Source organism: Panthera tigris, chromosome B2 (assembly GCF_018350195.1).
Source record: "Panthera tigris isolate Pti1 chromosome B2, P.tigris_Pti1_mat1.1, whole genome shotgun sequence".
NCBI classification, from domain to species: Eukaryota; Metazoa; Chordata; class Mammalia; order Carnivora; family Felidae; genus Panthera; species Panthera tigris.
In genome coordinates this window covers 85,879,799-85,951,887 of record NC_056664.1, presented here as the reverse complement: position 1 = coordinate 85,951,887, position 72,089 = coordinate 85,879,799, and the positions used below count along the sequence as shown (strand labels likewise).

Sequence of the window (72,089 nt, the reverse complement as noted above, 5' to 3'; positions counted from 1 at the left end):
TATTTTTGTTTTAAGGCAATATTGTAAATTATATTTAAGGTGAATTTCTTCTTTTCACCTAAATTTTCAAATGTATTGACTTAAAATTTTTCATGGTACTCTTGTTATGTTTTAATGTCTCTTAAATTTGGAATTATGTTTCCTTTTTCAATCCTATTGAATGATTAATTGGTGCTTTTCCTCTTTATGTTTTGGTCAAATTGCAAAAGCTTGGCAAAATTATTAGTTTTACCAAAAGGCAAATTTGGCGTAATTATCCCCCCTAATATAATTAAAACTTTTTCTATATTTGATTTTTTCTAATATGTATTAATTCCACATTTTTTTAAATCTTCAAATATGTTTTGTGCCTCGTTGATCTTCAGCTTTATTTATTTTCCAAAATTAATTGAAAAATAAAATTTTCTTAAGTACTTATTTGGCTATATCCCAATAGGTTAAAAGAAATATTTTCACTATTATATATACAGTTGTAATTTTTTTCTAGCTTCTGTTGCTATTTCTTCTTTCACCCATGAATTATTGAGGACTTTATTTAAAAAAATTTAAATATATCCTTTTTTAACATATTGTTACTGATTTCTAACTTAGTTGCATTTTAGTCCATAACATATATTCTTTATGATACAGATTCTATTAAATGTGCTGAGATTTATTGTTTTGGTCTAATAAATTGTCAGTTTTTGAAAATGTTCCATGTGCTCAGAAAAAAGAATATTCTCCAATTGTTAGTTGTAGTGGTTTTAAATGCCAATTAATTCAAGAGAGGTGATTATGATTTTTAAAAATCTTCTCCAATCTTCTCAATTTCATTTGCCTACTTAATCTGTATATTTGGTATATTTATTGATTTATTCTTCAGGTCTGCAAATTTTTGCTTTATGCACTTTTAGTTTTTATTATTAAGTTCACAAAGATTTTAGAATTTTATCTTCATGTGAATTGAAACTTTATATTATAACTCTATTGTTAATAAAACATTTGCCCTGAAGTGAATTTTTTCTGATACTAATATGGCTTTCCTGGTTTCTGAGGTCAGTATTATATATATATATATATAAACTTTTTTTATATATATATATAAAATACTGATATAAAAATATCAGTATTTTAAAATATATATTTAAAATATATTTATATTTAAAAATATAAATTTTTTTATATATATATATATAAAATTTTTTTATATATATATATAAAATACTGACCTCAGAAACCAGGAGAGCCATATTAGTATCAGAAAAAATGTATGTATATGTATATATATGTGTGTATATATATGTGTGTATATATATATATATATATATATATGTTCTTGCTCCTACATTTTATTTGTCCTTGTTATTTATATTTATACAATAATACCAATGGCATTATAATTTTTATAATACAGTCAATGCTTGATAACTTTATTGCCTGAGTTGCCATTTTCCTTTGTTCATCATTTTTTTTTAATCCTGGACATTTTTTCTTGATCATTTTCTTTCTTCCTTAAGTAGATGCCTTAGAACCCCTTTTTGTGAACCTGTTATAATAAACTATCTTTTGGGGGGTTTTGAAAATATCTATATTTCAATTTTACTGTTGAAAGATTGTTTACCAAATACAAAATTCTAGTTTGACAATTAGTTTCTCTCATATCTTGAAATAACATTTTTCTAAATTTTGTTGTAGCTATTTGTAACTGGGGGCACCTGAGTGCCTCAGTTGGTTGAGCGTCTGACTTTGGCTCAGGTCATGATCTCAGGGTTCCTGAGTTTGAGCCCCACATCAGGCTCATTGTTGTCAGCCTGTCAGCACAGAGCCCACTTCGGATCCTCTGTCCCTGGCTCTCTGCCTCTCCCCTGCTTGTGCTCTCCCCAAAATAAAGAAATATTTTTAAAAATTGGTAGCTGTTTTTGATACCTTCTCTTTGTCTTTTGTTTTGCATTTTCATTATGACTTAACTTGGTGTGGATTTCTTTGAGATTTCCCTTGCTTAGGTTTCATTCAAGTTTCTGAATTTGCAAATTACACTCTTCCTTCAGTTTTGGAAAATTCTCAATTACTATTTCTTTCTATTATCTCCTTCTGGCATTCCAATAAGTCTTACATTAGACCTCCTCATTCTTCTTTCACATTTTCTATTTGTTTATCTTTTTGTTGCCTGCATTGTAATTTTGTTGGATCTATTTTGCAATTTATTTCCAGTTCTTTGTATTCTGTGTTAACCCATAACATTACTTTTGTTTGTATATTTGTGTCTCATAGTTGTATTTGTTTTGTTTTGTTTTCAAATCTACCTGTCAATTTTGATAGATTTTTGTTCCTTCATCATGCATTTAATCCTCTTCTGTATTTGTTGGTACACATAATTTTTTTTTTTTTATATTTAGTACTGGATAATTCTAATATTTTCTTTCTATTTGGGGCAGATTCTGTAGTATGTGTGCTTTTGTTGATGATGATGATTTTAATATCAGCCTATCTCCTTATATCACTACTAAATTTTTCTTCCGAGTCCACACTTCTCCAATCTTTGTGGCAATTCTTTGGCTACTTCTCCATCTCACTTCCTACAATTTTTACCCTTTGTTGCTACTTCAGCCCCATGGACACTGATTTTCCTCTAACATACTAATCTCATACCAGCCTTGTGACATTTTTATCTACTCTCTCTTGAATTTGAATGCTTTCCATCCAAATCATGACTTGGTTCCTAAATTAATTCAGACATCTATTCAGCATGCAAATATCACCTCATAGAAGGTTTTCTTATTTATCCAATATAGTATAGCATTCTCTACCATTGTTCTCTTATTCTGCTTTAATTTTCTTTATTGTATTTATCTCCACCTGATGTGTATACATAGATATATAGAGAGTGTAAGTTTTGTTGAGGCAACACTGAATTCCTAGTATGGATTCCTAGCACAAAGTGATCATTCAGTATTTGTTGAATTAATTAGTTGATACTTTCAACTCTGTTAGTTTTATCTTTTGTGGATTCTTTGTGTCTTACGTGAAGTTTATATAAATAACGTTCTGTATTTTCTCTTATTTATTTTCTAGTTTTATTTAGCTTCCATTTACTGAGTTGTTACTATGAGTTAAACAGGTACATGCACTATGTGTATCTGAAAATTAACCCTGAGATGTGGATTACTATCAATTCTTCACAGATGAGAAATGTAAAGCTCAGGGGAATGAATAAAGTCTCTGAGGTCATGCATAGCCAGTATGAGCTAAAATAAGAATCAGTACCAGTCCAAATTATATTTTTCTCACCCCAAAGCTACACTCTTTACCAAACCAGTGCAGTTTATGTATCATACCCTTGAATTTACTGTAGTGATCAATTCATACAAATGAAAAATTTGGGGGTGCCCGGGTGGCTCAGTTGGTTAAGCATCCAACTCTTGATTTTGGCTCAGGTCATGATCTCAGGGTTTATGGATTTGAGCCCTGTGTTGGGCTCCATGCTGACAGCACAGAACCTGCTTGAGATTCTCTCTCTCCCTCTGTCTCTGCACCTACTCTGCTCTTTCTCTCTCTCTCAAAATAAATAAATAAACTTAAAAATAAGAGAAAAAATGCAAAATCTGGTGAATTCCAAAGGAAGCCTGGAATTGTGTTAATTTAACAAAAAATCAGCTACTGATAGAAGCAACAACATTGATGAATCTAAAATTATGCTAAGTTAAAAAAGACAGACAAAAAAGACTGCATAACAAATGTTTCCATTTGCATGGAATTCTAAAACAAGCAGAACTGTTCTAACAACAGCAGAAAGCACATGGGTGGTTGCCTGAGCCCAGCAGGTGGAGTGGAGATGGGCTGAAAATAGGCCTGAGGAAATGCTCAGGTGAGAGGGAAATGCTCTATATCTTCTTGTGATGGTCACAGAGCTGCCCACATTTTCAAAACTCATAGAAATATACAATTAAAACAGAGATGAGATATGGCACATAAATTATACCTCAACAAAGTTGCTTTAAAAATAAAAATTTAGACCAAATATTCCAGAATTGTGGAACCCTCTTCTTATTAAAGGCAACATTTTATATTATATAAATATCAGACCTTGGAGATCAGCAGGGTGGGAATCAGAAATGCTGATTTCATCGTTGAATGCATATTCAGCAGTTCTCCTAGTTCCTCTGGCTTCTATTGTATTATCCACAAAACAAAAGGGCTGTCTCACAATTTCCAGAGTTCCTGTTGGCTCTGCTATATTTAGAGAGAATTCTGTTAGAAATTACATTGTTTTGTACTCCAAGTGCTTCTGGAGAGTTGTTTGATTCCTGATCTCGATTCCATAATTAATCAAGCAACATTAGTCAGTTCACTGTCCAGAGGCAGGAGCAGACGTAAGAACATGTGGAGGTGCCCATAATCTAGAGTAGGCCACTTGGATTTTACTAGTGTTTTGCATGCTTTTTGTATATAGATATTCAGAGCGTAGAGTGAACTAAATGCATTATGCATTGCACTTATGAAGGCAATAAAAAAATTAGCTATCCTGAGTATAGTTTTAATTATAGTACATATCTCCAAAAGTCATGCAGATATGGTAAATAATTATAAAATGAAAGCAGGTATGTGTCTATAGAATTAGATCCTTAAGGTAAGGAGAGTCTACAAGTCAAGTAATACAGCCTTTGTACACCATCTTGTGCTTGGCAGGGATGAGGGGAGAAGAAATTTATCATCCATGACTTTCAGGAACTTACCGTATAGTAAGGAGAGGAGAGAGGTCATGTTTCTAATATGTCATGCTGGAATAGGTATAATAGTAGAGGTAGAAAAAGGTCCTAAGGGAGTATAAGGAGGACAAATGATTCTGAGTAGGACATCTGGGAAACTCTAAAATATCCATTATTTACACTGGACCTGGAAGAATGAGGAAGGCTTTCAAAAGAGACTGTAGGAAGGAGGGAAGGTTGTTTCAGCATAGCACTGATCTTGAGGCTCAGCGGCCTACTGGAGAGGAAACTGATGAGTTTGAAGCAGCTTGGGTCATGATCTCCACACTCCTCTGCTGGGCTGTAAAAGAGCATTGCAAAAACAAGCACAGGATTCCTGACCAGGAATCTTATGTGCGTTTAGGATATGGGTCTTGTGTAAGCATTTTTATTTTAGTTTTAGAATATATTACCCATCTCCTAATTGTAATTTCCTAATTCAATTGTAAGGAGAAATGAATGTATTTCAGCAGCTACACAACTGCCCTACCACACTGGGAGACATTTGCAGCTACATTCATGCTTATTGACACAATTAGTTTGTATGTGTTTAGGTTTTAGTCTGCAGCAATCTGGGAGAAACACCATGCAACTGTCAGTATTCCCTGAGACTGAGGTGATTAGAATGAATCCTTGCCAAGGTGTGCATTGAATTGGAGGTTAGCATGGAGAAAGGGGAACGGGCAAGGATTGATGTTTTTTGTTGTAATTCACATACAAGCATTATTTCAGGTCACTGATAATTTAAATTTCTTAAAAAATGTTTATATTTATTTTTGAGACAGACATAGAGCATGAGAGGGGAGGAGCAGAGAGGAAGGGAGTCACAGAATCTGAAGCAGGCTCCAGGCTCCGAGCTGTCAGCACAGAGCCTGATGCAGGGCTTGAACTCGTCAATTGTGAGATCATGACCTGAACAGAAGTCGGGCGCTCAACTAACTGAACCACCCAGGTGCCCCTGTCACTGATAATTTTAAAAATGATTTTTACTTTTGAGAGATTCCTCTCTCATCCTTTGGCTTCTAAGAGGTGTGTCAGTGGAACTCTGTCACGAAGCAGTTCTTAATCAGCCTTGTAGTTTTAGCTGATGGTCACTGTGTGTGTTTTTCTGAAGCAGCCCACCTCGTTGGCAATCACCAGGCAGCGTAATGTGAAAATATGCTTGCTTTCAGGGGTGGCATGCTCACATGCAACCCTTTGCCCTTTTGCTTCCTGGCTGTGTTCCTGGGTAGTCATATAATTTCCATTTACACATGGGTAAAAGGAGGCTAATCATTCATCCTTCTACACACGGTTGTGAGAGTTAATTGTGCGCGTTAATGTGAGCAATCTAACAAACACTTCCTGATTCCTAGCAGGATGTCATTTACTCCCCACAGCAGTGTCCTTCTGGTACCTGTTCCCATAGGTGCTTTGGCTCAGCCATACCTTGCCCCAGTGAAGCCTTGGTCACTGAGCCTTTTTCTCTTCCTTGAAAATGCCCTTTCCCCCCTCCCCCCACCCCAAACTCCTGCAGGTGTTGCAAATACCTATCTTCCTGAAACTCTCCTCTTTCCTCATAGCACTTGTCTCTGTTGGAGACTTCTATTTATTGGTGTGATTATGGGTTCGCAAACTATGAGGATGGGAATCAAGTCTGTCTTCCTCTTCATCGTGTTCCAAGTCTCTACATCTTGCCTGGCATTCAGGCGTATCGGAAAATAGTCGTTGAATTTATAATTGAGTAAAGTGGAAAAACAGCGCCCTCAAATCCCAATATAAGACACTTCCAAACCAGTGTGGAGAATATCAGTACTGCTGCATAGATGGGGTATTGGAATCAGATAAAGCTGAGTTCTGCTCTAACAGTGAATTAACCAGGTTATCTTTAAGCAACTCAACCTTTTAAGCTCAGTTTCTACATCTGGAAAATGAAGGCTAAAATAGTAACCATAGGATTTTTTTTTCTAGTATTAAGTAGGATAATGTAAACGAAACGCCGGCATGGTGTGCCATATAGTATGCATACTATTAAGTGATAGTTTTAGATACAGACAAGAGTAATAGTAATGGTAATAATAATACCATAATTTAAATAATATTCTAGATTGAATATAAAAGCCTCATTCTATATTGAAGTTAATGAAACCTGATAATAATCACTAAAATTCAGTACAGGACAATGATACTTTTATCTGACTAATTCAAGAAAATGCAGCCCAAGATACACTTTGAAGAAACCAACAATCAAAATGCTTTAGTAGCTGACACAGTATGATGTCTTAAACATTTTGGGGTAAAGAGTATTTGAAGAACAGAACTAAGTTATTAGCTTATGATGAAAGACACAAGCAAAAACTCCATTTCCCTAAAGATGCCTTTGAGAGGAATGGAAAGGCAAATTGCACATGTATTTGAGAGTTGAAGACAGACCTGCTCATTCCCTATATGACCCTGTTTTTTGAAGGTTTATGAAGCCTCATGTGCTTAGAGAGGATTAATCTACTGGGTGCTTTTGTCTCTCTATTGGAGTCTCTTGGACAAGGAGCCATTGATCAATTTTCTCTTTCTGCCAACTTCTATCATCATCTCTGTCAGGTGGGCTAGACAAAGAAGCCCTTTGAGATAGCTCATGAATAAGCCCATGAGGATTTTTAATAACAGAAAAGCTGTGGACTAGGCAAGATATTACTAGCAGAAGTCACAACTCAAGGTCTACATGGAAATCCTGGGTCATACTGTGGCTTTGAGTTACTCATACAATAAGGAGAACATGCATGTAACTCGAGTTAGTGACTAACTCCCTAAGGAGAAAGAAAAATACTCATTGCAGAAAATCTGCACTTTGATCCTGCTTGGTATGCATTGTATCTAGAGTCTTCCAATGGTAGATGAGACACTTTAGAATTTGTTGTATACGTTAATTTGATTGCACAGTGATACATTTGTTAGACAAATTACCAGAGGTCTAATTAAAAGGCAGTCTTAAAGCCACCTGAATATTGATTATACTACATTTATTCTATTCCAATGTATTTGTGGAGATAAATTAGATGTAATCTCTAAGTAATAAAACTTAAGTGGTGTAAAATCTCAAGGTTGCTAGATCAAATATGATTGGAGAAACAACCACATATGCAATAATGTGAGTCATTGAATGAGGTATTGTGTATTAGTACATAAGCAATGTAGGATAGTTAAGAGACTGTTTAATCTTTGGTTGTTGTGGCTGACTTGTGGGGTCCACACACATCTTCTAGTTCAAGTCCTCAGTTTCTTCATCTGAAAATGAGTTGTTTGGATTTACTATCCAGGGCTGTTTCCAAAAGCAAATAAGATTAGGAAGTGCTTTGCATTTTCAGTGATACATAATGACAGGATATGAAAGCATTTTTTCTTCTTTCTTTGTTATTATTTTAATGTTTGTTTTTGAAAGAGAGAGAGAGAGAGAGAGTGAGTGAGAGAGCTGGGGAGGGGCAGAGAGAAAGGGACACACAGAATCCAAAGCAGTCTCCAGGCTCTGAGCTGTCAGCACAGAGCCTGACGTGGGCCTGAACCCACGAACCACGTGATCATGACCTGAGCCGAAGTTGGACTCTTAACTGACTGAGTCACCCCGGCACCCCATGAAGGCATGTCTTCTGATGAAACTCTGTCCCCTGGGCCATCCTGAGCCAAGAAAATGTAGTTTTCATATCCTAGAGCAGTTCACGACCCCAGGATGTGTATACATCTGGGTTGTTTATCCAGTCGCCTGCATGTGAAGATAGCTCATAAGTACATGCATTATAATTTGTTACACTATGAATGAACATCTGGCCAAAAAAACATATTTATTAATTCTAGGCTAATGATGTAATTAAACTTAGGTGTTTTTTTATTTGTTTTTATTTTTATTTCATTTTTTTAGAGAGAGAACATCAGTGGAGGAGAGGGGTAGAGGGAGACAGAGAGAGACAATTTTTTTTAAAGTTTATTTATTTTCAGAGAGAGAGAATGCAGGTGAGGGAGGGGCAGAGAGAGAGAGAGAATCCCAAGCAAGCTCTGTATGACCAATGCAGAGCCCGATACAGGGCTTGAACTCACAAATTGCGAAGTCTTGACCTGAGCCAAAGTTGGATGCTTAACTAACTGAGCTACTCAGGCATCCCAAAATTAAACTTTTAAAATAAGGGTGCCTGAGTGACTCAGTCGGTTGAGCATCTGACTCTTGGTTTTGGCTTAGGTCACGATCTCACAGTTCCCGTGTTCGAACCCTGTGTGGAGCTCCACCAGTGCAGTGCACTGCAGAGCCTGCTTGGGATTCTCTGTCTCCCTCTTTCTCTGCCTCTCCCCTGTTTGCTCTCTCTCTCTCTCTCTCTCTCTCTCTCTCTTAAAACAAACAAGCAAACAAACACATAAACATACAAACAATAAAATAACTCACTATTGGGGCACCTGTTGGCTCAGTCGGGTAAGTGGCTGGCTCTTGGTTTTGGCCTAGGTCATAGTCTAACAGTTTCTGACTTCAAGCCCCACATCAGGCTCTGCACTGTGAGTGCAGTGCTTGGGATTCTCTCTCCCTCTCTCTCTGCCCTTCCACCACTTCTCAAAATAAATCAACTTTAAAAAATAACCCCCTATTTATATATGGGAAAACATAATTTTTTCCAGTTATTCCCAGTCCAGTGATCTTTGAATTATGATATTAACTTTTGTTGTTTTTTGAAGTTAAAAAAACATGATGGACAGAGAAATACCTGTCAGCATTGATAACTATTCCTTCATTCTGATTCATTAATGATATTTATTGCCTTTTTTTTTAATGTTGTGATATCTATAGGTTTTCACTAGGCTCTGAGCACATAGACAAATTTTTAGAATCTTGTACTAGTTTATGAGAGGTGAAATGGAATAAAGGAAACTGGATTAGAAGGTGGGTGGGGAATCTGTTAGGAGTTCTAGTAACAAGATTATTCTAGGGAACTGCCTTCTGTCCTTTGGGAAGTGAGTGTATGCACGTCTGTCTTTCCATCCATGCCCCCCCTACTCCTGTGTGTGTGTGTGTGTGTGTGTGTGTGTGTGTGTATAACCTAAGGCATTTATAGAAGATTTTCTCATCTTGTCCTACCTATGGTGCCGGGAACCCTGGGTGTATGGAAAACCCCATGCTTACTGATTTTGCCATCTGGTGTTTGTGTAAAAAGTAACTTTCCTTATCTTTTATTAAAGATGTCTTTTTATCCTCATTTCTCTTTCCCACCAGAACCTCCAGGCTAAGTATATGCATGAAAGAAAATTCTCCTTCTGTCTGTGATTAATTTTTTTGTCTCTAGTAAATTCTGCTCCTTGAGTTTCTCTGTAACCCATGGTAAACACCTGCCTCACAATATAATACTCTTTCTAAAAAATGGGCACTTCTACCTTTTACACATTAAACTTCTCCTTAAAAGAATTATTTCCACTTATCCTCACATTTTTATTATCATCCCTTGTTTGGTTTCAGTAGTCAGGTTTGTTCTTCTAGGATGGACCCGCCTTGGGACACCTATCAGCAAATTCAGTAAATGTGGTTTAACGTAGAGGCCGAGATAAGCTGGCTCTGCGAGTATCTAAGATCCTATTTTATTTATTAAGCTTTCTCAAGTAAGATTAAAATATTTCCTTTTGAAAATATTATCAGTAAAATTATTCAGGGTGCAGGGTTATGCAGTTAGTAACTTGAGAACCCAGTCCTGGGGCTCTAAATTTTCAGTTGCATATGTTAAAATATATTGAACCATCTCCGGAAGGAAGAAGCAAGTCATAAGAACTCTATTTCTGTGCTTGCCATAATAGCCCTACAGCTGTGAATAATCTCTGGGTCATAGTTTCTTCATTAGTAAATTAAATACTGGAACTCAATAATCTCTGTATCTCTTCTAGCTCTAAAAGAGGAGATAATTGGATTAATGTTTTGAGTTTATTACTTATTTTTCAGGTTCTATGGAAGATTATTTTAGTTAAGAATTAAATGAATATTTCCTAATTAAATAAGATTATAGCTTTACCCATACTTTTCATATATAATACAAAGATAAGACCTAATGCTAATTAATGACCAGGACATGGAAAATGAATGGATAAATTAATTAGTAGTTTTCATTGAAAAGGCAAATTTATTTTAAAAAATAATTTATGGGGCGCTTGGGTGGCTCAGTCAGTTGTGTCTGACTTCGGCTTAGGTCATGATCTTACAGTTTGTGAGTTCGAGCCCTGTGTCAGGCTCTGTGCTGACAGTTCAGAGCCTGGAGCCTGCTTCAGATTCTGTGTCTCCCTCTCTCTCTGCTCCTTCCCCACAATACTCTCTCTCTCTCTCTCTCTCTCTCAAAAATAAACATTAAAATTAAAAAAAAATCATTTAAGGTGTTATTCTTCTCATCACAGTTATATGGAAATTTCAGTTAAACTTGGCTTGAAAGTCAAGAAGGATACAGCAGTCAACATGTAATATGATATTTTAATTTGTTATTTGTTATTGGCTACCATGAATATAACTGATTTTTTTTAAGTTTATTTATTTTGAGAGAGAGAGAGAGAGAGGTGAGAGAACAAGCATGAGCAGGAGCAGGGGAGGGACAAAGAGAGGGAGAAAGAGAGAACTCCCAGCAGGCTTCACGCTCAGCATGGAACCTGACTTGGGGCTCCAGTTCATGACGGTGAGATCATGGCCTGAGCTGATATCAAGAATTTGACACTTCACTGACTGAGCCACCCAGGCGCCCCAACTGATTTTTTAACTAATGGGAAAAAAAAAGTCCTTTTTGAAATAGCTTCTGTGCTTTGGCTTATAGCTAACATTTGGCCTTGACAATGGTGTCTATGTCTATAGCATGTTCCATTTTGTGCCTCATATTTGGCCTGATATAAAAGCATGATATAGAAGATGAATAAACACAATAGTAGAAATTAAGAGACAAGTTAGTACTGATTATGCCAACCAGGGCCTATGTAACCTTGAGAAAGTCTCTTCTCTGAACTCTTCAGACTTCTTTGAACTCTTATTTGTAAAATGAAGGAACTGAACCAGGTGGTTGAGAATATTTCTTGGCATTATGAAACAGTGAATATCTATTTCTGCTTTAATCTGACCATTTGGTATTTTATGTTATGTGTTAATTTTCTTCTTTACTTGAATGTTCCATGATAACTTTTGATGCTTACTTTGTGAAATATATTTGGCATCAAAGTATTCTAATAATGAATCAAGATTCTCGTTAGATTTTATGTGTAGAAAAGATTCTATTCTTGACTCTAAATTGAATTAATAGATGCTTTTTAAGTTATTTCTATTCTCAGATTAGGTCTTCAGTTCATTAATAATGATTTGTGAACGGTAGCTTTGTGTCACAGACTAGTAGATGAACACTAATGTTAACGTAAGTTTAGAGTCTATTCATTCCCCTCAGAGGTCAACTTTTTCAAGTACTGGAAACAACTATTTTTGTTTAACATTATATTTCTAACAAATGCAAATTTAATAATGTTGATAATCAAAACTTAAACTTCATGACGCAATGAAAACACAATCATATCCGATTTGTTAATCTTAAAAACAGCCCAGTTAGCTCGGATAGGTTTGTTTACCTGGAAATCCACTTTTTTGTCTACAGAAGTGAATGATAGCAATAATAAATATGTTATTATGCCAAACACTATAAACACATAGCCTCATAGCAATTCTGTTAGGTACTAAACATTTCTAAATTTACAAATGGGGAGATTTAAGCAACTTGTCTGAAGTCTGCAAAAACTTCCATAGACTTCTTTCTAATGCATTGTGGAGCAGCACGTTGAGATGAATAACCTAATAGGAAGCTAAAGTGATATGGATATGTGTTTCTGTAATGCAAGTTTGGTTACAGGTGATTGGCAAGTATAAAAATGGGCAAGTGGAAATTGTTTCTGAGTGATTTCTTTCTAGTGTGCAAATGTGTTTGAAGCATGCAGAAACAAGCATTCATGCAGTTAAAGGGAAAATTTTAGTAATATGCAGAAGTAATGGTTTTCAGAAAACAACTGTTTTCTCCAAAGTTAAGGTATTTAGTGCTGCTGCTGTGAGTGCAGATGAAGAAGCTGGGAAAACATTTCCTTCATTTTGAGATTGAGAGAGAGAGAGATGAGAGAGAAATGAAAAAATAAAAAGCTGCATCTTAAGGCTCTTTTTTTTTGTCAAACAATATTCTGTTGGAAACAGCTACATACAAAGATCTACGGTTCCAAGAAAGATCAATTGACCAAGATGCTGGATGCAAATGTGCAAATTTCTGGGATTTTTAACTGTGCAAGGAATTTCATTGTTATTGCTTTTATTACTTTTTCATAAATCTTAGTATTTTTTGTGCACAGAACAGAAAGCAGCCATCATGGCAGAAACTTCCTCTGTCACAATCTCTTTGTTACATTCATATTCATGGCCACTTAGCTCAGCTGATAAATGTCATGGTAATGAGATTACCCTCTATTTCAGGGCTTCCCACTGTGCTATGGCTGTAGTCTGTACTTCAGATCCCTGATGAAATTAAGAGGAAAAAAATATATAGATGAATTAGTGCAAATTAGTCATCCTCAAAAGAAAACTTTTTCAAAGAATTACTAATTTTACCAAAAGAGAACCTACATTTAGATCAAGTGTGTTGTTTTTCTATTAAAACAAATGTTACAAAATACTAAAAATAAAAAAAAAATGTTTACTTATTTTTGAGAGCGAGACAGAGAGACAGAGAGAGAGAGAGACAGGGCATGAGATGGGAAGGTGCAGAGAGAGAGGGAGACACAGAATTTGAAGCAGGCTCCAGGCTCTGAGCTGTCAGTACAGAGCCCAATGTGGGGCTCGAACTCACGAACTGTGAGATCATGACCTGAGCTGAAGTTGGATGCTTAACCAGCTGAGCCACCCAGGCGCCCTGATATTAAAAATTTTTTAATCACCAATATTGTTCCCATCATAAGAATACTATTTTTATTTTGATGTATTACATCCAGACTTTGTTGTCTTGCTCATTAGTAGATAGACCTTTAAAAATAGTTGCAACAATAACATATACATAATTTTGACATCTGTGTTTTCACTTGTTGTCATTTACTTTTTTTTTCCAATCACAGCGAATTTCATAACATATCAACATCATGATTTATGAAACCTCTCCTACTCTTTGGTATTTGAATTATTATTTTTTCTTATTATATGTCTTGAAGAAAACATCTTGGTCAAGATAGCTCTTTCTCTATGTGAAATCATTTTCTAAGAACACACAATGATGGTGAAGATTATTGGATAAATATTTCTTTAAAAAGAAAAAGCAAGCACACAAGAAAGAAAGCTATGACAGTTAATATATATATCCATAGTACTTTTCATAATGGGTGAAAAGTTTCGAATTTCACCAGCAGTATGTAAACAGACTTGTCTCATCACAAGCTTTTATTCAATCTTTTTATTTTCAAGATTGGTGAAAGGTACAAAACAATATTTCAATATTGCTTTTGTTTGCATTTCTTTCTAAATGCTGGGCATTTTCTTATGGAGATGGTCTGTTGCTTATTTACTGGGACATGGTTTTTTAAACCTTTTGAAAATAGGCTTTTGAGATATAATGGACATACAACAAACTGCTTAGATTTACAGCCTAAAATTTTGTAAGTTTGACTTATAGCCATCACCACAATCAAGAAAAAGAACATACATACCCTCTTCAACTTTTTTTTAATGTTTATTTATTTATATTGAGAGAGATAGAGTGAGCTAGTGGGGAGGCAGGGTGAGGTAAAGAGAGAGAGAGAGAGAGAGAGAGAGAGAGAGAGAGAGAGTCCCAAGCAGGCTCTGCTCTGTCAGCACAGGCCCAAAGTGGGGCTTGAACTCATGAACTGTGAGATCATGACCTGAGCCAAAACCAAGAGATTGGATGCTTAATCGCCTGAGCCATCGAGGGACCCCATACCCTCTTCAACTTCTGAAAGAATTTGTGTAAAATCAGCATTTTTTTCCCTTACATATTTGGCAGAATTTACTAATAAGCCATCGAAGTCTAGAGATTTATTTGTGGAAAGGTATTTATTTATTTATTTATTTATTTATTTATTTATTTTAAATGTTTATTTATTTTTGAGAGAGAGAGACCGAACACAAGCAGGGGAGGGGTAGAGAGAGACAGAAACACAGAAGTGAAACCAGGCTCCAGGCTCTGAGCTGTCCACACAGAGCCCGATGAGGGGCTCAAACTCACCGACCGTGAGATCATGACCTGAGCTGGAGTCGGATGCTTAACCAACTGAGCCACCCAGGTGCCCCAAAGGCTTTTAACTACAAATTCAATTTTTGAAAACAGTTATTAGGTTATTCAGGTTCTTTATTTTTGAAGGAGTTGTGTTTGTTCGTGCCTTTTAAAAACCTGTGCATTTCACACAAGTTGTCAAATTTCCTGGCATATGGTTGTTCATAGTATTCTCTCATTAACCTGTTAGTGCCTGCAGATTCTGTAGTCAGGTTACTTTTCTTATTTATGATGTTGGTAATTTATGTGTTTTTTCCACACTCAATCTAGCCAGAAATTTTTCTATTTTATTAGTCATCTCCAACAACCCAGTTTTGATTTCATTGATTTTTATCTAAATTTTCTTTATAAAATTATCTAAAGTTTTCTATTTTTTATTCCTTTATTTTCTGCTCTTAGTGTTATTATCTACTTTCTTCTGTTTAATTTAGATTTAACTTTTGGTTGGATGTCAGATATTGTATACTTTATCCTGTTGGATAATAGATATTTTTTATTCTTACAAATATTCTTGAGCTTTCTTTTGGATACAGTTACTTAGAAACAGTTATTCTGTCAAGGCTTGCTTTTGAGCTGTGTTAGAATCAGAGCAGCCTTGAATCAAGGGCTAACTTCCCCTACTGAGGCACTACATTGTGAGTACTCTAAATCCTGTGAATTTCTTGCAGGTGCAGGAAAGTTAACTAGTCCCAGCCTTATATTATTTCTAAGGATTGTTCCCTCTAATCCTTCTAGGTTGTTTTTCTCTGGTCTCAGGGTAATTTCCTTACATGAATATTTTGACCCACACTCAGCTGAATATTTATAGGGGTCCCTCTGCAGATCCTTGGATCTCTTGGTCTGTTTGTCTCTGTCTCCCTATCTCTCTGTCTCTCCCTCCACAGTTCTCTCCTATTTGGTACTCTGCTCTCAGACTATCAATTGTCTCTCTGTGTCCTCAACTCAGGGGTCTTTTGTATCCATTCTTGTTGACTTTTTAGAAGTGGTTTTGCTTGCTTTTCATCTATGATTAATCTCCCCATTTGTCTATTTATTTTTGTGTAACAGGTATCATATCAGGAAAATTACTTATAGAAATAATTGACAGCTCAGGATGACTATCTTCCTTTAAAGAAGATTTTAGTGCTTCTGCTGGTCTCTGGGTTTGCTATTTGTCTGCATAACTTGACACTGAGATTTGTGTTTGAAGTTTTCTTGTCTACACAGAAGACCTGGGCTGTAGTCTGGGTTCCTTCTTTCATCTTAATCCTGTGGCTCTTTGGATCCTAACTCAAAGCAGACAGTGGAGTTTAGCCGGATTGCATACTTCACAGGTCCTGGAGGCAGACAGATCTGTCACCCAAGACTTGTAATGAGGCTAAAAATGCACAAAACAAAAAGCAGCTCAGCTTTTGGTGATGACCAGCTTATGATTGGATAATGACCCTGACAAAATGTTCCAAATTGCCATGTTAAAATCTCTGGGTCCCATCCTTTCCAGTGGCATTTTAATTCCTTACCACCTACCTATTTGGTAAATTTAGGAAAATGATTTTTATATTTCATCCATCAGTTTAAAAAAAATTCTTTTAATGTTTATTTAGTTTTGAGAGAGAGAGAACATAAGTGACAGAAGGGCAGAGAGAGAGGGAGACAGAATCTGAAGCAAGCTCCAGGCTCTGAGTTGTCAGCACAGACCCCAATGCCGGGCTCAAACTCAAGAACTGTGAGATCGTGACTGAGTTGAAGTCGGACGTTTATGCGACTGATCCACCCAGGCACCCCATCATCTATCTTTCTGGTTATGTTTATCAGAAGAGTTTTTTTGAAATATTTAGTCCACTGACAATATATTTCCCTTTAAATGTCAATAAGCAGTGTTGCCGCTGTAAAGTCACTGTCTGAAATGTTAAATGCAGTATTACTTTAAATCTTTTAAATTCTTATAATACCAAATACAATGGTCAAATAATTATGACGATTAAAAACGTCTCCAGTTATTACCAAACGTCCCCTGGGGAGCAAAACTGCTGCTCGTGAAGAGCCACTGCTGACTGAAATCTGGAGGTGGGGTCGCAGGCTCCACCGGACATGCGTAGAACCATCACGTTGCGCTCTCGGCTCCGAGGACTCTGCCCCAGCGTAGGGCTCTAGCCTGGTTTCTGCAAACCCTGAAGGTCTCGTTGCTTATTCCTCCCTCACAGACACAAGGCTACAATTAAACAGAATTGTTTTTTTTTTCCTTCTCTGTACTTCTCCTTCTCATGGGGAGGGCATTCTATTCCCTTTTCTCAGCACGTAGTCCTTTCTAACTTCCTAACACCTGTCGTGTCCAGTTTAAATGCCATTCCTTTTCTGGGGCCTTTCTTCACCTTCTCATGTGCATTTCCCGCCTCACTTTGAATGTGGTTCCTCCCCTGCATGTATGAGTGATCAGATAAATCATGAAAAATATGAGGGAAGAATTTGTGTCTTATCCATCTATTGTCTTCTAGAAACAAAGGACAGGTCCCTGCATCTGGTAGGCACTAAGTAAATGTTTGTTGAATGAATAAATCACTGTTTTGTAAGACGGGATAGTAATTGTCTTCCAGATACTACTTCTAGAAAGGAACTACTTCCTTAGCTTCTGTTTTGGAATCATCATATATTTATCACCAAAGGATTTAACTAAATTATACCCTTCCTAAGTTCCTATTTCTTTGCACATATTAATTCTTGGAACATTATGTCCCATACATGGACTATGTACTAGGTACCATTTTACTTCCATTTATTTGTCTGATAATAAGCTGCTCTCTATCTTTACTGTTGATTATTTTTAAAAATAATTTAAGGACATTGATTGTATGCACACAATTCGATCTTGTCTATCCATGTTGACACCTCAATTTTAGAATTTATAAGAAGAGAATCCTATAACCAATTGAAATTAAACTGAAAATAAATAAACTTAATTTTTGTTCAATTTTCCTTGTGGTTCAATTGTTTCTTGTGTAATGTTTTACTGACCCAGAGTAAAATCAAGTTATAGCAACATTTCCCAAAGAATGTTGTGCCAATGTTTTTAGGTAACCCACGAAAATAAAAAGTTGATAGTTAAATAAACTGTTGAAACTTTATGGTATATCTTGCTCTGGGGAATTCATAATTCACAGCAACATATTAAAAGTAGTAAGAAATCCTATAACAAAAATCAATCAATTATTGTTCCAATCTCATTGAACCTATTGTTTCTAAACCGTAGACTTTAGTGGTTAAACATCGAGGTCCTGGCAGTAGATGGCCTGGCCTCCGATTCCCACTCTACCATTTTCTAACTGTGTAAACTTGGGTGAGTGTCCCAATTTTTTGGCTGGGAAAAAAGGAGGTAATGGTGGAACTGTAGAGTGTTGTAAGGATTAAAGAATACATGTGAAGTACAGTGAGTCTTGAATAACAAGGACTTGAACTACAGGGGTCCACTTACACATAACAATACAATACTGTAAATGTAATTTCTCTTCCTTATGATTTTCTTTTTCTTTTTTTTTTTAATATTCATTTAGTTTTGAGAGAGAAAAGACAGAGCATACAGGGAGAGGCAGTGAGAGAGAGAGAGAGAGAGAGACAGAGAGACAGAGAATCCCAAGCAGGTTACACACTGTCAGTGCAGAGCCTGAAGCAGGGCTCAAACTCAGAAACCATGAGAACATGAGTAAGCTGAAACCAAGAGTCACTTACTGAGCCACCCAGGTGCCCCTTCCTTATCATTTTCTTAATGACATTTTTTTTTCTCTAGCTTACTTTATTGTAAGAATATATAGTGTATATATATTGCTTTATCAGTAAGGCTTCTGGTCAACAGTAGTTAAGGTTTAGGGGAGTCAAAAGTTATATTGCATGGATGAAGAGGTCAGTGTTTCTAACCTCCACTTGTTCAAGAATCAACTGTACTTAATATTGCCTGGATTATTTAAAACCCTCAATATACATGTGTTATTATTATTTCATTGATTATTAATCATCATAATTTATTAATAATTATAATCAATAATCACATTATTAAAATTATTGGGAATTCTATATCAGTATAATTAATAGGATTAATATATTTAATACTAATTTATCAACAATTATTTGTTATTGGCATTATTATCAGATAAATCCTGACCACAGGATTTACTTTGGAGTAAGACCTATGAGGGTCACTATGGTATTTGTTAAGAGATTTGGAGGGACTGTTACGGAGTTGTTTTTAATATAGTTGCCTTTCTAGGGAACTACGCTCAGATGGATTAGTTTTTATCTCTGGGCACGCACCTGCCAGTAGGCTGTAGGAAACAGCCTGTAAATTAAGTTTTTTCCCTCCAGGTGCACTGAAGTGCCCTACAATCCTCTCTGCCCAGAGAGAAGAATGAAGCATGAAGCCAAGAGAAAGAAAAGGACCTCCCTGCCTCCTCACATACAACACAGATACGTACACGTACAGATGAGCATACGGCAACACAGATCCCTGCATCATGACATATATGCAGGCGTCCGTTCTCAAAGAAGACACACTCACATCGGAGGAGCGTTGCTGAAGTTCCCACGGGCTTTCCCGTTCCTGGTCCTATTCTCAAGAGGTTTGGCCCTGAGTTCGCAGAACCACACTTCAGAATGTTTGCAGTTTTTCTTTTTGGCTTACTTTAGCTCCTCTTGATTTATCTCATTAGCATTTTTTTCCCAGAAATATCTCAATTTCAATTAAAATATCTCACATTTTATTGCAAAAAAAAAAAAAAAAACCTTGATAAAATCCCCAAATCTATTCAAAGGTATAAATCAATACATCAATACAAACTTGGGATTTATTTTAACTATATTTGACGAATGGTAGCTTAAAAAGAACTTAGCTTTTATTTAGAGCCTTAGAGACATGATACACATATGCATCGTGTTTAAAAGTTGGAAGTCAAAAAATAGCTTCAATAACAAAACTAAAGACAGTGTGAACAGAGATTATTAATGTGCTTCCTAAATATATTTTAATGAAATGGTGCATTTTGTATTTTGCATTTAAATTTAATTAATAAATACATAATGATATGGCTCATAAGGATCTGGTTAGAGAATTTTAACTGAAACAAATGAAATATTTGGACTGTAAGGCAATTTTGTGCATTAAGTCACATGAATTGAGGCCAAACTGGAAATAATTTTGCCACCAATTTATAGTGGCTATAAGGAGAGTATCCTTTATAAAACCATCTAGTATTTAGGAATCTACAGCTGATTAATTGCAAAAAGCTATATGAAGTTTTCTGAATAATCTAGCTGAAATACATACTGTCACATAAAATACTATAATCATAAAATACTGTAACATAACAAAATGTGCTGCTAGATTTAATTAATTTATTTTCAATTATTTTTAATATTTATTTATCTCTGAGACAGAGAGACAAAGAGACAGAGAGTGAGCAGGGGAGGAGCAGAAAGAGAGAGACACAGAGTCCAAAGCAAGCTCCAGGCTCTGAGCTGTCAGCAAAGAGCCCAATGCGGGGCTCGAACCCATGAACCATGAGATCATGACTTTAGCTGAAGTTGGAAGCTTAATCGACTGAGCCACTTGTACTGTTACATTTTAGAAGAATAAAGATTTTCACTTTCATAGTTCCTGTTATTAAATTACTATTGAAGGTTTAGGGTGCCAAAACTGGGGGATTTTAAATTTCAGACTTATTGAAAATTATATTGTTGTAGTTTCATTCACTGAAGAATCTAAATATTGATTCTACAGTTTTCAAAACACTGGGTAAGAGGTATCTTAGCATTTTTATTTCTAGATCTAACTGAAGATATAATCTGAAGATTGACCATATTAGAAAACAGATTTGGATAGCCACCTTATAAACTATAAAGATTTTTAGAATTTAAAAATAGAAACACAGTTCTTAAAGGCTGAATTAAGAAGTCAATACTAACCTGTATCTGTATACTTGTAGTCATACACATGGAAAAGACAGTTGAGTGTTTTTACATTAAAATAATCATTGTTATATGGATGCTGTTTAGTTTTTTCTACTCCTGAAGTGAGGAAAACAGTTACTTTTATATTATCTCTTTGCTTAATTTGAAGGTAAATATTAAAAACAAATGGATCTCGGGGCGCCTGGGTGGCTCAGTCGGTTAAGCATCCGACTTCGACTCAGGTCATGATCTCGTGGTCCGCGAGTTCGAGCCCCGCGTCGGGCTCTGTGCTGACAGCTCAGAGCCTGGAGTCTGTTTCAGATTCTGTGTCTCCCTCTCTCTCTCTGACTCTCCCCTGTTCATGCTGTCTCTCCCTGTCTCAAAAATAAAATAAACATTAAAAAAAAATTTAAAAACAAATGGATCTCTTAAATTATGTTTAATGAGGAGAATAAAAATTATGTCAATTTTATAATGGAAAAATTTTGTAAATATTGTAGATTATTTTGCTTTTTAAAAAAGTGTTTATATTTGAGAGAGAGTGCAAGCAGGAGAGGGGTAGAGAGAATGGGAGACAGAGAATCTGAAGTAGGCTCTGTGCTGACAGCAGAGAGCCCTATACAGGGCTCCAACCCATGAACTGTGAGACCACAGCATGACCTGAAGTCGGATGCTTAACCGACTAGGCCACTCAGGCACCCTGATTATTTTGCTTTTGATAAACACTTTTCTGCATATCTCTTACATGGCTATTTGAGTAAAAAGTTATCTCCAGCAGGAGTGCCTGGGTGGCTCAGTTTGTTAAGAGTCCAACTTCGGCTCAGGTGGTGATCTCATGGTTCGAGGGTTTGAGCCCCGCATCAGGTTCTGTGCTGTCAGCTCAGAGCCTGGAGCTTGCTTCGGATTCTGTGTCTCCTCTCTCTGCTCCTTCCCCCATCTCTCTCTCTCTTAAAAATAAATAAACATTAAAAAAATAAAAAAAAAATATCTCCAGAAGAGTTAATTCTTCTCCAGGAGTAAACAGTTAAAAACATTTCATTTCTTTGAGAAAGAGCTCATCTGAAGAGACTAGGTGACAATGTAGTTCTCCAAATCACATCAATATTTGTCTATAGCTTTACTGGAATAAATGTTTGCCCTATAAATGAATTTACAAATCAAAAAATAAATTACTTGACTAGATTGCTAAACTAGGAGATTTTAGGAAATATAGAGTTTCTGGCTTTCTTTTCTTGTATAGGATCATCTAGAGCATCATCTCTGTAACCTCAGAGACTTATCAAAATTGAAGCAGGTCTCTTAAGGTGCTGCCAAAGACTCTATGGTGGTCTCACCTTTGGTGGTCTCACCTTTGGTGGTCTCACCTTTGGTGGATCCATTCTGACCACTGAGTTTCTGAGTTCTTCCTTTGGTCCAGTCTTCCTTCTCCCAGGTCCCTGATGCCATGCAGCTCCAGACTCCATATAGTACAAGTCTGGTCTTTCACAAGACTTCTCTCAGGTTAAGGGAACCCCAACCATCTGTCCTTCACTCTCTTCTTCCAGACATCTGCTCCGGACTTCTGTGCTTTCCTATTTGAGTACTCTCTTTCACATATAGAGAAGTATTCACGCCTTCCTCTGCCCTCTTCTAATTATTTGTCTGTTCCTGGACTATCATTTCTTGTCTGTTGCCCCAACCTGTGGAAATCACATAGTGCTTTAGTTACTGGAATGAACTTTCTTCTATCATCTAAAACTTGGGTCTGCTAATTACCTGCCCTGCTTCAGTTGGTGGAACTATTTCTACATCTCAGTTTCTCTCAGTTTTCCCTGTCTCACTACAGTGAATAAGATCATATCTGAAAGACATTTGAGGCTGGAGATTATTGGGGTGACTGGAAGAAAAGGGCTTAAAGGATCAAGAATTTTGCTTAATCGAACTTGTTGTCAATGTGCTTTGTACTGAATGCAGGATTAAGTGTATTTTTTTCTTTCAAAGTTCACAAATCTGAAGATGGAAGATGAGCTTTCAATTTTTTTTGTCATTGCATATAACTTGCTAGGGAAATAGTTTTACTAGGTAATTTAATAAGGGAATCGGATGGATTGAGGTGTTTTGTCAAGTAACTAATGGAACTATTAAGATTTTAGTTAGTCGTAATTAGATCATCCAGACTAGAAATCCTGAAGCAGATCAGATGTTCTGACTATACAACTTACTAAATATCCTCTACAAAGAACTTCTGATTTCCAAGATGGGCATGGAATGTGAATCTGGAGCCACTTGTTTTCTTGGATGAAGGCTAGACAAAGGTGCATCACAATCCCATAGCAAAGGTATGTATCGAGAAGGGCTCATCAGACTCAAATATCTTATGATTTTGAACCCAGGTTGCACTACAGCAAAATGTAGCTGGCCTTAAAGCAACGTTTTTCAGAGTATTACTTCAACCACTGCTTTTAGTGATGTAAATTAGCATTATAGAAAAACAGAGTTTCTATGATGAAATATATTTTAGAACTGCTGAGTTAAATAAAAGTAAGCAAACTTCTTTATTGAAGGGCATCCCGAGCACTTTAATATATGAAAGTGCTCTGTGAATCTTCAAAAAAGGAATATTTTGTGAAGTATTCTGCAAATGTTTTAGATCATGTACCCAAATTTTATTCAATGAAAACTACAAAAAACAAATGTTTGACGCTAGTCTAATTTGGGACATAGATTTAGGGAACCCATTTGATGCAGTGTTCAGATGCAGAGTGATCATTAGCAAACATCATCATTTACTAAAATAAATAACATATGTTGAAAAATGTAACGAATAGCCAAATGGTCACGAAAATATTTCCTTGTGCTCCTAAGCTCTTAAACCCTAAAAATAGTATTTTGTACTTGAAGTAATTATAATTTGCATAATTAAAATCCTGAGTTTTAGGTCTGGCTACTGATTTGGGGCTTAATATTTTTTATTATGGCAGAATCTGGCAATCCCAGAGGGAGGCTTAACCTTGAAAAATAATCTTTTTGCTCTTTTTTATGAAACTGTGTGTTGTAGGAACTGATGGCCCTGCCAGTTTCTGGGACTTGGATTTGTTTTCTTGTTGACTGATGGCTACATACCCATTGTTAAAGGTGTTCCAAAAAATTTTTAAAGTCCTCTTTAGGTGTGATGAAGGGGAAAAAGACTAGAAAGGCAAAATTGAATTTTCTAGCCAGAAAGAATTTTTCAGTTTCCCCCAAGTCAGTTCTATCCTCAAGGAAGCTTGTCAGACTGCTTAAAATATAATACGGTCTGAGTTACCACTACGACCAGCTTGTTTTAGACATGGAGTTCCCAAAGCAGTGTCTGCTCTACAAGGATTTTTGTTTCTTTGTTTCAGAGTACCTGGCTACTGAGAGTAAGTTACCAAATACTCAATATTCTTCCTATCTCTAGGATGCCTCCAGTCATGTTCTCTGACTTTTCTCCGTGATGAAAACCACTTTCTCTGCCTACCCCACAACAGAGGAGTAATTTGGAGATACTCATGTAATCATCACATGATCTTATAAGTAAGATGTTGTTATTATTCCTGTCTTCCATGAGAGGAAACGGAGGTGAAGAGAAAGAACTGACCTTCCAAGGCCACACAGTTGGTAGTGAGAAAGCTGTGTTGAACGTGAGCAGTCCTTGTCCAGAGCCCAGACACTTCAAGCCACTACATCACACCCCTCTTGTCAGCTAAAGGGAGATCCTAATCATTCCAATGCATTGCAGTGGACCATGACGGTGCATAAGATACTATGACGCTTGCTTGCTTCCATTTTTTCATGATCTAGAGTTTGAGAAAGGTGCATTGTGGCTTTACTCACACTGTACATCTGCTTATAAATTTTCACTGACTTTATGTCACACTGCAGTATGAATCATTTGAAACCAACCAGCCTAGTCTATATTTGTCAGTGTAACTGTCAAGCACTCTATATTCTGGGCTTTTATTTCAACACTCGAATGTTTTATCTAATGTTATTCTTCATGGACATACCACTATAATCAGTCATGTTTGTTTATTTATTTATTTATTTATTTATTTATTTATTTAAATATATGAAATTTATTGTCAAATTGGTTTCCATACAACACCCAGTGTTCATCCCAACAGGTGCCCTCCTCAATACCCATCACCCACCCTCCCTCCCTCCCATCCCCCATCAGCCCTCAGTCAGGCATGTTTATTTAACTTATCCTGCTTCCAAGGCTTTGTTCATATTTCCATTATAAGGAATATCCACACATCTTTTCAGATTGTCTAAATTATTTCTTCAAGGACTGTTTCACAACTCACTTCTTCCATAAAAATGCTGACCACTTTGCCTGCTGTCTCGAAACTTGTCTTTGAAACTTCTGAAATATATTTTAAATACGAAATATATTTTGCATCACAGTGGATGTGACCTTTGAGTGTAATCTTAAGGATGCTAAGAGTTCATTGGCCAGAAAAACAGCCTGGTCTCTGGATGGTGTGGGAAGAAGAGCAAACATGACAGAGCATTCCAAGGGAAAAGCTTAGAAAAATTGGTAAAAGCCAAATATTAAAAAAAGTATGAAACTTCCTACCAATTGAGGAATATGTCCTGAAAACAATGAGAAATCAAGGAAAGATCCTAAAAAGTGCATAACTTTTTGAAAAAATGACTGGCTAATCAACACTATAGCTGAATTCTGTCTTCCTATCGCCTTTTATTTGTTTTTCTCATAGTGGCAGTGTGGAGAGATGATTTTCAAGCCTTCAAGAAATTATCGCTTTAAGCCAGGTAGGAAATGTTGAAGACCGCAGTGCAATGAATGGGGCAAGAGCAGTGGACTAGAAGAAAGAAGACGTATGTAAGAGATAGTTCATGATCAAGTAAATGTGGGGAAAAGGAAGAGAAAGAATCAAGAATCACTTCTAAATTTTTGATTTGGACAACATAATTTGTAATAGTACCATTAAGTGAGTGAAAGATTAAGAGGGGAAGTGGGTGTTAAAATCCTTTCATTGAGGGCTATCGAAGGCCATGGGTCTGTAGGAAGTGAGATGACAACAGACAACTGGAAGTCAGAGGCATATGGCTGAAGAGAGAAGTTCAAAATGGATACATAACTTGTGATGATAGGCTGTTCGTAATTGTTGATTCCATATACTTGAATAAAAACAACCAGGGGATATGCAAGGTGAGGCCTTCCAAGCTTGGACCAAGGCAGAACAAAGTGTTGGATAGATTCTCCTGTTTCCCACACAGAAACCCAAATCAATGGATCCAAGTTCAGCCCCAAATCCACTGAAACAATGCAAAATTAAGGAAACAAGCCAGTGTACAATAGTTTATGTGTGTACACTGACTGTCATTTTTTGATTTAGTATTTGTAATAAATGTATAATCTGTCAAATATATTGTTTTTAAGTTTTAATTCAATATATACAGGGGATCCAGATTTGCATGTGAGTCAAAATGAATCTTCTCGAGTGAATGATTTTGAATGGAAGCATCATAAATAACCAGCACTAACTATGCACATTTAAATTGAATTCTTTTATTTTAAATATTCACAGTACAGGAATTCATTAAGCCTGAATAGAACATCATTATTTACACATCCAAGGAATAACTCCAGTGGTAAATCAGTGAAGTACTTACGTTGAATATAGGAAATATGATTGAAGAAAGAGAATTCTTCTTACACATACAGGCTCAAACCCTTTATACATTTATTTCTGCCTTGGGATCTTAGCATGGATCATTGAAGTCACTATTAATTGCTGAACATAATTTCAAAAAATTATAACAATAGCAATCATACCATATATTTATATAAACCCAGAAAGACATCAATGGGCCAGAATCCACATTACGATGGCATTTTTAAGGGAAGGAAATTTCAAATGACATCTCCAGTTTAATTTGTGGAAAACACAAGTTCTTCAACTAGCTGAATATACAGATTTCCTATGGCATTTTGCTTTGCATGGCTTATTAAAATATTTGCTTAGCTGCCATAACATGTTATGTTATTTACAAGTTGAATCAATGAAGGGAACAATGTGTAGCAAACTAAGAGCCCAGAGCAATGTTCGTTGAATGCCATACACATATGACATCGTGGTCAGTGAAGTTGGCCTCCACACTGCCAGCACTGACTACTCAACATTTGGATTAATGATTTTCTCCAGGCTATAGCAAGGATCAGTTGCCTGAGTTTCAGCTTTTCTTACTGTTATAGTAACTTCACTGAAGCTGTTCAAATTGAACTTGAACGAACCAAACTTGTGTAAATAAATAAATAAATAAACGTATAAATAGGATCCCCACTGTTTTAATCACATGGCAACAAAATTACCTTCCAATAGTATAAATGCTTATATTGGTGTTTTAAGTCATCTAGTGCTATGTTCTAGTCTTACTATATTATGATGAATAACTAATTTCATTTGGGAAGTGGTCATTGGTCCACATATATTATCTGTTTGGAATTAAGCCCTTTCAAAAGCACAAGTATATTTTCTGAAAAAGAACACAAAACAGAAACAAAAACATAAACAAAACTTCACTGAATGGAGTAATTTTTGTTCCCAAAGACTACTGCAAATGATCAGCATGTGGAGGCTTGGTGTTATTCAGCAAAATTCGTATTTTCTATAGAATCTCTATTTTTTTTTCTTAAAACCCAAGTTACTGAGAAAAAGATTTTTTCCCCTCTTCGGCCAAGCACACTGATTGGCTGTTCACACTGCCTGGATGTTCTACATCATTGCCCAACTTGATGTTGTACAGACCTGGCCTCAAGTGTTTAGCATTCCCACACCTCCCACCATACCCCCCGACCACCCCTGGCAGTAGTACTGATTTTGGCAGTGTAAAAAAACAAACGACACACTATTCTTGATTGTAGAAAAAGCTGCCAGAATATTGTGTTCATAGTATGGAACTGATTGAGATATTTTTCACATCTTCATGCTTTTATAATAGTAAATTGCTATGCAGTAAATTGTGTCATTTGCCAACAAATGATTTTATTTGTTGTATTTTATTGCCAACGAGAGACTCCAAGAAGAAAATTGGGGAGGGGGGGATTTTACCCCATTATGCTGCCAAGTTAGAAAAAAAGCAAAGCAGCATTGTCTATTGGCTCATTAGCACTAACATTTTCACTTTACTCAAGTTTAAAAAGAATTTTTGAAAGGATGTGAATCATGCACACAGATTGAGATGAAGCCAATGTATGAGCTGGCAGTGTAAATGCCTCTCTAAAGTTGCATGATTCCCTAACGGCATGCATTTTTTCACCTAATATAACACAACCTTAATATCTTCATATAATTCCTAACACATTTTATTTCAAACATGCACTGGCTACTAAAATAAGATTTTAAAGAAAAGCTGATGTTTGATATAAAATAATCATGTCTTTTCAAGTGTGGAAAAATACTCTACAAAAAAATAAGTAGAAAAGTGGTTTCTGATCAATGTGTGATTTTATCTATAAAAATTCAGATGACTAATTAGTGTGCTTACAACAACCCTATGGGGTCTGCATTGCAATAATACACATACAGAAAGTTAATAGCGTTAAACAACTATTAGCACAATGCAATTAAATCCTTATCAGAAATAACATGAACCTATAAACTGTACATTTGGCATTTAGGTTTCAGAATATTTTTAAGAGTCCACTTAAATATGACAATACAATAGTGCAAAATCACATTACATTAAGAAAACATACAATTATCACCCAAATGGTTTATGGATTACTGACCCTTACAATTCACATATTGGCTAGAATTGGCACATTTTATTTCACCATGATAGTTTTGACCTTCTTTACTTGAGTGTACATTGTTTTATTCAAAGTTACACTTGAACTACACAGAAGAAGTATAGGCATATGTGTGTGTGTATGTGTGTTCTTGAGGAAATGAGAGAAGAGAAAGTATGTAAAGTCCCCACTCTTTATTTGCAAAACTCCACTGCATTTTTTTTTTAGCAACCATTTAATTAGAGTTCCTAAGGAAATTGCCTGGTAACTATTTTCTCTTCTTTCTTATGGCTCCCAGAGCAGTGACACGGCCACATGGAAGAGAGCAAGGAGGAAAGAAGGAAAATTCTAGAAGAGTATATGGCAGCCCATGCTCCGTGCCAGGCTAACTAAACAAGAATGTCTAATCAAGAAATCAAGATTTATGAAGTGACTGTAATGTAAAGTCTACCACACTGTTGACACATGAGATGTCAGTGACCTCCCCCGCCTCTCCCGCAAAAGCTAGTGGATTGTGCGATGGATTGTGCCACCTGGAGCTTGGGTTCGAATCCTTGGTTTACTACTCTTTTCTTCCTTTCTGCAGCTTTGTGAACTTGAATCTACATTGAGACTTGTTAACTCTTTACTTTTTCCCTTTAAAAACCTCTATTAGGTTTTTAGATTGTTTTTAGGTTGTTTTAGATTCGGAATAAACCGCATTATTCCAATGATTAATCTCAATAATTTCTCTCAAATTATTGCATTCCCGCCAGCAAACATTACTTTTTACCTTCATCTCACATATGATTTATGAAAATGTTATTTTTATTTTGTCACAATTACTCCATTAACCCTGTCTCCTACCAAATCCAATCTTAAGTTAAAAAAAAGAAAAAATAAAAAAGAGGGAGGGGAAAAGGTCCACGTGAATAAATATACTGATTTTGAAGGCTGCCATCATGCTGATAGCTCAAGAGATTTAAATTTTTATTTAAGAGTAATAAAGATGTCATTGTTTTCACTACTTTTTTCTATCTCCATTTCCAATGCTATATAGCCTGTTCATCTTCCAGCACAAGAGCTCTCATTGTTTTGAATGTAAAGCATCTATGAGCTAAATGATGTTTTTTTTTCCCCCCGTAAATCAACTCCTGCTCTCAAGTATGATAGTCTTTGTCCTTTGATTCATTATTTTTAAATAATATATAAGATATTCAAGATAGGTCATCTATTATCTAAAAAGGAGACAGCTCCTGCCTTTACATAGAATGAGATATTCTTGGTCTGTTTAAGGCTCTTAAAGAAGAAAGCCAGTATTTGGAAGGCCTGATCTCATTACAGTCCCTGGAGACACATATCCCATCCCAGATGATAGTAAGCTCTCTTCTGGCAATCTGGCTTTGGACGAGGAAGACATCTTCAGGATTGTTTCATCTGAGGGACTGAAGGTGGCTAATGAGGCCAGTCCAAGATGGGGGATGCACTGTTGTAATCTGGCACGTATTTCTTGCACAATGAGTAGTGTGGGGTTATCTGGGTACCGTATCTGTGGAGACTGATTTTCTATCTCCTGCACCTTCATTAATCAAAATGGAATGCAGCCTCGTGTGTAAGAGTCAGCATAATTAACATACTTCTCCGAAAAAAAAAATCACTCTGAAAACTTCTCAGATAAAATGTATATTTGTTTCTCCTAATGAAATTCCAGCAAGCTCTAATTTAACATTCTTTATGTATACAAGAAATTCAATAATTTGGTTACCAGATAACTCAGAAAAGTAATTTTTGAAATTTTCTAATGTGTCTGAAATAAATGTTTCTAATGTTCTTTAAAGTGAGATGATTATGAACTACTTAAAACTACTATTTTGAATGTTATTCATTTTTTTCACACATACATATAAAAAATTCCTTAAGTTTACTTTTTTGTTTTATTACAGTATAACTTAGAAATTGTGCAAATGAACAGCTGAGATTAGTCATGTCAAAATTTTATTATGCAATTAGCAATTAGAGTAGTCTTACAGTCTGGCTAGGAATTATTTTTATTTCTGCACCACTAAACAAATACATTCCTGTTTATTGAATTTATACTCTAACATTTTTAAAGTAACTTTTAGAATTTTTTTTAACTTTAGGAAAAGTAGATGAGGACCTGATTCTGTTTCTAACTTATGTCATTAACTGGCTCTGTGGCCAAGCTGATGTGGAGGAACTCAGGTTGTTGAATATTTCTGGGCCTCTTTCCTTACCAGCCAATCACCTCTGAGAATCTTCCTGCTACTCCATTCTGTGACATGAGCTATGCCAACTAATAATAAGCTAAATTAACTGTTAACTTACGGATTGTTCATAACAGTGAGGGGAAATTAAGCCTGCTGGAGATCCAATTATTTTAAGAAATGGAGCATGTGTGTACTGATGCAAATAATGCCTGTGTGCTACCAAGGCCAGCTCCCCACACCCCTTCCAGTACTTAGCAATTACAGAAGATGTGAATGCATGCTTCCACACTGTATTTATTTGTTTCTCTTATCCTGAAGGTTGTTCCTTCGGCTTACTTAAATTTGCAGCAATTCTTATAAGCTGTCTGCTTAATTAACATCTTCAGTTTGGGAACTGAAATTGTGGAGACAGTTTGGAGTTCCCCACAATGATCTTTTACTATAATAAATGATACTCATTGAACATATTTTCTCTTCACTTAAGTGTTATTTCATTTGTCCTCACAAAAATATGCATCAGGAATATGCTACCTCCACTTTACAGATGCAAAATCTGAGGCTTACAGGAGCCTCATAATTTGTAGACAGTTAGTTGTATACAGTTAGTGCCTGTATACAGGCAGAGCTGGGATTCAGTTGTAAATCTGGGTCATCAAAAATCCATGTGCTACAGATAGCTCATTGTTATATGCCAGTTGCAAATTACTTTTCTACCCATCAAACAAAGACTTTGGGACACTGAAAATAAATTCTCTTAAACATATACAGCTCCTTAGCAGATCAAAGAAGAATAAAATTTTATGGTTGTAAAGGATCCTAGTAATTGGGCAGTCCAATTTTTCATGTTACAAATTCAAACATGCATTTAGAACCTAAAAAGAGAAAGAGAGATATGCTCTCCAGGTACATATACTTTGCTTTTCCTAATAATTTCTCCAGGACAAGAATTGAGCAGGTCTTTTGTGCAGACTGATGGTTTCCAGAGATGGCCCCACATGAGTATCATCTACGGAGCATTTACAATTGTTTGTTTCTGGGTCCCATTTCCAACAGATCAGATCCGATCTCTGGAGATCTGGCATCCACAATTTTAAATCCTCTCCAGGTGATCCACATGTGCATCTAGGCTTGAGAAATACTGCTATGAATGAACCACTCACAACTTAGAAGAAGATTTGGAGACTGTAGATAACCTGTCCCAAGTCAAGGGATTAGTCAATACCATGCTCATGTATGAAATGATTAGGCATATAGAATGTCTTGGCTCTTGAAGTTGAGAAAACACTTCACTGACATACTCGGGAAAATTCTAGGTGAATTTAAAAAGGACGCTAACATTCCAGGTGAATTTTAAAAAGACATTAGCTTGTATCGGTTAAGCAAAAGAATACATTCCGTTTTACAGGTGGCTAACACACAGGCCTCAAACCTGACAGCAGCATATCAGAACTATCTGGGGATATATTTTTTTTTAATTTTTTTTTAACATTTATTTATTTTTGAGACAGAGAGAGACAGAGCATGAACAGGGGATGGTCAGAGAGAGAGGGAGACACAGAATCTGAAACAGGCTCCAGGCTCTGAGTGGTCAGCACAGAGCCTGATGCGGGGCTCGAACTCACGGACTGTGAGATTGTGACCTGAGCCGAAGTCGGCCGCTTAACTGACTGAGCCACCCAGGCGCCCCTCTGGGGATATTTTGAAAATACAGATTCCAGCTCCCATCTCAGACCAGATAATAAGAAACTGTATATTATTTATAGTTTTCAAAATGATTCTTAAGCAACTGATCCAAGAAGTTCCAGTGACATAGGTGTGTTGAGAAATGCTGACAGCTGACTGGCTTAGGATGGCTTATAAACTATAGCACGGAGCAGAATAACTTAGGAAAAGGATCAAAAGCATGCTATTTTTTTTAACTTATTTAAAGAGATTCCAATTACATGAGCAAGATCAAGGAATCAGTATTGTTCATAAATAACCTCTGGTGATTTTAGGTCTGTTGACCCAGGAACCAGACTTTTCAGTAACACTGAAAAGGCAGCTGGCATTGGAGAGGTTCTTTTTAAATTATTTTTTTACAATATTTTCAAAGTAGATCAAATGGAAAATATATAGTAACTATGAGTTAAGAGTAACTAAATTGTTTAGATATAGTCAATCTGGCTTCCTCAAATATCCGCTCCCTGTTTTATTGTCATCTGGGGATTTGCAATGTGCCTTCCTCTGCCTCCCTGAAATTTTTGCATTGATAAAAAGTTTTAGATTATTGTAATAAGAATGTGGGTGATATAGAAAAATCTATAATATTTTAAAATAATGCTCGTTAAATGGTTGCTTTTCCATGGGCAGTTAAGGTCTTAGTGGGTAGTGAGTACATGAATTGCAAAAGATGAGGTAGAGAATGAAGGGGAAGTTAGTTAAAGGAAGAAGTTTAGTTAATTGAGCACTTTCTGTATTCCAAGCATTGGATTAAGTTTTTCCATATATTAGTTTAGATAATCAATTTTATACTTTAAATGCCTATTTAGAGAAATAAGAGGGAAATCCGTTTGAAACATTTACTTCCAAAAAATTATATGGTCATTGGAATTTCATTTGCAAACATATGCATATATCAGTTTAGATCTTAGATGAGAGAATAACTGTGCCAGAAGGAACTTGGCAAACAACAAGGTCCAGAAAAGTTAGGTGGCTTTCTCAGAACTATAGTTTGTTGAACCTATAACCCAGTGTAGCATTGTTCATATTTCTGGTTTAGTAGGCTCTCTCTCATTTTTGTTCTGTTACCTGCTGTGTATAATGTTTATGAATATGGATGCATTCAACATGAATTACTCAGAGGGAGACCACTTTGGATAGTAGTTGAGCTTGCCCATTTGCAAAATGCTACAAAATCTTTAGATGAGAGACAACCTGAAAAGAATATCATCTGAATTGACTGATGTTTGCAATACAAATGAGTGCAGTTAGGGAGGAAGGAAACCGGATTTCTCTCCGTGCATAGTTTGGTAATAAATACATGCCCTTCACAGTGCTTGTATTTACATTCTCCTCAAATACCAGGTGTCTTTCCTATTAGAAACAGTTGGCATTAACATTTGAATATAATGTTAACATGTTTCCAATCCTTTTAAATCTTTCTTGAGATGTTACTTCTTTTGGGGTGCTAGAATGCAATAAGATTGGGAGAACATAAAGCCTTCATTTGCATCCAAGCAGTAAACTGAACAATGAAATAAATATCATATACAACCTCTAACTGATGTCAATAAGCTGGAACAGTTATCACACATAAAAAAATTCTGCATGATCCCCAAAACAATTTCCTTATTCATTGAACAAATATTTGCCTCCTTTGTTTTAGGCACTGTGCTTATCTTTTAGATCCTGAAGTTTGCATATCTAACAGTTTGGTTGGAATTAATTCCTTAAGAAGTTCCTCTAAATGAGGTCAGAGTTCAAGGGAACTCAAAGATATGGTTAAGCACAAAGTTATAATGAAAGGACCCAAATCTTGTTTTGGTAATATTACTTCATGCAAAGACATTTTCTAGGTGATTACCTTAAGACTCATGGAATCTAGTTTGAAAATAGGCATGCAAAAATATATTAATAGTATAGTTTCCTATTCTTTCCATATTTAACCTCCAATTGGAGGCAAGAATGTAAAGCCGCAGCAAATAATTCTTAAATATTCTGTCACTTCACACCTCAAGTGTTCTAAGCTTTCTAAGGCCTCACAACAGAAAACATTTCTGCACATTCTAGGATTATCAGGACTTATGTAGTACATGCACAAATTTTAGCTGATATTGGTTTCCCACTAGGATAACTTTTTTTTCCTGTTGCTGTTTCATATTGTAAAATTTATGGCTGTCATAGAATATGACTGTCATGTCTTTTTTCAGAGTATAATACTGCTGGGTATGAAGAATTCATTATACATTCTTACTGCAAATACCTATAATGATTACTATTTATATACTCTTACCAGTAAGTCTTACAATAATTAACATTTAAATATTCAGACCATTGAAAGTAACAGATTTTTGATATTTTGGAATAAAACTTTTTAAATGGTTTATTCTCTTTTTATATCCACAGTTTATCCTCTGGCATAATTATTTGTTTCTATAACCAATGGCAAGTTAATTTTGTTGAATCAATATCTTTCACCATGAGATATTCTTTAAAAGAGTTACAATCCACAGGATTTATTTAAAAAGTGTCTGAGAACCATATACCATCGTGAGGGTTACATTTCACTTAACATGTGGTGAAAGCCCATTTCCTTCTGTCCAAGCACAACTCCTAAAATATTTAAGACAGAAAGAATGCTAACAAGTTTGATATCTTATTTACTGTGTACTTTTTCAAAAGTCAAAGTGCTTCCACATAGAGTGTACCATTCCACAGGCCCTAATTATACCAATAAGGCATTCACATTTTTAGGATTTGCAACATACTTCTTTTGTTAGGTGAGAATTCGAAGAAAAGAATATAGAATTAAAAGATACAGCACCTTTGCATTCCAATCTTGGCCATGGCAGTAGCTGCGTGTGTGTGTGTGTGTGTGTGTGTGTGTGTGATATGTGTGTGTGAACATGTTTCTTTCATAAATATTATCTCTGGATCTGATTTACTCATAAGTAGAATAAAGGAATTGGTGTGTAAACATTGCTATAATGCCATCTAGCCCTAAAACCTATGGATAAATGGGCCCATAACGGATGGGGTAAGTTGACTCGTTCATTTTGGCACTTCAAATTCAGAAAAGTTAAACTTCTGGGAGTCGGTAACAGGTTTTCAATAGACAGATGTGCCAGTTAGTCACTTGGTGTTATTACCTTGGCTTGGGTCACATTATCAACAGGTGATCATAGACAGTCTACAAAAGAGACCAAATTCATAGTTGACAAGAGAGGCGATGCGTTCAGGTTTATCAGTTCTTTGAAATCATGAGCACCCACCATAACAAAGATGGGTTGTCATGACGATGAATACATTTCTGCTTTTGAAGAAGCAGATGCTTGCTAAACTTGTTAGCCAGGCATCCTGTTTTGATCCCTATGCTTTTTACAGGCCCAAAAGATGACAAAGTAAGTGTAAATATATGAATTAGACTGTTTTAACATGATGAAATAAATGTGGGTGGAGATCTGTTCTTATGTAAGAGGGCATCCACACAAACATACTATTTCTTGATGCAGTGTGGTTAGAAGAGATAATATGGAGGGAAGCAAAACTGGATCAAATGAGTAAACAAAGTTTGCAGCTCAGAAATACGTCAAATCCCTAAGCAACTGGGGAAATTTGCTACCTCATTTTCATTAAATCAGCAGTGACTCAAATCAACTCCATTGAGAGTAGTATGTGCATAAACATAGGCTCAAAGAAAGCTTCTGTGTATCCCTCCACTGAATTGTAAGCTCCTATAGGGCATCCTATTGCTCATCTTTATCTCTGGTTAGGGTGTTGCCTGACACAAAAGACCTGTTCAACATGGGTAAGAAATGAACTTGAGGATCAAACATTTCTCCATCTAATGCAGGAATCTTCCTCTGTTCCAATCCTTCTAGTGTTCCAGAGAGCCCATTCCTACACAAGGGAGTCTGGAGTACTTACTGAACTGAAGTTTGCCTCTATCTGACTTTCATTTGATGTAGAAGATTGTGGATTTGTGTTCAACTGCTAATGTTGACATGTAGCAGGACAATTAGAATTAGATCCAAATGGATGTCATCAGAACATCCCAATTCTTTTGTTGGGGTTTTGGCTTGAATGGAATAGAGTCATTAAAGAGTCTTTTGGGAAATGCTTTCCTTAACATCCCATCTTTTCTCACCTACTAATAATTTCTGCTTATATCCAGTCCTTAACCTTACAGAGGAAAAATGCTGTATAGCAACTGGAGGTTCAGGGATGAATTTTTCCAAAAACTTAGAGTAATGACAAATTTATTTTTGTTCTGTAAAGCCCTCATAGCCATGGTCATGTATGCTGTATACGAATAATTACTAAAATGAAATATAAAACATCATCTCCAGTTAATATTTCTAGGCTAGAACTGTTACTCCATGGAAACAAACAAAAATTTCCCATGACTTTCAATGACATTCATTGATTCATTCAATAAATATGCATTGAGATCTTACTCCGTGTTAGCATTGTGTTTTCTATAGATCCCCCCTTTTATTATGTTTAACATCTTACATTTACAACTTAATGATAATTTTACTTAAGTTATTTTAAATGATATTTTAAAAGATATTTTAAGTGTTTTGTCTTTGTCTATGTGACTGTCTGTATGGCAAATAGAAACTTTTAAATATTGGGGCTAGGGAACAAATATGGTAAATTGATATGTTATCAAAATTGTACATAAATGTACCATGTAAATATGATTTTTATCTATACACATCCTTTTCCTTTGTTATTTGGGGAAATTGTTTGCTTTATTATAATAATGAGTGTTAGGACTGGGAAGAGAACTGTCTTAGATATTCTTAAGTGTTGTCAGGATTATTTCCCAGGTTCTAAAAGTCTCCCCAAATTGGATATGTAAAAATACTTGAATAATTTAACTTAAGATCATGAGAACAGGTAGCTGCATTTGCAAGACAGCTTAATGAAAATAAATGAGAAGTCTACTAGTTTCCTGAATAAAACAGTTCTGCTTCACTCTCTTTCTTATTCATTATATGAATAATTTTTTCCTTCACAAAAAATGTGGTAAACAGGTAAAAAATAGATCAAATAGAGGCAGTTATACACTTTGTTCACTTCAAAGTCAAAGAGGTTAGATCTCCATTACCAATGCTTTTCCTTTGTTACATTATGCAAAGTTGGAACTAGAAATTATGATATTTAGTGAAAATATTTCATATTTTAAGTGTGCATCTTCATTTCCCAAAAAGATTAAACAGCTGACCAATGTAGAAACAACAATCATATCACAAACTTACATTACAAACAACTACCAAAATGTGGAAAACAATGTTTACAAATGGTAGCAAAGAATAAATTAACTTTCAGTGCACATAATTAGGTATATACAGGATAATTTAAAACCAAAGGGAGTGATTGCTAATGCTGAGCTCTCAAAAATCTCCATCAAAATATACATGTTACCCAAGAGAGAGTGATAAAAATAAATTGTGACACAAAAGCAGAATGTTGTCTCTCTTCTTATCCTCAAAACTTGGATGATAGCTCATCAAAATAATTTCTCCAAGTGTGCAAATGATGGAAAACTTTAATTCCAAAACCATTTCTCTAAATTACCCACAGATTTATATTCTTGATGCCTTTTCACATGATCACAAGCCAAGCATGCATGTGATTCCCAAAATCGTGGAAGGTTTACTGTGAAATCCTTCCTCCAGTTAAAGTAACTAAGGTATAACTTATTGTTTTTGTCAACTTCTTTCAGATATTTTGCGAGCTCACTGGGAGAGTTATAATCTTCCACATGAATGAATGAATCTGCTGGAATATAATTCTCATAATTTTCCCTAGACGGCCCCAAAACAACAGGGACAGAGCCGGCTAGAAAAGCATTGTAGAGCTTTTCTGTGATGTAATCTTTGTGGATTGAGTTTTCAAAAGACAGATAAAATTTGCAAGTAGATATGGTAGGAATCAAATTTTTATCATTCACATACTCTCCAAATGCTTGCCCGTATGTATGGATTTCAATGCTTTTGCTCAGCTCATTGTAATACTTGACCCTCGCATGCTCAGGATTCCAGTTACTTACAACCCAGCACACTAACTTCTCTTTGCTTGGCACTTCAAACACGAAGGGGTTTGTGCTCACCGTCAAGAAGCCATAAGGCACTTGGATATCTGAGTCACGGCGGTAAGTCAGAGTCAAGTTGAACAGGTGCTCAATGCCACTCTTCTGGGGCGTGTGGGTTGGTGATTCCAAATTCATCCAAATCCATTTCTGGAAGGGTGGCCTAGCCTGCTGAGGCAAGTTAGTCAGATCCCAACTGATGTCTCGGTGATGGATCAGAACTGCATGAGATTTGTTGTATAGGGAACGGTCTGTGGTAAGATGGCATCCTTGGATGTTGAACATTGTTTGGCAAGATGTAAGGTCAAAGGTCTGCCCAAATGGCCACACCCAAATCAGGATAGTAGTTTCATTAAAATAATCAGTTTTGGTGGAGAAGAAGTTTTTCATTTTCAGCACTGAGCTGGCTGACTCCATTGGACTGAAGATCCAGCTGTTGGTGGGCTTGATGTAAATGAGCAGACATGCCATGAAACAACCCAGGATAATGCAGACAATTAAAAATGGACGGAGAATTCCTTTGGATGCTGATGTCATAATTTTTTCTGTGAAACAGAAGAGAAAGATAGGGAGGGGTAGTGACAAAATGTTAACCATAATTGGAGATCAACAAGTGGTACATCTCAGAATACACTTAATCACAAAATCCATTGCCTTTTCCTTTTTCAGTGTTATTAAACCACTGAGAGAATTAGAGCTTTTGTTACGCCAAGAAACTGCTTTTAAAAGGAAGTTTCCCCTGAACTCTAAAAATAATAAATCAGAATTTGTTATAAAAGTACCAGCATGGGGCGCCTGGGTGGCTCAGTCGGTTGAGCGTCCGACTTCGGCTCAGGTCGCGATCTCACGGTTAGTGAGTTCGAGCCCCGCGTCGGGCTCTGGGCTGATGGCTCAGAGTCTGGAGCCTGCTTCTGATTCTGTGTCTCCCTCTCTCTCTGCCCCTCCCCCATTCATGCTCTGTCTCTCTCTGTCTCAAAAATAAATAAACTTTAAAAAAATAAAATAAAATAAAATAAAAGTACCAGCATATCTTCAAGCTGAGTTACATCTTTCTCAATGCCATCCTTCCCTGTTATATTTTTATTTGCGTCTACACAAATGACATAACAAAGACTGTCACCACTGAAGGTATGACTAAAATCTTTAGTACTTTGACACCACATCAGATTTGTGAACATTCCCTAGTTAATATAATCACTTATTCACTAGTGTGCTTTTAGAGATTGTGATACAACTTTGTAGTTCAGATGGAATTCTTGGCATGTTATCTTCACCGTCCGAAGTGAGTCACAAGTCATCCTGTAAAAAATAGCAACTTTTGGTTTGATATCCGCTTTTTTACTTTGTTTCATTTTGTCTTTTATTTAAGTACACTGACAACAAAAATTTGATAAAACTTCCTGTTTAACTTTAAACATTTACTTTTTCTTACCATTTTTCCTGTTTACTTTTAGTAATCTGTTAGTACACCCAGGATCTACTAGGCAGTCTCACTTAACATGGTATTGGGTCATTAAAACAAGCTTTTTTTTTTTTTTTTTTTTTTTTTTGCATTAAAATGTCATTAGTTAATAAAGATAAATGGATTCTCAAAATATATTCCACGGAGAACAGCATTGATCTTGTGAATCATAGTAGATTGAAACTAAAAAGATGAATCAAAGCTTTTAAAAACTTTTTTAAATACAAGAATCTTCAAGGTGTTTCCCCTTTGACATTCACGTCTTATGAATATGAACACAAAGATATGTAATATGTTTACAAAACTGTCTTTTGATCAAATTCTTACTGATCTTCAGAAGCTCATTATTCTTCTCACCAAAATAATGTGGCCTAACGATTTCAGATTCACTAAAATATTTTGAAATCTTGATCAAAACTAGTGTAGAGACATTAGATGTGGCCTTGTGTGCATGCCTGGCACCAGGGCAGCTGGGAGCCTCTCCTGGGGAGGGGGAGGGGGAGGGACAGGTTTTGATTCCCACCATGGCTATCACACAGTTTCAGTTATTTAAAGTTTGCACTTGCCCGACAACACTATTTTCATTCCTAAAGAGATTAATATGTGGATCTGGCAGTGGACGGAAGTTAAGTGGAGACCAAATAACTTTGCCAACTGCAGTTGACTATTCGTCGGTTCCTAAACAGACAGACGTTGAGGAGTGGACGTCCTGGGATGAAGATACACCCACAAGTGTAGATTGAAGGAGGGAATGGGGATGTGATGACACAACAAAATACTGTGGAACAACTGGAACCTGACTATTTTCAAGACATGACACCAACTATAAGGAAAACGCAGAATCATTATTAAGAAGAGAGAACCATTACATTTTGGCCTCCCAGATGGTAGCACAGGTTTCTCTAGTAGATTAACAGCTACACAATATGTGCCTTTTATTCGTCAGTCTCCTGAATTAGGCAACTTGGATACCTGGCAGGAAAATACCAACGCATGGGAAGGAGAAGAAGATGCAGCCTGGCAAGCGGAAGTTCTAAGGCAGCACAAGATGGCAGACAGAGAAAATAAAGGAAGAAAATGGAAAAGGAGGCACAGTGGCTGATGAAGAAGGAACAACACAAAATTGGTGCGAAGCTTTCATAACAAGTGCTCTTCACATGTCATAGTGCCAGGAGGAGAAATATGAGCTCCCCAACTCAAGCAACATTTCGAGGGATTTAAGAGTATTTTCAAGAGTACAAAAACACAGTGTTTGATTTTAATGCATTCATCAGACCATCTAGGACACTAGGATTCTCTCAGAGTACCTCGAGATCTCAGTGATTGAGACTCAAAGGAAAGAAAAAGACCCCTTTCTTCAACATGCTCCAAGTGTAAGGCAATTGTTTGCTGTAGAGAAAATATTACAAATGGAATACACCAGTATCTCTTCTAGCTAGTGTTTCTAAGTAAATGGGTGTAGGGGTGCCTGGATGGCTCAGTGGGTTAAGTGGCCGACTTCGGCTCAGGTCATGATCTCGCGTTTCATGAATTTGAGCCCCATATTGGGCTCCATGCTGACAGCTCAGAGCCTGGAGCCTGCTTTAGATTCTGTGTCTATCGCTCTCTCCCCCTTCCCCACTCGCATTCTGTCTGTCTGTCTGTCTCTCTCTCCAAAATAAATAAACATTAAAAAATTTTAAATAAATGGGTGTAAATAGTTTTATGGTAGGAAAGAAGTCTGTGATGCTTTCCTTTGCTATGCGTAATGATAAAATAAATAATTTTAAATATTCTTTTGTTTCCATGGTTATCTGACTTAAATCAGACAAACTGGAGGGCTTTCTTTATTTTTGTTGGCAGAAGCTGGTATTGGTATACATTTCCTCTAATTTGAACTGGAATTGTTTATGTTTAATATGACATTAATGGATTTGATGACTTTGGTTTTTAAGAAAATGACACTAAATGCAATAATTCTATTTATCATATTTTATAAATCACTGTTTTCCTTTAGGTGGTATTGTAATGCTGTACATAGTTGTAATTTATATTGTAGGTATAAATTAAAAATCAGCAAAGTGACAAATTTGATTTGTATTATTAGAACTTGCAAGGTTTTTTAAAAAAATTTTTAATGTTTATTTATTTTCAAGAGAGAGACAGAGTGAAAGCAGGGTAGGGGCAGAGAGACAGGGAGACACAGAATCTGCAGCAGGCTCCAGGCTCTGAGCTGTCAGCACAGAGCCCTACACTGGGCTCAAACTCACGGACGGTGACATCATGAGCTGAGATGAAGTCGGATGCTTAATCAATGAGCCACCCAGGTGCCCCTAACTTGTGAGTTTTAAAAACTAGTATTGGGTGATGGGCATTGAGAAGAGCACTTGTTGGGATGAGCACTGAATGTTGTATGTAAGCCAATTTGACAATAAATTATATTAAAAAAATAAAAAAATAAAAACTAGTATTAGTAGTTTTTCCCTTTTGTCATAGATTTTAAGATGTTACAGTGTTTTAAATAGCTTAGTCCCTCCCACACAAGACTCATTGATTTACAAATGCAGAAAGCCTTCCGTTCCAATATTTCAAAGCTTTTAGATGATTTCTGTATCAATTTTATATATCTGTCATAATGCAGTTTACCATGTTGTTGGCTAAGATAATATTATTGATTCATTAAATTTTCAACTGAGATAGGAATAATATTTTTATTTTTGGGTGTTGACTGGCTTCAAAATTGTTTCAAGGAAAAAGATATATACTGTGTTCACAGGAAAGAAATAGATTTGATAGTTTAAAATCCTATTATTTTTTCTCCACAATTAAAATACATCCAGACTGATTTTCTATGGCTTTAGAATTTGTTAAGGAGTTTTACTTTCATAAAAGTTGTCCAAAATTAACATTCTGTGGGTTTTTTTTAAATGTTACAGGTACTCTAAACTATAGCTCAAATGTTTGAATTAAAATATTTCATAAAATCACAGACTATACAGTGAGATCACCCTAAGTCCTTATCCTAAACTCCCAGACTAAATGTGATTGAAAAACCAGTTGAAATTTAACTTTGGTAAAAAGCTGCTTTTTGCAGTCCGAAGCCACACTGTCAGTCATCATGTTTATTAGAGTTTCTGCCAAAATACTCCCAATTAAATAGAATAGACTTGAATTTTTAGTAATAAATGTGTCTCTTCCCTTATTTATATTTATTTATTTTTAGTCATGGGAATGCTACATGATTTCTCTAAATTTGGGGTTCATTAAAGGGTAACCTCTCCTTTAGTACAATAAATTTTACTGCTTTTCCCAAATAGTTGACAAGTATTGAAGTCTGCTTTGGTTATGCCTTTCATGGGTGTGGGATTTTACTTTTTTGTTTGTTCTTGATTTTTGTTTAATTAGAAGTAAAAATTGGTTAGGAATTATAGTTTGTTTGATTAATTAGAGGCTTTTCTTATGGAAAGAATAAGTAACAATACTGGGGGAAAAAAAGAAACACTAGATGTTTCCTTCCAGAAAAAAAGGGAGAAATTGTTCTTTATTTAATTACCTAAATTTATGTGAACATTTAAAAAAATCACATTTTTTTTATACAGCTTTTTTTGAAAGCATATGACATTTGATATGTAGTAAAGCTTGATTTTGTTCATCCAAAGATTCTGGATATTATACTTTGGAGCACTCCTAGGACAAATTTTGGAATCAAAGACTGAGACTTACCATCAAAGTTAGCTATCCAGTCAATAACAAAAGGAAAATAAGTGTCTACCAACTATGTCCAGAAACTATTTTTAAATGTTTATTTTTATGTATTATTTTTGTCATTTAAAAATTTGTTGCTTTAGGTATATTTCTTACAAATAGCATATATTTGGATTTGTTTTTTGTTTGGTTTCATTTTTGAGGTATAATTAACATATAATATTATATTAATTCCAGGTGTACAACATAATAATATACAGTTGACCCTTAAATCACACAGGTTTGAATTGCACAAGTTCACTTCTATGCAGATTTTTTTATAGTACTGTAAGTGCATTTTTCTCTTCCTTGTGATTTTCTTAATAATATTTTTTTCCCTCTAACTTACTTTATTGTAAAAATACAGTATATAATACATATAACATACAAAATATGTGTTAGTCAACTATGTTATCAATAAGGCTTATAGTCAACTGCAGGCTATTAATAGTTAAGCTTTTGGGGAGTCAAAAATTATATGTGGATTTTCAACACCCGTAACGCCTGCATTGTTCAAGGTCAACTGTACAATGAAATGAGCACCACATATATCCCACATATATATACCTTTTTTTTGTGTGTTGAGAACTTTTAAGATCTACTCTTTTAGCAACTTTCAAATATATGATACAGTATTATTTACTATAGTCACCATGCTATACCTTGCATCCCCAGGAAATCTGTACCTTTTTTTTAAAATTTAAATTCAAGTTACAGTGTTGTCATGGCTTCAGGAATAGAACCCAGTAATTCATCTCTTACATGTGACACCCAGTGCTCATCCCAACAAGTTCCCTCCACAATGCCTGTCACCACCCATTTAACCCATTCCCCCACCAACTTACCCTCCAGCAACCCTCAGTTTGTCCTCTGTATTTAAAAGTCTCCTATGGTTTGCCTCCCTCTGTATTATCTTATTTTTCCTTCCCTTGTGTTTCTCAAATTCCACATGAGTGAAAACATATGATATCTGTCTTTTCTCTGACTGACTTATAAATGTTTTATTTATTTGGTGAGAAAGAGCATGAGTGGGGGAAGGGCAGAGAGAGGGAAAGAGAGAGAATCCCAAGCAGGCTCCAAGCTCAACATGGAGCCCAATGCAGGGCTCAGTTTCAGGACTGAGAACATGACTTGAGCCAAAATCAAGAGTTGGATGCTCAATGGACTGAACTACCCAGGTGCCCCCAGAAACTATTAATTAACTCCTGAGTTAAAGAGATAACCAGAAAGGAATATGAATGAAATCTCAACGCTTTATAACTAAATGACATGGTACTACATGTCAAATTTTGTGGAATGTACTTAAAATACTACTTTAAAGGAAATTACCAGGTTTGCACAGTTTTGGGGAAATTAATAAATTGGTCAACTGAATAAAGTGGACAAAGAAAAATGATCCAAAGCTAAATAAATAAGAAGTAAAAAATTAAGATAGGGATTGAAATTAAAATCGAGAGCAGAAATTTGAGGTGATTACTAACATCACATTAACTATGTGAAGTGATGAATGTTAAGTAAACTTATTGTAGTAATAGTTTTGCAATATCTACATATATCAAATTATTATGTTGTATATCTTAAACTCATAAAGCGTTGTATGTCAATTATAACTCAATAAAACTGGAAAAAATACTAAGATGAAACCCAGGCAAGAATAATTAAGAAAAAAGAAATTCAATTTATTTTATATTTTTTAAGAAGTTCATTTTAAATATCAAAAAGACTAAATGATTCTTGATGTAACATAAAAAAATAAGAAATGACTATATTGAGTAATTTTACATTCATGAATTTGAAAAACTGATGAAATGAATGGTTATATATCTACACAAATAGAAAAATGAGAAAGATGCCAATTTTAATAAGAAATTCTTATTAAACAAATAGCAGTTAGAAAAGTGGAATTGATAAGTGGTAACTGAAAACAAACAGCAGACCTAGATGATGTGTAGGAGTGATATCAACATTTCAATGACTAGAGAATACTACTGTCATTTATTAAAAAAAAATCTAATAAACAGAAAAATAAGCAAAGAAGCTTAACTCATTATATGAAGACAATTATTACCCTATTACCAAAAGAAAATATAAAAAGTTAAAAAAAGTATTTCATTTATGAACACAGATGTAAAAATACAAACATTTTGCAATAAAGATTATTAAAAATATGACACAATTCAAGAATAGGTTTTTGTAGGTTCATGTACATTTGATCCCACTTAATAAATTTAAATATTTGGACAATCTTTGGTTTTTTTCTAGATCTTGGGATCTACAGACTGAGAAAATTTACTGGAAGAAGGATCTCCTCTTTAATGGAGTAATACTAACCTTTAATATCCATGATTGGACTCAGCAATTAGGTTTTTTTCCTCCTATGGCACCAATGTTTAATGGTGCTTAGAAATGTTCTCATTGAAAGTTTCCTTAAATGCTTTCTGAATCGAAATGCATTGGCAAAAACTGCATAAGTGATATCAATTCATTATGATCAGGTTACAACTTTAATAGTCTCCATTTAATAAATGCTCACTCTCAGTTAGGCCTTGTGCCAAGCACTTTGCACACAACATTTCCTTTAATCTTCATAGAATCTCTAGCAAGAAGGTCTTTTATCACTTCTTCACAGATGAGAAAACTGAGGGCCAGAGATATGACTAACTACCTTACCCATTGCGTTCTGCTCTTTCTTGCCTTCCACAATCTTCTTTGAATAATACAAACATCAGTAGTCTGTTGAGATGCACTTAGCACCTCAAGTTTCATTGTCTTGATTTCTCTGGCCTCTATCTTTTACTCCATAATTGAGGAGTACTTATCTATGCATTAAATTTAGAGCAATTTCCCTTAACAAGAAACCTGACACTTATATGAAACTTTTTAGTGTCAAAGATTGATCTTAGCACTGACGTTAACATACGTACATAAACACACTTATCCTCACTGTAATCCCATTTTATTGATAAAGAGACTGAGTCCTCTAATGGTTAAGAAACTTGCTCAGGGTCACCCAGTTCATACGTGGCAGAGCACACTGTCAAACAACCCAGGCCATCTGGTTCCTGTTGGGGCATGATCACTATTTTTATGTTTACTGATTCTTCAGGTTGCAGCCAGAGAATGTAATTATCTTGACAATACCAGAAAGTAAACTCTATGAAAGATTTTGTTTCATAGAAAGTAAACTCTATGAAAGACTAAGTGCTGTATATGTTGCATGAACAAATGGGTGGATTTCTGAGTCCCTACTATGTGCAAGATAAAATTCTTAGTAACTAGATAAACAAAAATGAACCAAGTGTGACTGAAGAAATATATACTTAGTTGCTGTCTTTGTGAGTTTAACAAGTAAACTTTTAGAGAATAATTACCATTACAGTTACATACAGGTATTTTACCACTAAATGAGCAAAATCTCCCAGTTTTGCTTCTCTTCATCACGTGTCAAAGTTGGCATCTATCTAGTACTCTTTAATTCCCATGACTCTTTTCTTGGCCAAATGAGGAAAAAAAATTGGTCACTAGGCAGAAACAATGTCCCTTTCACTGTGTGCCTTTCTGTGTTCTGCTTCCTGGACGTTTTGTATTGAGGTTCTTCTTGTTAACTCTCTGCATACCTCTCACCTCAGCTTTTCATTGCTGTCGGGGTCAATTACTGAATAGTAGGGGCAGTTATTTAGTGACCCCTGCTTTGTACAGAAACTGTCAGAAAAGTTTGCCTCTTGGAACCACCATACTGACATCTCCTTGACAGGAACCTTTTCACCTACTCCTCATAACTAAAATTCAGTTGGATCCTAACACATCTTGAATTGCTATAATCAATACAACCTATTTTTAAAGCACCCACAGCAGTGTTACTTTTGCTCTCACCTGAGATACCAATACATTTATAGCATTAAGCAAATTATAACAATAAATCATGTAGTTAAAACTTTTCAATTATTTTTAATAGTCTCCAGTACTATTGAAGAATATAATTTAAAGGCATTGGCATTAAAAATTAACACAATCTTTGGTAAAAGTACAACTTGATGGGCCTTGGTGTGCCTATGATTCTGTTTTCCATCATGAAACTACCTTCATTCACATTTGTAGGAATGCTCTACTGAGTGATAAAGAATGGAAGAGAGCTTGGAATAGAAAAGGTTCAAGTTTGATTCTCAAGTCATAAATATACTTCAAGGTATTGGGAGAGAAATGTGAACCAAAGAGAACAGGAGCCTTCTTCAAGAAATAGTGGTTCCTTTTTTTGGGTGTGTGTGTGTGTGTGTGTGTGTTGAATCCTTATTTCAAATGGAAAGAAACAAGTGTATATTTTAAAATCGAATTCAATACCTGCCTAAAACTTAAAAGAACAGTTGGGTTTGTCACTTGCCACTTGGGATTTATTCCTACATTGCAGCCACCCCCTAATTCTTCAACCCACCTCTGGCTCACGCTTGCAGGCATGTGGGGTTGGAAGAGAATTTCCCTCATGCCCTTAGGAGTTCTTGAGTCAATATGTTTGACAATCACGTATTCCCTATTTGTTGTGTGGGTGCATAATTAAATGATTCCTGATACAGCAAAACTTTTCATCCTTGGCAAAAATGTGTAAAGGAACAGAACTTTGGACCCACTTAGGGATCTTCAGATCAAGCCAGATCAGCCCCAAAGACAAGAAATGAATCATTAAAAAATTCAGTGGATAAAGTTAGAAATAGTTAAAGGAAAAAAATTGACTGTCACCCATTGTGACTTATTCCCTGTTAAATAAAATAAAATTTGCAAAGTGCTTCTGATAATGCCTGGACCAGGAAAAGCACTATGTAAGTGTTTGCTATTATATTATTACTCTTTGTTATAGTCAAGAATCGGAGCTCTTACCATAGCTGAAATTCTTTTGGAATTATAGATCCCTTCTTATTTCTATGTAAATTATTACCACTTCTTTTCTTTTCTTTCTTTTCTTTTCTTTTCTTTTCTTTTCTTTTCTTTTCTTTTCTTTTCTTTTTTTTCTTTTTTAAAGTTTATTTATTTATTTTGAAAGAAAGGGTGAGAGAAAGAATCCCAAGCAGGCTCTTGCTGTCAGACGTGGGACTCAAACTCATGAATTGTGAGATCATGACCTGAGCCAAAACCAAGAGTCTGATGCCCAATCTACTGAGCCACCCAGAATCCCCAAATTATTACCATTTCTAACCACACACACACACACACACACACATGCACACACACATACACATGCAGAATTTCCTCTAAGTTCAAAACATAACTCATTATTAATAACATCTGGATAAATACGTAATATAAAAATTTTATAAACAGGGTCTTTCACTTGTTCATGGTATCACCCTTTATACAAAAGATTCCTCTATAAGCATATTATAATTAAAGGATTCTATAGCAGATATATGAAAATGAAAATAATTACTGCTATTTTAAAATTTCTTGTGAGTTTCTTTTAACATGATTTGAGAAGCTGTACAAGTATAGGCAGAGTTATTTTCCTGTTTACATTTTCTCACTCTCTGGATCGCCTCCCTTCTTCTGATAAAATGCCCCTATTTCCTACTGGGATATTACCTCTCCTCTCCTGTGTGCAATCTTTGGGACTACAGAGAGTGATATTTCCCCCTTTCCTAGCCAATGTTGAGCAGAGGATCCAGATCATTCAAACTCTTTTTCTGGGACTTTGAAACTTGAAAGGAAGGGTCAGGAGGGAAAAATCTTGGGGCTGATTAATCACAGTGGGATTTCCTTATAAGACAATTAAGTAAAGTCTACTAATTGCCTCCAAGTTGCTGCTTGGGGTGCCGCCTTCCTGGGCTTCCTTCTTCTGGCATTCCTTTAGCTCTAAGAGCTACTCCATAAACTTGCAATAATTTCCTCTTTGTGTATGTTTATTATAATTGTTTTCAGTGCTTGAAACAAATCCAAACAAACAACTGCAACAAAACCAAAGAAAGCAAGCAAGCCAACAAAACCCCAACTAATTATCTTCTCTCCTCTTTTTTTAATTCCTGCAGGACATGAAGTATATTACTTAATTCTTTCAAAATATGTCCATAATTATTTGGATTAAAAAAAACATATATAAATTCTTAAAACATCAAACATATCTCTTCACTTTAAGTTAAGCCATAGACCCCACCCAGATTAAAGTATTGTGGTATCTAATTGGGCTATTACTGACCTGTTTGGTCAGGCTCAAAGAACAATTTGTTCTCCACATAATCATCATGGGGTTTAGTGTCCTGATACTCATATGGATTCTGCAAAAGTCTTCTGAATACTACACTGAATGTTTATCATTTAAATTTCACGGTTTTATTTTTGGGAGTTGTCTTCGTTATTGTTTTATTTTGCTTTTATTGCTTCCTATGACGTTTAGGCTAAGATCCTTTACAAGAATAAAAATATGCCTCATACTTTCTATACTATATACCAGATTATATTCTGCCTCGAAGCACTGTAAAACTTTATATATTCATCACTTCACTTTCAAAGATTCCCTTGACACTTCACATTCCACTGAACCTTTCTCATGGGCATTCCTGCTCTGAGTTCCCACAATTTCCCCCATTAGAATCTGAGCCAAATGCCTCCTGTCTTTGGGAGAGATGCCATTTACTTTTTGGCAAGAAGACACAGGTTGATGATCTCTGGAATGCTATCAAATTTGTGTTTGTGAACCTTTCTCAAAGACCTTTGGATATTATCTCTGCTATTTCCATGGGTGAGCCTCTTTTATTTCCTCCAAACACTGGAAAAGCTACCACCAAAATATGCCAGATTTTGGTCCCAATGCTTCTACTGAACATTCCTCAGAATGCACTCTAGCACATACTAGGATTCCCTGACTTATTTCTGCAGTGTTTTCATCTTTAGGGATATTACTCCAAAATGCTCAGAAATGTCTTTCTTTTCGCCCCCTTTCATTTCTGTTTTACACATTTGTTTGGCCAACTGCCATTTTTCCGGCATTGCCAATTTCTTCATCTTGAGTGGTTTCTACATTCACTCTCTTTGAAATTTCTTTCCATTCAGGGATGAACCTTTTTTAGTTTGATCTTTTATCTGCTCTCTTCTCTTTCTACTTGTAATCACTAGTTCTCAGTCACTGTCTTTATTCATCTTAGAAGCTCTATTTACCTGCTTTTGCTGCAGCTAAAGCAATCAGATCTGACACTGAGCCCAAGCATCACTTGGCTCACGTGGTACCTCCCCAGAGGGAATACCATAGACAGGGCCAACGGTGTTTGCTGGCATTTTCCCAGAACATGCTTTCTGGTGTTCCTTGGGGCCAATGGTCTTTTATAATTTGGCTGGCAGCACCAGTGCTATGATTATTGTCAGGTTTTAGCCCCAAACAGCCAGCCAGTGAAGGTCAAGAGAGCCTTTACAAAAATCCCAAACTCTCATTTTGGGCTGATATATTACTATGCGTTCCCAACTCTGAAGATGAGACTTTTTTCCTTATAGATGACAAAGTAGAGTGATTAACCCAGTAGATTTTTCCTTACATCTCCCTGTCTTTTAAATGTATACCCTACCCAGTACCAATGATGTCTCCTAATTATTCCTTAGATTAGTTGACTTCTTTCTAATTCCCTAGGTCCAAAATCTATCACCTCCTGTTTAGACTGCTGACATTGCTTTTCAGCAGTACATCTGGCACTCAATTTTGATCAGTTCAATTTATTCACAATGCAGTAGAGCAATGTTTGTGAAAGTGTGGTCCCCAGACCAGGTGCAACAGCATCAACATCACCTGGGATCTTGTAGGGAAGGCAATTCTCCCACCCGACCCCAGATATAAGGAATCAGAAACTGGGGTGAGGTCCAGCAATCCATTCTAAAAAGCCCTCTAAGTGATTTCTAAAATACACTAAGGTTTGAGAATCCCTGAGTCGAGTCATTTTTTCAAACCACAGATCACATTGTTTCAGGTCCTTCAATGAATTACAATTACTTTTAAGATAAAGCAAAAGTGTCTAACTGTAGCTTAAACAGTCCTGGGTGATGGGAAACCTGCCTCTGTTCCAACTCAGGCTCCCTTCTGCACTCCCTCCATGGCCACGGTTGGCCCTCGTGCACAGATGGGGACACTCGCTGCACCAGCTCCTCCCTCTCCCTGGAATAGCTTCTCTTCTCTCTTTGTTGATTTCCTCCTTTTCACTTTTCATCCCTCAGCTCCCCTGGCAGCTTTTTGTTGAAGGATTCCTGAGGACCTCCCAATACTGATCCCCACAGTAAACCAAAGGCCAAGTACATGTCTCATCGTCCCATGTGTCACTTTTGCAAAGCACTGACCACAATAGCAGGTATACCTATATTTGTGTACTTGATTGGTGTTATTGCCTCTGTTTGACTGTAACTAGGCTCATACAACAGACAATGGGTGTTTTTCTTCAGGATTCAATCTCTAGTGCCTAGTCAAACCCGATATACCTTTGCTTTCAACCAATGTTTTTTGAGTGACCAAATAGTTAACAATTACTGAACACTTGTAATGTTCCAGGCACCAGGCTAAGACATTCATATAGATTTTTATCACTTTATTTTCAGGAAAATCATATTTGTTTTTCTTCATTAAAAAAATACGTATCAGGGTGCCTCAGTGGCTCAGTCAGTTGAGCATCTGACTTTGGCTCAGGTCATGATCTCACAGTCTGTGAATTCGAGCTCTGCATTGGGTTCTGTGCTCACAGCTCAGAGCCTAGAGCCTGCTTTGGATTCTGTGTCTCCTTCTCTCTGTGCCCCTCCCCTGCCCGTGCTCTGTCTCTCCCTCTCTCAAAATAAATAAATATTAAATTTTTTTTAAGAAAATAAAAAAAATACATATCACTTTCTATATGCCAAGCATGGTTCTAAACCAACACTTAACAAATATTAATTCTTTCAGATCCATAATGACAAGATAAAATACACACTATAATTATATTCATTTTATAGACCAGGAAGCTGATGCACCTCTATTTGTCTCCTATCACACAGTAGATAATAAATCAAGATATGGACTTTAGTGGCTTGACTCCAAAACTCTAAAAACACATGTTGAAAATTGAGAATTCCAGCTTATAATTGAAAAGAATTCTATGAATTATGGGATTTAAAATTTATTTTATCACATGTATTTCTCTGAAGTCATTGTTCATTAGAACAAACTAGATTACCAACACTTCATTTCTACTCTTATTCTGGAAAACAATGGCCAGAAACAGAAAACCAGAAGTCTTAGATAGTTCTCCTCCTGTCCCCAAGAGAATGCAGAAGGGTGAATTGGATCAGGGGAGGAGTCTAACTTTGTTTTATTATTAGTCTAGTTATAAAACAATTCCAGGGAAACAAAGAATTATTGACACATTTGTAATTGATAATCCAAGGCTTCTCTGATAGTGTATTCCTCATAGCTGCAATCTCTTTCAAGTGAATTCCTTATGTGCTGCTTTGATTAGTCAGCTTTGAAAATTAACTAGCCTCAAAGAGCCAGGTGGCCAAAAACAATAAAGGTAGAGAATCTTTCAATACAAATTCAAATAATTTAATAAAATTCAATAAAAATTAAAAAAATATTCCAATAAAAATTTCACTTATATCCTATAGTTTGTGCACACAATGTCATTGTTTAATATACTTTAAAGGATTTACAAGCATTTATTTTAACCATCCATTATTTAAAATGGAATAAAGAATTCCTTTTCTGTAAGAATTTACAAATTCCCTGTATCCCACCAGACTACTGCATTAGGTCATGTGCTTTTAATGACCATATTATGATTGTTTGACTTTCATCAGTCTTACTACCAATAATCTCTTCAAGGTGTCTCTCAGTTGTGTAAAAGACTGGGAGGGAGTTTCATATGGAGCCAAACCTGTCTGGCCTCAGTAGTCCCCTTCTGCCCTGGGTTTGTCCTTCTTGCTCATTTGGCTACCACTAGTCTAAGAATCCAATTGATGCAACCTCACTTCTTTTTTACTTACATTTTTTAAATGTTTATTCATATTTGAGAGAGACAGAGGGAGAGCATGAGCAGGGGAGGGGCAGAGAGACAGAGACAGAATCTGAAGCAGGCTCCAGGCTCCAAGCTGCAAACTATCAGCATAGAGGCCATTGCGGGGCTCAAACTCATGAGCAGCACGATCATGATCTGAGCTGAAGGCAGAAGCTCAACCGACTCAGTCACCCAGGTACCCCAATGCAGCTTCACTTCTACTCCTACCATAATATGTGTGAGCCTAGAATCTCAAACCCAACTGTCCCCTGTCCTCTAACTCTCTGAGTGTCAGGGTATCTGGGTTCCTGTTGCACTTGGAAGACTGGCTATCTGAATCAAAATCTGTCACTGTCTCCAGCAGCTTTGACTATGTTGACACACTCACACAGTCTCTCTCAGAACATTTCCCTTAATTTCTGGTCCTCTGTCTGCTACCAAAAGAGGCTTTAGTCCAGTTTGCAAGGCAAGGAAATAAAACGGGAAACAAACTGCTTTATGTTCCTTGGCTCTTTCCTACACGCTTTCTCCAACATAAAATTCTCGCTTTTTCAGTTACAAAAACAAAAATGAAAACAAAAACAACACACCATCGTGCACACCAAAGGATGTTAACAGATACTAATAAGAAGGTTGCCATAACAAAAGAACCTATCTACCTATAGAGGTAAACACTATATTAGATGGGGCATTGCCATGACAACAGTTTCTGGATCAGACCAAATTTTACAGGCTGATCATCTTTTGAACTCATGTGAAACTAATTAGCACCAGCTTTACTGGGATTAAATAACACATCACTGTAGTTAATAAGGAGCTTCTGAAACTTCAAGTTAAATCTATAATAAGAGAATAGGCCAGTAAGAACTAAAATAGAAAGGATAAACCACGAAGAAATTAACAGCTTAAGAAACAACACAATAAAAGTGTGGCTAAAGAGGTCTGTAGGAAAGAATCAGGTTTAATCAACCTGCAACGGAGTAATCTGAAAATGAACTGATTAAGATACTCAACAAAGATGATATTATTAGAAGAAAGATAGGAGGAATTTAGAAGTAAAAAATTGCAAGAGTGAAAGACCCTTAAATTTGAGATACAAGTACTCCCATCCTTGGAGGTGGGGGGAGGTTTTTTACTATATCACTATATCATATAGTGATATATATCATATAGTATATAGTACATATACTATATCACTGTATCACTGGCCTCACTTATTCCATAGCCTGAATAAGTCTCCTCAAGGGTTAACTAACATTCCTATTCTAATTTCATTCCAATTAAATAATCTTTTGAATATTCAGTTTACCAAGCTGTTGAATACTCAGAAGAAAGCACCATACTCCATAAACATAATAGAGAAAAAGAAAAGGAAATACATCAACAGAGAACACCCTTCTCTCCTCCCACCACATTGGAAAAGGCAACTGTTCTCTCATCCAAGGCTGATTCTTCCTCATTATCTGGAACCTAAATAAGTCAAGTGACCTCATTCCATTCATTATCTCTGATTTTTTTGTAATGTTCAATTTCTCTATCTTAATGGTTGTTTGCCATTAGAATTTAAATATAATCACAGTTCTTTTGTCTTCTACTAAAGAACCTGCACCCTCTCAAACACTGCTCAGCTATCTCTACAAATGGATGCATCATTCATATACCTATCTAAGCCTAAGCCTCCAACTGGAAGTCATTATTCATTCCTTCAACTCTGTTATCCAACATCCAGTCAATTATTGCACCTAATCATTGCAAATGTGCTAGTTATGAAATCTCATTCACTTTCTCCATCTACTGTTACTTCACTGTTTGGGCCTGCTTCACTTATTTCCCTGATTATTGTAATGAACCACTAACTGTTGTCACTGATACTGCTTTTGTTTTCCTCCAATTCATAGTAAACACTGACTTTTTTTTCTTTTTCTTTTCTTTTTTTAAAATTTCTCTCTTTTGAAAAAGTTTTATTGAACAGGGTGGTTCAGTAGGTTCAGTGTCTGACTTCAGCTCAGGTCATGATCTCACAGTTTGTGGGTTCCAGCCCCGCACTGGGCTCTGTGCTGACAGCTCAGAACCTGGATCTTGCTTCTGATCTGTGTCTCCCTCTCTCTCTGCCCCTCCTCTGCTCACACTCTATCTCTTTCTCTCTCTCTCAAAAATAAATAAACATTAAAAAAAAAAAAAGAAAAAGTTTTACTGTCAAAGCAATGTTGGAGAGGAAGCTGTTAAAGCAGCTAGCCTGTGATCCCTCCTGATTACCAAGAAGATGTTCCTGGGGATTGGGTGGTTAAGAAGGCAGGTGACCTGGTTCAATGTCTTTGTAAACATGATAACTTGACCTCCAAGCCAACAGACTAATCATATTTGCTGGAAGGGAGAACTCTTATCTATGAAATACTTTGAAGAAGATGTTCTTGGTTTAGGATTGCTTATTGTAAATGAATCTAAACTTGGATGGATTTATGAGGCATGGTTCCCTGGAGAGTGTCAAATAAGCTATAAGACTTTTACATATAAAATAGATACTTTAAAATTTAAATACTCCCTACTGTGTGAGCTGCCACTGGGGACTTCTATTATTTTGGACCAGAGACCAGGTATGATGCAAAAAGGAGGGTTTATGGAAATTAGTAGGATATTTCAGACTTCTCCCTGGCTTATTTATGACTGCATCCTTAAAATATTGGTAAAGTTTGACACTAGGAACAATCTCTAATAGAAATGAGTTTCACATAACAGTCTGATTCTTTGCATTAACTTAATGTTTGCTATACAATTTTGAAAATACACAAACATGATAAACAGAAGCAGTCTATAAAAGCAACTCACAGAAATAATATTTTGTGTGTCTTTCTTTCTAGTCTTTATTGTAAAGATCTATTTAGTTAATTATTCACCTATCTAGTTTCAATTATCAAGTGTATGCTATGTTTTCAAACAATAGGGAGAACTAATAGATTTAAATAATTTTTCTCCTGCATTTTTTTTCTTTTACTTAACTTTAAGTTGTGAGAATTTGCTTGTATCACCAAGAAAAAACTTGATTTTTAATGGCTGGATAACCTTTCACCATATGAATATACTGTTAAATTACTCACCAGTCACTTACTGTTGGTCATAAATACTATTTTTGCTTTTTTCATAATAAAAATATTATAATATGCAACTTATACAGTAAATCTATGACTATATTTCTGATTATCTCCTTAGGATTGGTTTTAAGACGGGAAAACTGGATAAAAGAGCATGAACAATTTCAAAGCTACACATCCTTTAAAAATATATAAGAGCACATATCTTTCCCTAAAAAAGTAAAGAGCTCCCCTAGTCAGAATTTAGACATACTAAGTATTATCTTTTGAGGTATGTGTGCATATTTTGCATTTGATAAGGAATATATAATTTGTTAAGTTTTCATTTAATTCACTTTTCTCTGATGACTATGATGTAAGATCATACTTGTTGACTATTTATACTTTTTGAAAATGGATTGTGAATTTGTCTATTTTCCAAATTACTTTTACCATGCAACTTGTTAAATTGGAAGAACTTTTATGATACATACCAATGACAGTATCTTTTAAATTTCATATTTCAAAGTTTTTGGTAAGTGGTACTTTGATTTTCTTTTGGCATTATTAATGATACAAGGTTATTAAATTTCCTCCAGTTTTGTGCACTCAAATTAAATTGTATGCACTTCAGTATATATCTCTTTCTACCTTTGCTTCTTTTTGTATTTATACTTAGAAATTATTTCATAACTAAAGCTCATTCAAATCAATATATTATTCTAGGTTCTGATTGCAGTTGGTTTTGTATTACACTCTATAATTATTTGGGGATTATCTTCATACTTGATACATGGTAAGGAACAACTGAATATATTTTTCAAATACCCAGCCAATTATTCCCAACAATATTTATCGCATAACCTTTCCTTTGCACATTCTTTTACAATGGTTTATTTCTCAAACAATTTCAGGTCAGGTATGAGTTTATTTCAAGGGTAGCTATTCCATCCCATTCATCTGTCTGTTGATTGTCGTGTTATAGCATGTTTTAAATTGTTTGTATTTGTTTCCCCCCTTATAATTATTTTCTTCAACTGTATATCACTTATTCTTCCAGATAACATTAGAATTATTTTTGTCAAGTCCATCCTTAAAAAAATCTGATTAGTACTTTGAAGAAATATTTCATTATGTTTACTTACAGTATTGGAAACAATGGCACACCAAAGTATTTATTCTTCTAAATGAAAGTGTACTACTATGTCATTGTATTAAAGTTGTTCATATCCCAGAGTAAAAGTTGGTTGTGTCTCACACACTTATTTTTTTCTGAGGCATTTCATGTTTTATTGTCCCTTGCTATTTTGTGTAGAGTATCTTTTCCCCCCTCACATAGGCTGATTATTTCAACAAAAAGCTATATTCCTCTTCCTGAATGAATGAACTCACTATTCAGTTACCTGTGTGTATATGATAATAGGACTGATTATCTAAGTATAATGACCATATCTTTTTTTTTGGGCATGAAAAGTGGAGAAACAAATCCTGAATGTTTTCCCTTTGGGATCTGAGCCACAGGCAGATCTTCTCATCATCTATTTGTCTTTTTCTAATTTAAAAGTACCTAATTATAAAGGTGGCAACTGATTTACTCAAGATATTTTCATCTGACTCAAACTTGTTTTTCAATTTGATGCTATGTGAATTAAGTGCAAGGCTGTAGCTTTAAAAGATATGAAAAAAAGGACCATTAACTGGCTTCTGGACTACGTGGGGCACATGGCACATTGTTCTGTGACTGAAAACACCTGCTCTGGACACCGAGTGCCTAGTTTTCAATCCAGGATCTACCTGTGGCTCTCTATGAAACTTTTGGGCAACATTTTCAATCTTTCCCAGTGTCTTAGTTATTCATCTAAAAAATCAGAATACCTACCTGCCAGATTTGTGCATGTAAGATTAATTGATACATGTAAATCACCTGGAACAGGCCCTGGTGTATAGCAAGCATTCGATAATCAGGGGCTGTGATATTTGCTACACATACATGCATATGGCTCCAGAAGTATACTTCTTCACTGCTGAATATGAAATGGCCACCTGTAGCAGTAGCAGTAATGAACTTTGCATTTCCTCTGAGAGACAGAATTGTAAGAGATTTTGCCTGGAGTAATCTAGTCACTTAACCACTGAGCAAGTGGTCACCTCTCAGAAAAAACAAAGTGGTATTTTGCAGCATGAATGTGTCACTACTTGTCATTGGCCAAAATGCAAAAGGCAATTTGCTCCATTTTAATTTGATTTTGTTCCATCTTTTAGAGTAATTACTGGACAATTATTTTGTCATAAGCTGTATGCTCAATAGGCAAATCTGGCTTCATGAGATTAAGAAACTCATTTTCTGTGATGTGCTTTGCCCCTCTTCGACCTTCAATTTGTGAAAACATTTTTTTTCAGGTGTTCCCTATGGGAGTGAGTGATTTTTTGTCATTTTCATTTTCTTAATTTTCATTGTTCTTGTGTATTAAAATTCCATTTTTTTTACAGTTAGCAAAATAACTAACCCAAAATTTTGTACACAATAAATGCTTGTTAATTAAAGTTCTTATGTTTATATGACACAGTGTTATAAATGGATGTTACAATGAATATATTTAAGCTCCCTTAAAGAACTCACAAGCCAAAAAAACTAGTAGCAAAATAACAACCCTATCGAATAATGAATACTTTACAATATATTATCTTAATAAGAAAGACTTTCTCTGCTCCCATAGTCGCTATGCATCTCTCTAACATGGCATTTCTATTATAATGAGATTAAGGGTGGTTTGCCTGTGTTCCTCTCCTGTTAGACCCTAAGTTCCACAATATAGTATTTAAACATGATTCTATGAATTTCTAAAAATAGATGTTAATGTGAAACAAAATAGGAACAGTTCAAAAACCGAGTCATCTGTTTTGAGAAGCAAGGAGAAGGGAGATTGATGCTCCTTCATTGTTTATTATATTAAATAATTAACATACTGATAGGGCTAGGAAACTCTTAGATATTATAGTTCATATTCCTTCCATTTATATTTCAGTTAAATAATAAATTGAATAAGGAATTGAGACTCATAAACAATTATTTCTAAAAATGATGGCATTATTCAAGGCCTAGAGTTAGAGGCTCCTTAATTAATGATTGTCAGGTGGTTGACAATGGAAATATTTGCAAGACATACACTGACTAATGATGAAGAGATTTGTGAGCATTTGTGTTGAAGGCAATAGAAAATAATTAAGGAACAATTTTAAGCTGGGAGGCAACTTTGTGATAATCTAATCTGACAGTCTCATTTCATAGCTTGATAGAGTTACGAAATAGATACGTAGAGGTTAAATTATCACTAATAGTACATATTTAGTGACACAGGAACTTCAAACCACAAATTTTGACTTGTGGTTCAAGACTGTCCATAAGGCAATGTCTCTTCTCTTCATGATATGGGGAAGTTGTGATAGTAAGAATTCAAAATGAAAAATGGTCCAAAATCAAATCATCAAGTGGATTAAAATTAAAATAACTCAAATAGAAATGAAAATTAAAAAGAGAAGTCTTGGGGTGTCTGGGTGGCTCCGTTGGCTGAGCATCTGACTCTTGATTTTAGCTCAGGTCATGATCTCACAGTTCGTGAGTTTGAGCCCCACATCGGGCTCTGTGCTGACAGTGTGGAACCTGCTTGGGATTCTCTCTCTCTCTCTGTCTCTCTATCTCTTCTCTGCTCACGCTGTCTCTGTCTCTCTCTCAATATAAATAAATAAACTTAAAAAATTTTTAAAAAGAAAAAAGAAAAGAGAAGCCTTGGATGTTGAATGGAACCAACAGCTTGTCTCAGCCATCCTGGTACACGTTCTTTTACTGCCTTCTTCAGGCCTCTGCCATTTTGTGTCCCAGCTGTCTGAACCCAGGGAGGTTGAGCAGCAAGGGGACCCAAGCCAAATGGCAGTGTAGGAGGACACAGAAGTTTGTTGTTAAGTCTGATACTATTTTAGTCCCTTTAAAAATGGGAGGATCCCTCACCCTGCTCCCACATTGTAAGCAGACAAAGGCTCCCAATCAAGAATTGCTCCTACTCTGGGTAAAGATTTCTGTATAAATGTTATTGGTGGGTATGGTTCTAAGAGAAGAGTAATAATTAAGGAAATAACTAGTATTATTGAGCATTCATGATGTGCCAGATTCTATGCGGAGGACTTTATTATACACTGTCCATAAGATAAGAATAATTTTAATGCTTACTTTACAGGATTGTTTTGAAAATTAAAGGAGATAATCCAAGTGTTTAGAAACTGCCTGCCACACAGACAGGACTTGATGAAAAAGCAGTTAGTATCATCATCTCATTTACTTCCAATGATTTTATGCAAAGGGTGAGAATTCTTGAATTTGTTAAAATGGTCCGAACTGGTATTTGGTGGATTTAGGGCCAGAGTTCAGACCCTCGCTCTTTGCAATGAGCTTCCTGCATCTCCCAGGAATGGCGGTGGAATGAGAACTGGGTGTGGGACCGGAGACGCAGGTGGACCTTCTGTTCACTTGTGCAGTAGCTGCACAAGCTTTACAATGTTCTCTGAACCTTAGTTTTTTCATCTCTAAACCGGAATAACAACATCTACCTAAATGGGTTGTTGTGAAGAAACATCAGGGAATATATAATAGACTAATAGTTTGAAAACGACGTACACATTTTCTTGTCTGAACTTTCTCAGTGCATGACCTTTGTCATAGGCTGGCCCGTCTACCTATCTTGGGGCAAAATGGAATAACTTACTTAGGATATATTGGAGAAGAAATAAAAAGGGAAAGGAGAATGTGATTTTCAGCTTCTGACATGTAGTACACGGTGCAAGTCCAGTTACTATTTGGAGAGATTTTCAAATGCCTTTATTCCCTTTTAACATCCCTTTTTCGGGATGTTTTCTAGGTTTAAGTTTGAGGGGAGGCCTCTGAACTCTGGCTTAAGTAGGGAGTGCCAGATAATTAAGTGTAATATTAAACACAGAGGAAAGCAGGGAGACCTCTTAAAAACCACAAGAGCCATCCAAGTCAGCATGGCCAAGTGTAGTAAGACACTTCAGATTTTGAGGGAGTTTCCCCAAGCTGCCCTTGGCTCACATATGGTGTGGGTAGATGAAACTGTGGCTGGGAGAATTGCCAGAGGGGAATGTCATGATATAGTGAGGTGGTTCTGTGGAGCTGCAAGGTGGACTGCTTGGCCTGAGACTGCATGGCAGCCTTGCCAGACCCCTGCAAGGTCACGGCACCAAAGAAGCTGGGGGGAACCCAGGGCAGCCAGGCAGCACCACTAAATGTCCTTACTGGGAAGCCCCAGATCCCAGTTATGCTACCCTCAAACTTAAACCAGAAGAGCAAGTCAGAAGCAGGTAGACAAGAGGCATGGCTCGGTGATTGGAAGATGCCACACTGGAAGATGCTTCCCTTTTTCTCTTGGGCTTTATCAGAGATTTTGAGAAAAGCAGGTGTAAGGAGAGAATACCTGAGAAAAAAAGAAAGAAAGAAAGAAAGAAAGAAAGAAAGAAAGAAAGAAAGAAAGGACCAAAAGGGACTGTTTCAGTCAAAGGTTAGCAAATGATATACCCAGTGGCCACATCTAGCCAAAGCTTGCTTTTGTAAATAAAATTTTACAGACATACCAATCCATTTATGCATCGTCTATAGCCACTTTTGTGCTACAATGACGGAGTTGAGTAGCAGCAACAGAGACCCTATGGCTCACAAAGCCTAAAATACTTACATCTGGCCTGCTCCAGAAAGTTTGCAACTTCCTGCTCTAAAGCATCAGGTAGAACTTGTTTTAGAACATAGCGTGCATTTATGTATTTACATTTCTTAACATTTGATGGCTTAGGTAGAAAGCCAGAGTAGTTTTAAGGAACAAACTCTGCATTTTTCTCTTTACTGCTTGTTAAATCTACATGAAATGGCATGCTCAAGACATCTGTATGTAAAGAACTATCACTGCTAGCCACAGAACTGGTACAATGTTTGATGACTGAATGTATATCAATTTTTCTCTGCTTCTTTCAGAGTGACCATATTTCTTATATATTTTTTAGCAGGCAACATAATCTTGGGAATGTATTTAGTTGAGACAGAAGATGGGAATGGGGCAGAGAAGAAAGGAAAATACAGTTCCTCACCTTTACTTAATAAAGGCAGAGCTGAATGTACTAGCTGGCAAGGTGAAAAGGCCATGGTCTCAGAGAGGCACCATTTTTTCTTGTTGATGAGCTCCAAGATTTATCTCTTAAACTATAGCCTTAGGGAAGTGGGAGCCAAAATAGCATGCCTTCAGCTTTAAATAGTTCCTGAAAGAAAAAGTCTTGAGATGTTGTTGAGACATTTTCTCAAAGTCCAGTTTTAAGAAGAGAGTCCTGCAATCTAGTTAACTCCTAATTGTTAAGGCATGGCAACACAACTGATGTGTCAACTGAAGTATTTGCTCTTTTAATTTTTGTTTTATGTGTGTTCATTTTTGGAAGACAGAGAGAGACAGAACACAAGCAAGGGTGGGGCAGAGAGAGAAGGGGACACAGAATCTGAAGCACGCTCCAGGCTTTGAGCTGTCAGCATAGAGCCTGACGCGGGGCTCGAACTCACGAACTGCGAGGTCATGGCCTGAGCTGAAGTCGGACGCTCAACCAACTGAGCCACCCAGGTGCCCCTCCACTGAAGTATTTAGTATAAGATCCTGAAATATTTGAGTCAACTATCCTTCTGGGAGCGCTGAACACTTTAAACCCTTATAAGGAAGGAAAGGGAGGAAGGGAGGAAGAGAGGGAGAAAGAAAGAAAGAACAAAAGAGAGAGAGAGAGAGAGAAAGAGAGAGAAAGAGAAAGAAAGAAAGAAAGAAAGAAAGAAAGAAAGAAAGAAAAATAGAGCATGTGTCTAAAATGGTTTGTATTCAGTTTCAGGAAGCTTTTATTTGGGATGTTTTCTAGATAATTTGTTCAGGACGTCAGAACTGGGCATGAATGAAAGTCCTTGGGTTTCCTATTATTCACAAATCATTTTCTGTGAATTCTTCTTAACTTCCCCATTCATTTCCATCTTTTTCAACCTCTTTAATCTAGCTGTGCTTCCCATGTTTACTTTATCATGTTCCTCCCTGGTTTCAAATAAAGGCATAATGATAAAAGGGGGAAGAGTAAGATTATAATGTGTATATCTTGTTATTGTGGTAGCAGTGACCTTTTTTATTTGGGGATCCTTGTGTCTATTTCATGCTGGGAGAAAAACCCTGGCAGATAACTATCTTGTTTAACCTCTGACTCCCAAGTAATTTTATACCGAACTGGTGAAAGATAACTGTTCTTTTTCAATAGCCTTCCCCAGTGGATAAGTTTTTTTAGGTATAATTTACATCTTTCTTGTTGTAATTTGCAACCATTTAATTTGATTCTGTCTCCATGTAGATGAAAAACATCTGGTCAACCTTTTTACAGAACTTTTTATATTCTTGAAACCAGTTATTAACAATCCTCTGCTACTCTTTCTTTAATAATAATCTAAGTTTCTCTAACATCTCTACATAATAATGTGCTGCTCTTTATCTTCAGAGCTGTGATTGTTAGGAGACTAATTTGAGTTGTTTCTTGGTGTGCTGAAGAGTTTGTATTAATCCAATCACATCTCTTTTACTTCAATCCCTAATGTGTTGCTTGCTCACCATTAAAGTGGGGCAAGTGGTGGTCTATGACTTCAAAAGCAAGTGAGAGATTTACTGGGCCATAGGATTTCATATTTTCTGTCTCAACCAGTGGAGGCAATCCCTCATTTCAGAAGTCCTAATAAAGTCTTCTTGTGTTCTCCTTGATTCACAGAATAAAATCCCACTTTTCTCTTTAGAAAAACTAAACAACAATCCAAACAAATAAATTATTAACTACTTTGTTATGCAAATTATTTCTTAAAAGACACTTTTAATGACAACAATGCGGCAATCACATTTATTTAAAAACTTAAAACTCTTAGCAATGCCATAAAATGATAGCTCTCATTAAATGGTATTAAAGAAAACAAAAGAAAATCTGTAAGATTTACATGGTGAATTATCATTTTGTAAATATAAAAGACCAGGTGTTCCATCTTGACAAATTCACAACTTAACAAGACAGATACAAAAGTATTTTATCACATAAAATATTCATCAATTTTTTTTCTTTTGTTTCCATTGAATAGATTTTAAATGAAGCAAGAACATAGTCAAGGAAACCTCTAGTGAACACAAAGACTTTGCGAGAAGGACAGCCCAAATCCCATCTCACACTAAGAGAGGCAAGATTATATGTGGTTATATGTGGTTGACTAATCAATTCATTCAATACATATGATCTGTTACCTCATTATGAGTGTTGTTCAAGTTGCTACTGATAAAATAGCTAAAGAAGATAGGCAAATTCTATTCTCTCATGCAGTTAACTTTTTAGTGGGGGATGGCAGACAATAGAATAGACAAGTAAATAAGACAGTTAAGGCAAGTTGTTTGAGGAAAATAAAATACAGTACTACAGAGTGACTAGTGCCTACGTAAATCAAATGATACATATTTAAGGGGAGACTTGAATGGCAAGCGGGAGCCAGCTCCTCAATGATCTGGAGAAAAAGCAGCATAGAAAACTAAAGGAAATAGAAAAATGTCATTGTGGCTGGACAGAATGCTGTGTGATTTGTGAAACTGTGCACGTATTATTCCTCACAATGAATGAATTTCCTGCCCCTCTCCATCAATCTAAATTCAAATATCCCATTTTCTATAAGTCTTCTTCCAATTCCATAAAACCATCTATTTTGACTCCAGCTCTTACATTTCTTTTTAATATTTCAGTGGTACTAGGAAACTTCACATCAATGATAGAGTATGTAAATGTTTGTGCAAGGCTCTTGTATCTTTACAGAGCACAGAGTTATTTTCTCAATAATGAGAATTGTGTCCCTTTATTTATTTTGTCTTCTATAGTGACAATCCTATGGACAAATGATACTGCCAAAATAAGAATCTTGAGCCTTGTTGGGGGCGCCTGGGTGGCTCAGTTGGTAGAGCATCCAAGTCTTGATTTTGGCTCAGGTTAAATGTAAAGAGCCAAAATCTCTTTACATGATCTCAGGGTTGTGGGATTGAGTCCAGCATTGGCTGGGTGTGGAGCCTGCTTAAGATTCTCTCTTGCCCTCTCCCTCAGCCCCTCCCTTGCTCACATTCACACACATGTGCTTTTTCTCTCTCAAAATATAAAAATAAAAAATAAATACAGAATGTTGAGGCTTGTTGAAGACTTGCCAGTTGACAATGGAATTGTGATTTTTCCCTTAATTTTCTACCTCTTAAAAGTTTTTATGAAAAGAAAAGAGGAATGCTTCTGGAGTAATAACCACAGTACCTTGCTTAATATTGACAAAAGTATGTTAAATAAAAACAAAGTAATTGAAGCTTCTCAGATTGGGCACATTTAGCAATGTATTTTAGAGAATTAATCCTTGCTTTAAGAAGTGAAGTCTGATTTTTAACTGCTAGTTGTCAGTTCTTAGCTTGAAACTTCCAATGACTTTCCAGTTTTGTTTTGTTTTTTCCCAGTAACATATGTTGTCTCTTTATTGTTGACTTTCGTAGCAATTTCTAAACACTGATACTACTATGCAGAAACCCACACTGTTGAGACTCTAATTTTCAAGAAAGAGGGCAAAAGATGACAGGGGTTGAAGAGTTAATAAACTGAACATGTCTAGGGGTAGCTGGGTGGCTCAGTCAGTTAATTGGACAACTCTTGATTTTGGCTCAGGTCATAATCTCATGGTTCATGGATTCAAGCCCAGCATCAAGCCCTTGCTTAGGATCCTTTCTCTTTCTCTGCCCCTCCAATGTGCTCTCTCAATCTCTCTCTCTCAAAAATAAACATTAAAAAATAAATTGAACATGTCTCAGTGATGTAGTGTTGTTTCCCAAATATAGAAACCAAATAATGATTTCAAATTGTTTTCAGACCCACACACAATCAGGAACAAACATTTTGGCAGTAAAAAAAATACACATAAAAATGCATATGATGGTAAATGGCAGAGTCCCCAAGAAAACATTAAAGGAAATCGTTCATTCCAGTTAGCTCACACTGATGACTTGAGGAGATATTTTCTTCCTTTAGAATTGTCAAATGATATTCAACCCAAAATGGTCCTAAGTATTAGAAAAGTTCTTTATTCTGCTAGGTGTTTCAGGGAAGGATCTCATGATGGAATTTCAGGTTCCTTGCTTAATTTAAGGGTTGAGCTGAATGGCGGAAAACCAAGAATAGGCATCCCTTGAGTTGACGAGAGCCCTTGAGTAAGGTAGAGGGCAAAATTTTGCTGCATGGACCGTCTTTAAGCCTGCTATTTAGATATTTAAAGTATTTAGTGTTAAAGATATTCCTATTTTGTTTTTATCTGGATCCAGAAATATAAGGGTCACGCAACTGAGATAAAATCACATTGAGATACAGGGAATGGCAACAAGAATGAGCCCTAAATGTGGAACTTAAAAGGGTCTAGACACCATGAAAGAAGATGGGTGTCTCAGACCACTCTAGTACCCCACCTCACCAAGCTCTGAGTCCTGCCACACACTCCTGCCTCTGCTGCACTCGGTGACCATCTCCATGCAGCCCTTCACTAGCACTGGCAGATGCAACCCACTAGTTCCTTTCCTTGGGTAGCATACCAACCACTTATTGCCTAAAAACTTCTCTGACACATTGAATGTGGAATACTCTTAGGAACCTGTAAAGCATTCAGAAGTGCTGGGCAGTTAATATCTGAGGAGTAAGCTTTGTCCAAATGGGGATAGGAACTGATGGACAAATGCTTTTGTCTCACATCCCCTGGCAAACAGCTCTGACACATTTCATAAGACTCTTCAGAATGTGCCATGGGCTTGAGTGCCAGTCACCTGTTTGGTGGCCAACTTGGTAATGCATCCTGAGATAAAGCTTCTATACCTTTCACCTGTCACTTGTCCTGTTCTTTGCTTCTGTTTCTTAGGATTGAGATGTTCCTCAAAATTATTGGTAGTCAAGTCGTTGTCTCAGAGTCTACTTTCAGAAGGACTGAAACTAAATGGGGATTTAGGGAAAGAAAGAAGGAAAAAAGCAGGATGAGTGGAGCGAACCATGTATTGTCCCCCAAACAGTAGTCTGTTAATTGATCTATATGCTAAATGAAGGCCATGGGTAACTTAAAGAAAGCGAGAGAGTTTTACAGAGAACTAGAATTGTCTCTGAGTTTCTACTTGACTCAGAGCACAATCCCCAAATGTCCCATCCTCCCGGGTTTCAAATGTGTTGTCTGAATGGAGAGCTAGAAAAATTTATTTCCTTCTAATCCCAGGACAGTAGCTCTTTGTCATTATTACATACTTTATGGACTTTTATTAACTTGCAGCAGAAACCATAGGAAAGCCATTATGTACAACATATAAGGCAATGATTCTAAGTGACAGTATTATTATTTTCTTATGTTATTCCTATTTGATAGCATATCTGTATAGGTTTGTGTGTGTGTAAGAAAGAGACTTTGCTCCATTTTAACTTCTTTTTACTAGTTCATTGGCTATTCTTTTTTAAAGGAAAAAAAAGGACAGTTTGGTTTTGATACAATGTAGTTCATGATCCTAACATATTAAAACGTGGGTTGTTTTCAGTTTATGATTGTTATAAATCCCGGCTGTTAACATTAAATCGGATTTATAACCTATTTTAAACTTCTGCCAGAGGCAATCTTGGGTTTCTGCATTTATCAAATAAAACATTTAACTCTCATGAATCACAATATCAATTTGACCTACTGTGCACATTGTAAACTACTTACAGTTATTCCTGTGAAACTTAGCCTCTTAGTAAGATTTGGGTGGAAACTCATTTTCCTGCATTATTTCACATCATTGACTTATAAATAAGAGAAGGCTTAAAATGGCAAAGTGACTTTGAGCTTCTTGAGATGTTATTTATGCACATATATTTCCTTCTCTGATCAAAGTTTTTATCCTTGTTCTTTGAAATATTATATTTGTAATTTCATTAGACATTTCAAACACATCAGAATGCAAGCATTTTTCAGTATCTAATTTAGTTGAAACTGCAAATGAGTCCTATTTGTTTTCAGGGTTGGTTTTATTTCATTAAGTCAGAATTATTTGTTTTATAATTACATGTAGAAATAAATAGCCTTTTCACAGGCTAATGAAAAAAATCACTCACTCAACTTTATTCCAAATTCATTTGGCTGGCAGAAAGAACGTAACCTCTCACTCATCTTTACCATAAGAAATTAATTTCTCTTTCCCAACACAATAAAAACTGTTAATTAGAATTTCCCCAAATCAATTAAAATCATATATTTAAAAAAAAATTTTTTTTTAACGTTTTATTTATTTTTGAGACAGAGAGAGACAGAGCATGAACGGGGGAGGGGCAGAGAGAGAGGGAGACACAGAATCGGAAGCAGGCTCCAGGCTCTGAGCCATCAGCCCAGAGCCCGATGCGGGGCTCGAACCCACAGACTGCGAGATCGTGACCTGAGCCGAAGTCGGACGCCCAACCGACTAAGCCACCCAGGCGCCCCTATTTTTTAAAGAATGAAGGAGAAAAATTTGGTAAACACACAGCATTAAAAAGGAGATTTGAATATGAGAGTAAAAAATTTCTATTTATAATGCCTGCTCATTTCAGAATAGTTCTTCAATTAGAAGATATCTAAAGAGAGAAATAAACTATCTAAATTTAAAATGATTATGCACTTTTTTTAGTAAATAAAAATTTGAGAGATAAAAGTCAAATTGTAACTTTCTAAGAGCTATGATTTTGTTCGCTTTATTTAACTTAGCTTGCATGTATTGAGTACTTACTATGCGGCCATTCTGTTGAGTACTTTATTCATACTATTTCACTGAATCCTTAAATAACCCTATCCTTGATAATGGAATTATTTTACCATACGTAACTGGGGGTGAATTTGAAATGCAACTAAAACCATCAGTGTAGCTTAATTTGAAGTTAGAATTGACATGGTCATATTTCCTATACATTCATCAAAATTTCCACGGGCAATACTAACTTACCCATCAGTTACTCACTACTTGGTGGTCACCGTAGTAAACACAGTGTGACAACTCAGCTCTTTCCTTTAGGACTTTGGCACTCACTCATTTCCCTAAATGCTGGGCCTGTTGGCTGTTGGCACCTCACAACTGAGTCCCTCTGTAGCTAAGTGCCTCCTCCAAATTGGCTTCTACATCACTGTCTTTTAAAGGGGTGAGTGCAAAGACCCAGACCCCTTGCCAAGGTAGGCCCTCTGAAGGGCCATCCCATCTCCAGGCCTCCTTAGGCTCACATGAGGCCCTTGTAAGGGTTGTATGGCAGATCCCCATCTTCTTTCATCCAATATTGCTTCCCTCACCCCTGTATAGATGTTCCCAAGCACTCCCCAATACAGCTCTGCACACACTTCCCTCTCAGTGGCCATTTCTAGGAGACTGACAGAAGAATGACAAGTTTTTTTGGCTATAACATGTGTTGTGTAGTGAAGGCACTCTAGAAACATATTTTGTTTTGGTATATGGACTGATGGTGAACGTTTTGAAAATTTTTCAGATTCAAATAACTGTTTCTATAGTATATAGGAGGAAATTCTGGTGCCTTAGCCATCTATTTGAACCAAGTATCTGGAGAAGTTTCAACCCGCCATGAGAAAAATATTGGCTCTGCCTAGAATCATCCTTTTTAATACAAGTCTGTGTAAAAGTAGGCAGCGTTTGTGTGAGGGCCAAAGTAAAAGGTAATTTTTATTCTTAAGAGCAACAAGCTTAATGACCACATACATCAAATCATCCCTCTCTCTCAAAACATTTCAATGGATTGCCAATGCCCCCATTTAAAAAAAAAATCCAAACTTTTTATCATAGGTGTAAGATTTGGCCACTGTCAGTTTTCCCACCCTTATTTCCCACCAATATCACTTTCACTCTACATTTCAGCTACACTGTTCTTACTATTTCTTAAATGTGTCAAGTTATTGTCTTCCTAACAGCTTTGTACTTCCTAGAATGTTCTCCATTTTTCAGAGGAGTTGCTTCTTATTCTTCAGATCATAATTGAGATACCACCTTTACAAAGGGAACTACATTGGCACTGTCGAAAGTAGTACTCTCCTCCCCAGGGACTCTCTCTCATATTTTCCTACTTATTTACTTCAGAGAAGTGACTACCATCTTATTTATTAATTTGCTTACTTGTTTATTATCCATTTCCTCTAAATAAAAGGTGAACTTTGTGAAGAATGCACTTTGTATTGTTTCCTGTAATATCTGTAGCATAAATATTTGCATATTTATGGAGCATCTATTATTGATGATCTTTATTAGAGATGAAACTATCATGGTATGTGATGTTCTTAAAAGTGCCACTAAATAAGACACTTTATGAATTAAAAAACCCTGCAGACTGACCCTTTGAGAACTTGTCACAACTTGAAAACCTCCTAAGTCTCGGTACTAATTTCCCCATAATAAAGAGCTCATAGGTCATATCTTTAAAACTGTCAACATTCTGACCAGAAGTGTCCTACCAACACTCATGTGAGGCAACATAGCATGGTGGTCAAGACCAATAGCTCTGAAATAAAATCAGGTACCATTTATGAACAGTATGATCCTGGACAAGTTACTTAGACTCTAAGAGTTGGATTTCTCATCTGTAAGGCATGGAAAACAAGAGCATCCACCCCAAAGAACTGTTAGGATTAAATGAAACACCATATGTATAAAAGTGAAAGTCACCAGGTTTCTATCACCTTCTAGTCAGACATTGGAGCATCTACACCCTTGTATCCTTCTTGCTTGTTGCCATAATGAGCTTTACTATTTTTTGTTTGTTTGAATTCTTTTTTATTTATTTCAAGTTTTTATTTCAATAGTTAACATACAGTGTATGTTAGTTAACATACAGTGTAATAGTGGTTTCAAAAATAGACTTCAGTGCGTTGTCACTTACATAACACCCAGTGCTCATCACAAATGCCCTCCTTAGTACCTATCACACATTTAGCCCTTTCCCTGCCCCCCTCCCTCCATCAACCCTCAATTTGTTCACTATAGTGAAGAGTCTGTCATGGTTTGCTTCCCTCTCTCTCTTTTTTTTCTTCCCCTGTGTT

General features: G+C 36.1%; 1 protein-coding gene and 1 pseudogene across 1 annotated transcript; one reads left to right on the top strand and one right to left on the bottom strand.

Annotated features, from left to right (window-relative positions):
• Positions 1 to 38,132: 38,132 nt before the first annotated feature.
• FUT9 (fucosyltransferase 9) lies at positions 38,133 to 64,657 on the bottom strand. Its single transcript, XM_042985324.1, has 2 exons — positions 64,585 to 64,657; positions 38,133 to 39,220 (listed from the first exon to the last, which is right to left on the bottom strand). The coding sequence occupies exons 1-2, from the start codon at positions 64,655 to 64,657 to the stop codon at positions 38,133 to 38,135; spliced, it is 1,161 nt and encodes a 386-aa protein (XP_042841258.1).
• On the top strand, positions 40,653 to 41,280 carry LOC102953526 (annotated as a pseudogene).
• Positions 64,658 to 72,089: the final 7,432 nt, after the last annotated feature.

Coding starts and splice junctions, on each gene's coding strand:
- FUT9 (XM_042985324.1), bottom strand. CDS start 64,657: ATGAAATCCTATGGCCCAGTAAATCTCTCACTTGCTTTTGAAGTCATA. Junction 39,221..64,584: donor CCACTTGCCCCACTTTAATG/GTGAGCAAGCAA, acceptor TCTGTTTCACAG/AAAAAATTATGACATCAGCA.